Here is a 72,089-nt window from a genome sequence, read left to right on the forward strand (position 1 = left end):
GACCATGACTTCAGAAAGGTGATATCATGACTTGCAAGTGAATTGGATTTAAGTGAGGGCGGGCTATGCAAAGTCACCAGCCTCACTCTCTCCTCTGGAACCATCTGGGTCCAGTGGCAAAATATAGATTAGAGTGGCTGGAGATGGTTAAGATCTTCCTCAGGTCTCAGTTGATTGAGGCAACATCCCTTCAGTGATTAAGGCTAGGTAAGAAATGAGACAAAGAATCTTTTGTCTAGTCAAAAAAAAAATCAAAATGGGAGGAAAAGACCTTCAGGATTTGTTTTTTTGTTTTTTTTTTAGGTTTTTGCAAGGCAAACGGGGTTAAGTGGTTGCCCAAGGCCACACAGCTAGGTCATTATTAAGTGTCTGAGACTGGATTTGAGCTCAGGTACTCCTGACTCCAGGGCTGGTGCTTTATCCACTGTGCCACCTAGCCGCCCTTTCCTTCAGGATTTCTGATCAAAACCAATATCAAAGCCAAATAATCGCTACTTGGCTCTGAGCCAATCAGGGCTCAAGAAGTGACCAAAATGGGGTTTTGATCTGGGACCTATTGGTGACCAATCAATGAGAGTCAGTTTTGGGGTTAGATTTCTTTCTCCATTAGCCTCTGACCTACTTAATTTAGGGCACTGCTCTCTCCAGTTGTCCTGATCCCTATCTGACCACTGGACCCAGATGGCTCTGGAGGAGAAAGTGACATTGGTGGCTTAGTGTGGCAACCCTTCAGTCAAATCCAGTTCATGTGCTTGTCATGGCAGTACCTTCCTGTGATCATGGTTTTCATCAAGAAGGAAGGATAAACAACAACAAACAACCACTTAAAGGCCGAGACTATGTTTTGGCCTTAGAGATAAGGGTTATCTCTAACCTTTAGGATAGCGCCTCCCTTGGAGATGGTTGCTGCCTAAGTAGCTCAGTGGGTAGAGTGCTGACACTGGGATCAGGAAGACCTAAGTTCAGATTCAGCCTCAGACACTTACTAGCTGTGGAATCCTAGGTAAGTTACTTAACTCTTATTTGCCTCAGTTTCCTCAACTATAAAATGGTGATAATATTTATTTCCCATGGTTTTTGTGAGGATCAGATAAGATATAATTTGTATCTTTTAACACAGTACCCAATGCATTTTTGTGGTTGTCGACTTTTAGGATCCATTTGAGTTTTCTTGGCAAAGCTTACTGCAGTGGTTTGTCATTTTCTTCTCCACCTCATTTTATAGACAGAACTTTTGCGGAAGGAAACTGGTGGGGGGGAAGGTTAAGTGAATTGCCCAAGGACACATAACTAGTAAGTATCCAGGCTACATTTGACCTGAAAAATATGAGTCAGGCCTGGCACTTTATGCACTATGGTGTCATCTAGCTGCCCATCCTGGACACGGTGTGTACTTGTTTATTTCCTTTGCTTCCTTCCTTCTCCAAAATAATTGCCATTGCTTTATTCCTGACCCTCAGATGGTTTGATTTTTTTTTTTTAAAGATTCTTGCAAGGCAATGGGGTTAAGCGGCTTGCCCAAGGTCACACAGCTAGGTCATTATTAAGTGTCTGAGGCCAGATTTGAACTCAGGTACTCCTGACTCCAGGACCGGTACTCTATCCACTGTGCCACCTAGCCACCCCCAGATGGTTTGATCTTGAGGTTTTCCCATCATTCTAGTTGTCTTTCCCTGGATGACAATCGCAGGTGAATTCAAACATCACCAGATGACCAATGTCCTTCCTAAAATATGGCATCCAGCATTGAACTCAGGGACTCCAGAACTAAGTTCAGTGCTCCATTTATAGTCAGACAAAGGCATAGGACAACAGTGCTTTCACCACCTAGGTATCTTGAATATTTTGGCTTACTTCATGGGAGAGAAATAGAGAAGGAGCTTTAGCAGAAGGAAGAGAAGGAGTGAGAAGTATGAAGGTTATGCAAATGCTTTTGGAGTGCCTTTCTCTTTAACAGGTATTCTTCTACCTCCCAGAAACAGGTCAGGATCCCTAATTCCCCTTCATGTCTTTTTTTTCTCCATGTCCACATTGATACTTCTTCCCCTTCCACCTTTAAATAATTTTATTTCTCTCTAAGAAGCTTGGATGGAGATTGACTGAGGAGAGAAAATATGGGAAGACTTGGCAAGATGAAGAAGGGTATAGGAAGAGAAGGAATGTTGTCAAAGGAGTTAGAAGAAAGAAGAGAAGGAAGAAGATGAGAAGAAAGGCAGTTGGTACAATAAGGGAAGATAAATTGGCAGTAATGAAGAGGATGATGATGATTTTAGCCAGCATTCATGTTTCTTTTTGAGTTTTGCAAAGTGCTTTATATATTATCTAATTTGAGCTTTGCAACAACTCTGTGAAGGAGGTATTATTTCTATTCCCATATCATTATTATTGCCGATAATAACATCATATTCCCAATATTATTATTTTTATATGTCCAATCTGAGGTTGAAAGAGTAGTTAAGTGACTTGCCCAAGGGTCAAACAGAAAATGTCTAAGGAAATATTTGATCTCAATTTCTCTTGTCTCCAGGGAAGAGAAGGGATAGAAAGATGAATCTGACAGTCAATGTACTACCTAGGTAAGGTAAGTGGCCACCCCTGAATTTAAGATGAGGCTAGAGTGCTTAAAAAAGGACAAATATGTGCAGAAGAAAAAGAAAAATGTAACCCTTTATGAGAAAGTTGGAGGATAGAAGGATATCACAGAGATGAGAAAGAAAAGAAGTCAATAAACAAATGGGAAGTTCCTCTGGTGACTTCTGAATTTTATTCATGAATGCATCTCTGAGTTGACTTTGCCTATTTATTCCATAGGGTATCAACTACCCTTTATGAAATCAGTTTTCCTTAAATCTACAGTACATGCTTTGATTTTAATTTTTAGGATATACTATTCACTTCCCTATACTATTTCTATCATTTCCATTTGTCTTCAATTTTTCTTTATTGGTGAAAATCTCTCCAGATTAGACACCACAAAGAAATAAATTGAGGGTTGATATCAAGGGAAACCAACCCTAACAAAAGTTCCCAGTGACTCGAATTGTCATAAATGTGATGAGACACCACCTAAAATGATAACTTCCCTTTATTGAAGTGGTGGATTCCTGACCATTTGTTAGATGCATTATGCCTTTTGGATAGGAGGTGGATCGAATAATTCTTGAGGTCTCTCCTAACTACAAAACTGCTTTCTACCCTTTTTTTGATGGATAAAATTAATATTAAGGAATTATTTGAAGTTCTACTTTGGGTGGGCATAGTTCTGGGAGATAGTTCTATTGACCCACTAGTTTTTTTTTTTTTATTTTGCAAGGCAATGGGGTTAAGTGGCTTGCCCAAGGCCACACAGCTAGGTCATTATTAAGTGTATGAGGTTGGATTTGAACTCAGGTACTCCCTCAAGGAGTTAATCTTCCAACATTTCTACTCACCTTTCTCTGACACTTACTGGATGATCACTCTTTTGACAATACCTATGAATATTATTCCCTTGGACAACCAACATGTGCTTTCCCTAGAGAGCACATAGTTTCCTTCTCTTCAAGAAGAGACATATTTATTTCTTAGGTCTAGATGTTCAGTAGTCCTTCTTGCCTCTCTCTTTAACAGATATTCTTCTATCTCCCAGCAACAGGTCAGGATTCCTCATCCGCTTCATATCTTTTTTTTTTCTCCATGTTCACATTGATACTTCTTCCCCTTCCACCTTTAAATGATCTTATTTCGCTCTTAATTATTATTTCTTATTGTAGAGAGTTGAAGTTGTTTTGTCTTTTCTTTCCCTCTCCTTCCTTCTCCCCCCCTTATGTTTTAAGCATAGTTAGGACTCACATGGCTGTAGTAGAAATGCCATCCTCATTGGTTGGTTGGTTGGCTAGTTCTTGACCTTTGTTATTTTGGTTGACCAAACAGACATCATTACATCTGAGACACATGACAGTGTGTCTGACTGTGGCTGATCAGAGCAATTCGAGCTTGGAATGCTCTGCCACAAGTTGGGCACAATAGTCCATGTGAACACCTGGGGAGGGTCCTCCAAACTTACGGATGTTCTGTTTCCTTTGAGTTGCTTCCATTCTGCCTACCTCACAGAATGCTGCCTCCTCACTGATGAGGGTGGTCCTGTGCCAGTGTCTCCCATGCTGTACAATCAATTCTACAGTTCTCCAAGGAGACCTTCAGGGTATCTTGGTATTGTTTCTTCTGACCCCTTTAGGTGAATTCTCCGTAAAAGAGATTTTTTTGGCAAGCAGAGGTTTGGCATTCTAACAACATGCCTAGCCCATCATAGTTGCTCTCTCTGTAGTAATGTTGGAATGCTAGGCAGTTTAACTCTTAAAAGGACCTCAATGTCTGGTATCTTCTCCTGCCAGGTGATCTTCAGAATACAACCCTCATATTTTAAGTAGGTCACTATAAAATTTGCTCTACTCTCCATACTTGCTTGAAAAGAGATTCCTGGTCCTTCCTTTTTTTTTTTTTTTTTTGCTAGTAAGCTTCCCTGGAGAAATACTGTAACTCAGCTGTAAAACAAGGAAGTTGGAGTAGGTGATCTCTATGGTCTCTTCCAGTTGTAAATTCCATGATCATATGTAGATATCATTACAAGGGAGCTATTGACTTGCTATTTGACATTTTCCCATTATAATCTTACGGATCAGATGAAGAGGTATAAAGTGGATTATCATCTTGTTTGGTGGATTCACAAATGTTGAACACAAGTGAGCTGTTTGTGGTGGTCTCAAGTGTGGGGTGGTTTCAAGTGAGGTGCTCCAGAGATTTACCTTTGGCTCTGTTCAGCATTTTTATCCATAACTTGAATGATGTCCTGAATGGAAGGTTCATGAATTTTCTTTTCTTTCCCTCTCCTTCCTTCCTCCTCCCTCCCTCCCTCCTCCCTCCCTCCCTCCCTCTTTCCTTCCTTCCTTCCTTCCTTCCTTCCTTCCTTCCTTCCTTCCTTCCTTCCTTCCTTCCTTCCTTCCTTCCTTCTTTACTTTTTCTTTTCCTTCCTCCCTCCCTCCTCCCTCCCTCCCCTTCTTGTCTCCCTCTCTCCCTCTCTCTCTTTCTTGGAAGAGATAGCTGTTAAATAACAGATTCTAGATGCATAAAAAGCATCATATGGAAAATGGCATCCAGAGAAAGAACTATGGAATCTGACTGCAGATCAAAACATACTCTTTTCGGTTTTTAAACTTAATTTTGTTTTGTTCTTTCCTGTGGTTTTCCTTTTGTTCCAGTTCTTTCACAGCATGACTAATATGGAATTATAGGTAACATGATTACACATGTATAACCAGTATCAGATTACTTGCTATCTTAGAGAAGGGAGAGGGAAGAGTAGGAGGGAGAAAATTTTACAAAAATGAATGTTGAAAACTATCTCTACTTATAATTGAAATGAGTAAATTAATATACACATAAAATAAAACATAGAAAGAAAGGCCACTATAGGCCAGAATTTCATGGCCAGACCAAAAAAGTTGAAATTTCATAGGGATAATTATAAAGTCCTAAATTTAGACTTATACACATTAGTTTAGGATTAAATGATTTGTTTCCTTTTTTTTTCTTTTTAGGTTTTTGCAAGACAAGGGTTAAGTGGCTTGCTAGGTCATTATTAAGTGTCTGAGGCTGGATTTGAACTCAGGTCCTCCTGACTCCAGGGCCAGTGCTCTATCCACTGCACCTCCTAGTTGCCCATAAATGATTTATTTATTTATTTTTTATGTTTTTGCTAGTCAATGGGGTTAAGTGGCTTGCCCAAGGCCACACAGCTAGGTCATTATTAAGGATCTGAGGCTGGATTTGAACCCAGGTCCTCCTGACTCCAGGGCCCGTGCTTTATCCACTATGCCACCTAGGTGCCCCATGATTTATTTTTCAAAAAAAAAATTTGTAGCAAAGATTTATGGTACACCTGTACCTGCAGATGCTAGGTACTAGATGAGACTCAGAGTTTAGATAAGATGTGGTGCCCGCATCCTCATGGAGCTCATAATCTAGGCAAGGTAAAAGACATGAATACATCTCTACCAGGGCAACTAGTGGCATAGTGGATAAAGTGCTGGGCTTTGAGTTGGTAACACCTGAATTCAAATCTAGTCTCAGATTCTTCCTAGCTATATTATATGAATCTGGGCAAGTTACTTTACCCTGTTTGCCTCAGTTCCCTCATCTGTAAAATAAACAGGATAAGGAAATGGCAAACCACTTCAGCACCTTTGCCAAGAAAACCCCAAATGGGATCATAGAGTTGGACACAACCAAACAACAAGATCAGGTGTACCAAGGAATCAGCCAGTCATTATTAACTGTTATCTGTCAGGCACTATGACAAGCACAGGGACATAAAGCCAAGAGAGCAAAGCAGTTCTTTTTCTCAGTGAGCTTGCATTTCAACTCTCATACATAAAATTACACAATGAGTTTACTAGTTTACTGTTAGCATAAATGCGTATATGTATGGCTGTATGTGTGAGGGAGATGGCCTGCTTATGAGAACAGACCTGGGGACCCTTATACACCCAGAGTAGGTATGGGCAATGCTAGAAGTTAGAGCTACAGACTAAATCTGATGATCATGTTTGTCCTCTGTTTTTGAAGAAGACAATGACCTCAAGGGAGGTGATGCCGTGAAGTGGATTTGAGTGGGGGTGGCTGGGCTAAGTCCCGAGCCTCACTTTCTCCTCTAGAGCAGACCTTGTCCAGCAGCTAGAAATGAATCAGGAAGACTGGAGATGGCCCTGGATGTGAGACAATCAGAGTTAAGTGACTTGCCCAAGGTCACGCAGTTAGTCAGAGTCAAGTGTCTGAGGTTGGATTCGAACTCCCCGTCCTCCTGATTTCAAGGCCAGTGCTCTATCCACTGCACCACCTAGGCTATGATTTTAGTGGCACGGCAGGAGCTTCTTCCCCCATGGTAACTTCTAGAGAGACGATGTAACTAGGGTAGTGTAGTTGGGCAGTTGGCTTCTGACCTTGGAAGACTGGTGCTCAAGTCTTCTCTCTGACTCATAAGGGATGAGTGACTTTAGGTAATGTTCTAGAAGGAAATCCGAAAACGGAGAGGGGACTTAGCCTGGGATAAAGAGAGCAGAGATGCCAAGTCATTCATTCCATTGTCCTCTTTTGGGCTCAGACTCTAGCTGCAGTATTCTGTTAGTTCCGAACCCCTGTTTAGGAGGAGCTAGTCAAAAGCTATAGAGAGCAGAGAGGAGACCAAGCTGGTGAAGAGCCTGGGGTAGACCTGTTCTGGGACTTCCAGGGACTCTAAGGATTGCAGTATTGCGTGGGGTTGTGTTGTATTGTGCTCTATTGTGTTGCGTTGTGTTGTACTGACCTCAGAACTAGGGAGCATGGTGGCAGGGGTCCCCAATGCCTCGGTCTTCTGGGGGAAGTTTCCCATTCTAGAGGGGCCAGTGCTCAGTTTGAGGGTCCATCAGCACAGCGGACCAGTCCTAAAGAATAGGGGATGGGGGATGAGGGAAGAAGACTGGAAAAGGGGGGGGGTTTGGTGATGCTGCTCGGCCCCTCATCGCTCTCCGGCCTGGCTTCCTGGACCAGCGACTCTTGTTGCCATGGCAGCCCAGCTGGTCTGGGCAGAAGAATAGGCAGCAAGCTGTCCTGGGGGGGGGGGGGGCAGCAGCTGGTGCTCGAGGGGTCTGCTCAAGCGGGTCCAGATGGACGGCTCGGTGGGGCCGGGGCCCCCGGTCGGAATCCTTTCTCCTCTCCGCCCTCCCATCCCCGGCCCCCAGCTGCTGAGAGTCTGGGGTGGGGAGGGCGGAGGGGAGCAGGTGGAAGAGATTGGGTGGGGGACGCTGGGAAGGGAAAGGTAGGCTGGAGGGGGGCCCGAGGGGAAGAGGGCGGGCTGGGGGCAGCCGGATCAGCTGGGGAGGGGGCGCTTAGAGAAGGGGAGGGGCGGGGGGCCGAGCCAAGGGGAATGGGGGGATGGCGGGGGCCACTGGTTCCAGGGTCCCTGCAGAGGCGGGGGAGGGGGCTGGGGGCGGGGTTGGGGCGGTGTCCGCCTCGCAGAGCGCTCTCTCCTGCGCCCCCGTTTGATTGGCGCTGCTCGGGACCTCCCCACTTTGCGCCAGCCACCGAGACAGCCAGAGCCAGCCTGGCCGCCGGGCCCAGCCGGGGAGGCTGGGGACTGCGGCTAGGGCCGGGCCCTGGCTTTCCCGGGACGCCTGGGTCCTCCTCGGCCTCCGCACTCCCTGCCTCCCTCTCCGCCGCAGCCGGGGCCACGAAGCAGGGTGGAGAGGGCGCTGCTGTCTGCCCGGGCTGGGCGCCGGCTGCGCCTGGCTCACTCAGACCTTGGCACCTCGGAAACGGCCCTGGCTGGCCCCGGCAGGGAGCAGGTAAGACTGGAACTCTCCCCCTTTCTCTTCACGACCCGATTTCCCCATCTGCACCCCTAGAAGTCACCCCATTCCCAACCCAACCCAACCCCAACCCCACCCATGTCTGTGGACCCAGCCCTGTGTTCAACTCTGCTCCTATCCTCGTCACCAACCCTGATCCTGTCCTCATCCCCCTCTCCCCTCCTTCGTCTTCCTCCCATCCCTAATTCCAATCTTTCGTTCCCTTTCGTTTCCCATCATTGTCTCCATCCCCGTCCTCCTCCTCCCCCTCGTCCCCATCCCCAAAGCACAAGTCTTCACCCCTCCCTGGCTTCTCTTCGTCTCCAGCCCCAGCCCCGAACTCATCCACATTCCGACCATCCTCATCTTCGGTCTCATTCTCCTCTCCCTCCCTGCCTTCATCTTCGTTTTCATCCCAACCTGAGCCTTATGACCATTCCCCTCCCCTTCTCCTTCCTCATATTCCTCCCCCTTCCCTTTCCATCTCCAGCCCAACCTGAAATCTACCCCACCCCCATCTCCTACCCTTTATTCTCTCCATTCCCGTGTCTAACCTGGATCTCCGTCCAACCTTATGCCCTTTCCCCAGCCTCCCCACGCTCAGCCCCATCTCCACTCCCAACCTCATTTCCTGCCGCTTCTCAGAGCCATTTCCATTTCCTTGTCCACCCTGGATCTCCACCCCCATCTTTGCCCCCATCTTCCCCATCCCCATCCCCACCCTAAACCCTATCCCCCTTTTTATTCTCCTCTTCTCCATCACCTCCTTTTGCCCATCACTAACCTTTCCTCCCCAGCCTCACCTCCAAAGCCAGAGGGATGGGAGGAGCTGAGCACTTCCCTTGCTCCCGGATCCCAAGGGGTCACTCAGAGCTCCGCAGAAAGCTCCCATCCTTAGCAGGGGTGGGGCTGGAGCTTAGCAATACCTCCCCTCCTACCCATTCTCCACTCTCTCTGCCACACACCCTGGCCCAAGGGATTTGTGCTGCAGCAGAGTGAAGATAGTCAGGGCCGGTGGAGACTGGCTGCCCAGTGTCCCATTAAGGATTCCCAGCTGGTATCCTGGTGAGGTCTGGCGAGTCCTAAGTTGAAAAATCAGCTGGATATGGAACAAAGGACACGCCATCACCCCCCCCCCCCAGCTCCCACAAAAGAGCAGCAGATGGGCTATGGGGCTGCAGCATGAGGGAGGGAGGGGGGAGCCATCCTCTGCTGCGGTTGCTAGGGTGGGGTCACCCCTGGACAATAACCAGGGAGAAGCTTTTGAAGCCTGAAAAGCAATTGAAGCAGCCCTTCTCTGGTCTCCTCCCTCCCCCACTCTCTCACACAGCAGAGCACCTGCCAGCTTTCTCCTAGCCTCAGGACCCTGAGATCTCCAAAAGTCTAGCCTCGTCAGGAGAAGGCACTTGGGCTCTTCTAATCATATTTCAAATATCTCAAGGAAGTCAAGCCCCCCCCTCCCCAGGAAGTCCCCTTCCCATTTTCTCTAGCAATTCGGATCAGGGGTCAGACAGAGCCTGGGGGGTCCAGGCCTGTACCTAGTCCCAGCTGAGGAGCCATTATATTATTTTCTTGACTCTGATTCTTGCCACGTTTGCATTCTATTGTTGGGGATGACCCCAGACAACCTGCATGGTTGGGGATCCTGAAGGGTTTGGGGTCTTCCCAATCTCTCCAATTTCGACAGCAAAGCCTTAAAAGCATTTCCTAGCCTTTATCCCTGTTCAAAAATGAGCAGTGGTCTGAGGCCTGGCTGCAGTGGCAGCAAAGGGAGGGTGGGGCCTGCCTTAAATGAGAGGGGGGTCTCAGGCACCCCCTTCCCTCAAGAATCAAGAGCTAAATGCTAGAAACTCCAGTCTGAAGCAGCAACAGTTCAGAAGTCTTGGGTAGGGCCCCATGGCTCCAGCCCACACTGTAGCACACACCCAACCAGAATGAGAGGACATCCTGGTGAAAGCAGCTGATGGGAGAAAGAAGAGAAGAGAGCAGAGAGATGATGGAGGGAGAGAGACACAGAGACAAAGAGAGAGACAGAGACAGAGACAAAGAGAGAGCCAGAGAGCCAAAACCAGACACACACAGACACACACACAGACACACAAACAGAAAGAAATAGACAGAAGCAAACAGAGAGACAAAGGCAGAGCCAGAGAGGCAGAGCTAGACACACACACACACACACACACACACACACACACACACACACACACACAGAAAGAAATAAAGAGAAGCAGAGATGGACAGAGAGAGAGACAGAGAGAGAGACAAAGCTAGACACACACACACACACACACATAGAAAGAGACAGAGGGAAAGAAGCAGATAGAGACCCAGAGAGACAGGGTGTGTGAGAGAGAGACAGAGACAGAGACACAGAGAGACTGAGAGACAGAGACAGAGAAACAGAGAGACAGAGACAGAGAGAGAAAAGAAGAAGAAGAAGGAGGAGGAGGAGGAGGAGGAGGAGGAGTAGAGAGGAGGAAGAGAGATAAAGGAGAAGAGGGAGAGAGAAAGAGAGAGAGACAGAGACAGAGAGATACTGAGAGGAGGAGAAAGAAGAATAAAAAGAGGAAAGGAGATGAGACAAATATACAGCAAGACAGAGACAGAGTGTCACTGAAAAAAAGAGAGGAGGAAGAAGGTGATGAGGGGGCAGAAAAGGACCTCTAAAAGAATAAACAGAAACAAGGAGAGGGGGAATGAAGATAGCAAAATCTAGAGAGCTATTAAGAGTGGAGAAAAGTGTGGAAGGAGAGAGAGAGGAGAGAGAGAGAAACAGAAAGAGATAGAGACAGAGGAAGGAGGAAAAGAGGGTTGAAGTGAGGAAAAAGAGACGAAAGTGGGAAGAACAAGGGAGGGAGAGAGAGGGAGGGAGGGAGGGAGGGAGAGAGAGAGAGAGAGAGACTAATACTGTCTTTGATCCCCATTCATTTCTGATTTCTCTGCCTCACCAAAAAAGGCCCTGGTACTCCCCTTCAGTTTCCCAGGATGTTCTGCTTTTCAAAGTGCTTTGCCATTCATTCTCTGAAAAGAGAATGGTCCCCATAACACTTTTGGGGTCCAGTCAAGATTGGTTTTGTGCCTTCCATTTTACTGATGTGGAAATTGGCCCTGAATGGTGAATGGATTCACCCAAGGTACTACTAGAACCCAAGACTTCTGGGCTTGAACTCAGTGTTCTTTCTGTCCCCTACACTTTTCCATTCTCAAATGTAAAAACTACTTCCCCCCCCCCCCCCGGCTCACCCTAAATCTTATAGATCTTGTATTCTGCTCAGAAACCATAGGTGAGCACCATAGGTGGCCACAGTTGAGGGGCAGTTATTTTCAGCTTAATATGTATTTAGGAAAACACAGATTTATAAAATTCTAGAACCTTAGAACATAGACTGTCAGAGCAGGAAGGGAACATAGAACATGGAAAACAGAATGTTAAGGTCTAGAAAGAACTTTAGAACAAGCAATGTCAGAGCTGGGATGGGCCTTAGATCAGAGAATATCATAGATGGGAAGGATCTTAGAAGAGGGAATGTCAGAGCTCTGAGGGTCCTTATAAGAGAGAATGTCAGAGCTCGGGGAGAGGGACTTAGAATGGTATAATTCATAGAGATCCACAGGTTCCCTGCACAATTTCCAACCAACTCCCTCTCACAGAAGGACCTCACTTTCATTTCTGAGTGAAGAGGCTGAACCATGAGCTCTGTTTTCTCTCCTGAATCTCATCATTCTCTTCTTTCTCTGAGAAGAGAGGAATCATCTCTGAGGATTGTGAAAGTCATTTCTTCTATATTTGTCCTGGATCCCACTTCCCTCCACCTCCCTGGTTACAGGCCCCCTCAGTCATTCCCTCTTCTTTTTTCCATGTTCACTGTCTGCCTATACACTGACTCCTTCCCTGATGCCTACAATTATGACCAAATATTTGATTATCACTCAATGTTATCATCTTCTCAAGGTATCATCTTCTGTTCTCTTTCCATTTGAACCAGATGCCCAGAAGGCTTTGTCTTCAGCCCTTATCTACATGGTCTTCCTGCTTCTTGTGGACTCTGGCTTCAGACACTCATCACTCAGCTGGGAAGGGCTGTCTCCAAGGTTAGTAACAATCTCCCAATTGTGAAATCTTACAGTGGCTCTTTCTCAGTACTCTTGCCATTGGACTTCCCTGCCAAAGTGCTAGTGAGCTTTTCCTCTCTATGCCTATATATTTTTTTGTTTAGTAGGATGAAAGTACCTAGAAAAAAGAGATGTTTTGATATTGTCTGTACTCTTGTATCCAAAATAGTGCTTGGGATATTTTTGGTGCATAATAAATTAGAGCTGCATTTAATTTACAGGGCAACTAGGTGGCACCATAGTGGATAGAGTCCCAACTTCAGCCTTCATCTTCCTGAGTTCAAATCTGGCCTCGGACACTTCCTAACTGTGTGACTCAGAACAAGTGACTTCACCTTGGTTACCTCAATTTCCTCATCTATAAAATGGACTGGAGTCCAACCATTCTAATATCTTTTCCAAGAAAACCCCAAACAGGGTGATGAAGCATTGAACAAGACTGAAAGCAACTGAACAACAACCAAAATTTAATTTACAATAGAAATAGCTAGTATTTATATATCAAACTAAGCTTTGCAAAGGATTCTACTGAGATGAACACATTTATGCAGTCAAAGAATATGAGAAAAGATCTGAGGATCATGATTACTACTGAATGTGGCAGAATAGTTGAATGTTAGAATTGGGAGGTATCTTAGGAATCCTCTCATCCAATCTTCTTATTTAACAAAAGAAGAAACTAAATCTCTGAGAGAGGAAGTGATTTGCCCAAGCGAGTCTTCCAGATCTCAAATTGGTGATATTTCTGGAAGACTTCATGACTCACAAAATCTGGTCAGTTCTCTTGGATTCAATTCAATTTCACAAAGATTCCTTCAGTTTGAGAATGTTAGAGATGGGAGGGACCTTAGAACAGAGAATATTAAAGCTAGGAAAGACTTTATAACAGACCTATAACAGAGCTGGGAAAGACTTTATAAACAGACCCATAACAAACCTATAAAGTTTAAAATAAGGAGGGGCCTTTGAACAGGGGATGCCAGAGCTGGGAGAGATGCTAAAAACCATGTAGGCCAAATCATAGCTACACAAGAATCAATACTCTTTACAAGATCCTCATCATCAGGACATGGAATTTTATTCATGGAGGAAACTCTTTTTATCTATGCAAATGGGCAACCAATCCATTTTAATGAGGTATCAGAGTTTTAGGGACTTGTCCAGAGTCACCCATTTAGTCTATGTGAGAGGTAGGATTACAGTCCAGGCCTTGGGGACTATAACATCATCCTCTTTTGTGTTATTTTATGTCTTTTTAAAATAATAGAAAGAGACCGAGAGTGCTAATAAAGATGGTGGTGGGAGGCTCCGTAAAAGCCCCTTGTAGGAAGTGTCAATTGAAGTGAGGCTTGTAGGATTCTGCCAGGGAGTAGGAGATCTCTTCCAAGTTCTAAATATTAGGATGGAAGGTAACTAAAACCAATGTGACATATTAACGGGAGACATGCAATCTGGGTAGCAGCAGTCCACTTAACTTCAGGCTATTCTGGGATTTTACTGTCATACTAAAAGTTCACATTTTGATTAGCAGGCGGAGTGTTCAAAGTTTATTGTGAATAGCTACAGCTGGAGGTTTCACTCAGTCTTCACATCCTGAAGTGTCAGTGAATAAAATGGCATATTTACACAATTATAGACAGAGAGGAATTTCATTGAGTACGGGAATTAAAAAGGCTTAGCGATGTTAGGAGATGGGAGAGTGTGCACTTTGGGGATGCTCCCTATGCTATCCACAAACCTGGGCACTGAATTTTGAGCAGAACAGAGTTGGGGGGGGGGGGCAAAACTGTAAAATTTACCTACTCTGATAAAATTAGGACACAAGTGGGAATTCTTATTTGGTAGATAATTTACCATATCTGGAAGACAGGGCCCCAACTTTTTTTTTAGATTTTTCAAGGCAATGGGGTTAAGTGGCTTGCCCAAGGCCACATGGCTAGGTAATTATTAAGTGTCTGAGGTCATATTTGAACCCAGGTATTCCTGACTTCAAGGCTGGTGTTCTATCCACTGTGCCACCTAGCTGCCCTGGCCCTAACTCTTGAAAAATCATCTTTGGAAACCCAAGATAGATTTTTTCAATGAAGATGACTAATGTAAACCTGGTTGGCTGGAAGGATGGTGGTGCCTAGAGAAGAAATTGGCAAGAGAATGGCAGCAATTTAGATAGATTTGGAGTTATCTTTTGGATTTTAGGCTCAGAGACACCCAGGTCTAGATATCTGCTAATAAGCATTCAACAAATTGACAAGTATTATGTGCCAACTACTAGGTATTGGATGATCAGTCTCATGTAGGAAGGGACAAAAACTATGCAGTTCCTGCCCTCCAGGACTCTACATTGTATTGGGAGAGTCAGCAAATTCTAGGCAAATGCACCACATCGGGGCATCTGGGAGGTACAATGGATGGAATACTGACTTGGGAATTAGGAAGACTTGAGTTCAAATTTGACCTCAGACACTCACTTGGTAAGTGACCTTGGGCAAGTCGCTTAACATCTGTTAACCTCAGTTTAAATAAGCATCTACCTCCCAGGTGGCTGTAAGGATCAAATGAAATAATTATAGACTAGTGATTGTTGATTGTTATTATATGTATGGATGGATTTTGTGGTGCAAGGCTAGAAGTCATGAGAGATGAGAGCTAGATGTAGAGATTTTAAGACTTATCTGCATGGATATGATATTTGAATCCATGGTAGCTGATGAGCTCACCAGGAAAAAGAATATAGAAGAGAAAAGAATAGAAGGCTCAGGAATGAATTCTGGAATGCTCTCAAAAATAGGAAGGGTAGTCCATAGGTCACGATATTCCAAAGGATACTTAGGAATAGGAAAAGCATCAGGAGAGCAATATTAGAAGAAGCATCAGGGAGGCGAGAATACCCAGGGGATCAAGAACATTGAGGATGTCAAGCCCTGGACAGGTCCAGAAGACAAAGGCCTGGGAAAAGGGCACTGGATTCAGCAATTAAGAAGTCATTGGAGAGGCAGCTAGGTGGCGCAGTGGATAGAACACCGGCCCTGGAGTCAGGACGACCTGAGTTCAAATCTCACCTCAGACACTTAATAATTACCTAGTTGTGTGGCCTTGGGCAAGCCCCTTAACTCCATTTGCCTTGCAAAAACCTAAAAAAAGAAATCTTTGGGAACCATGGGAAAGGAAGCTTTGTTGGACTAGGCAGGCTGTAAGCCAGTGGTTTGTGTGGGAAGTGATAACTGGAGGCAATGAGTATAGACAGGTTTTCTTTTATTGATGCTTTTTCTTTTTGGTTTTTGTATCACATTCATCTATAAATATATCCACCTATGTTCCCTAATCCAATGAGCTTTCCTTTGTCTCAACAATTTAGAAGAAATGAAAAAGTCAAATAGCACTACAGAGCCAACAATCCTAGTGACAGCATGTTTGACAATATGTTCAATATTCTACACCCATAGACTCCTGTCCCTTCAACTAATTTTTTTAGCTTTTTTTTGCAAGGCAATGGGATTAAGTGACTTGCCCAAGGCCACACAACTAGGTAATTATTAAGTGTCTGAGGTTGGATTTGAACTCTGGTCCTCCTGACTCCAGGGCCGGTGCTCTATCCACTGTGCCACCTAGCCGCACCCCCCAACTTCTTCAATGAAAGGAACAGAGATTTTTTTCCCCACCTCGGAGAAGAATTCGGTCAAAAGAGTTCTGCAGCCTTGATCTAATTGTCTCTCTCCTCCAGTTTCAATGAAGGAATAGGGAAAGAGATAAGAAGTCATAGAACCTCCATTATATGCCAAATACTGAGGCAAGCACTTTACAAGTATTGTTATTTGATCCTTACAACATTGCTATCCCCATTTTGCAGTTGAAGAAACTGAGGCAAACAGAGGTTAAGCAATTTGCCAAAAGTCATATAATCATAGTATCTGAGACTAGATTTGAAATCTGCTTTTCCTAACTCCAGACCGTCCATTCACTCCATTGTGCCACCTGAATATTGAAATGCTGTAACCATTGTCTATCTTGTTTTCTTGGCTCTCTTTACTTCATTGTGAATCTGTTATAGAAGTCATCCTATGGTTCTTATAATTCCTTATGCATTGTTTTTATGGTATATTCCACGATATTTATGGGTACAGTTTCTTTATAGTTCTTTGCCATGCTATGTTGCTGTATGTGGGTTCTTTCTTTTTGTCATTGACCTCCTATGCCAAGTAGTGAGATATCTGGGTCAAAATATATGCACATTTCATGTAGAGAGCTTTTTCTAGGAATCTGAGAATGAAAGAGGAAAGAAATAGAAGAAATATCTTGAGGGGAAGATAGGATAAAAATGAACATTTTTCTTAAAATTAATGGGGATGGGGCAGCTAGGGGGCACAGTAGATAGAGAACTGGCCCTGGAGCTCAAATCCAACCTCAGTCACTTAATGCATGCTTAGCTGTGTGTGATCTTGGGTAAATCACTTAATCCCATTGCCTTGCAAAAATCTAAAAACGTTGTTGAGATTAGATAGGATAGGACAGGGACTGGATTTGTGAGTTCTTTGGTATATGGAATCTCCAGATGAGGAAACTCACAATACTAATTAAAATTAAGAACTTTTCTGCATCTTATAATTAGAGATTTGCATTCACGGGTTCAGTGATATGATCACATAGTGTGCGCTAATGGTAGGGTATAGGACCTTCCTGGCTTTTAGATTCACTCTTTTAGTGGATTGAGCACCAGGCCTAGAGTCAGGAAGAACTGAGTTCAAATTCAGCTTCAGATAATTACTAGCCGGGTGATCCTTGACCAGCCACTTGACTTCAGATTGCCTCATTTTCCTCATCTTTAAAATGAGGATAATAATAGCACCTATCTCCCAGGGGCTTTGTGAAGAACAAATGAAATAATAATTACAGAGTGTGAGCATAGGCCTATATTAATTTTATTAATTATTATCATTAGGACTATACCACATTGCTTTTCAGAGAGATTACATCATATACTGTAATTTCATCACAGTGGTGTGACTTTCTGCAGTATTCCCAAGTGGTGGAGTTCTTGGAGATGGTTGACCATGGGGACAGAGACATGGGAGCTGGTGAGAAGATCCATGGACAGGAGACAGAAGAGAGCACTTGGAAGGTAACAGTCTCCACCCCTCCCACTGACTTCTGGGGCTTTGGAGAGTCCCCCAAATTGGCAGGAGGAGCCTGGGAATGAAGGGTGAGAATTTCCCCAAGTGACATGGTTAGTGAGGCTGAAATGAAAAGAGATTACTGAATGCTTTCTGCATGGGGAAGTGTTGGCCAGGAGAATGACAGGGTTATATATTTAAAGTCAACAGAGTCAGGGCAGAAGACTCAAATTCATTGTCGGACGTCAATGGAAGGTAGAGGTGAGTGGATACAGTGTAATCATCATGGAAGCTTTTGATTGTCCCTGACCAGAAGTGTAGGTCTCATACTGTATGTGATTTAGCAAAGGACTTTCTTGGATCCTTCCAGGCCCATTTGTGGTAGACATAGCCCCTTCTCCTGATATAGACCTTCTAGATTCACGACTTCCCCTCTAAAAGGAATATGGCGAATTACACCTCCCCCAGTGAAGCTTGCTTGCATACTTCCAGGACAAGGGAGCTTTGTGGAACACAGAAAAGCCTCATGTTCTCCAGTCAGCTAGCGTTGTGGAATTGGTTTCCAGAATGTTTTCACTTCCTGTGATAAACGTAAGACTCGCGCAACTGGACGTCCTCTACCATGCCAGGCAGGAACCTTGCAGATAAGTATGCCAAACCTATCAGCTTCTTCTCTCTAGTCTTTTTAACTCTGGGAAAGGCTAGCATGGGCAGGTGTTCAGTAAATGTTAATGCAGAGTAGAATTGAATAGAACAGAGCTGGCAGAATCATAGGGACCTGGGTCAGGAAGAAAACTTGCGAGGTCTTCTCCATGCCTCTGCTACTAGGTGATATTCTAGAGAGATAAATAGCCCTCTCCTTTGTTTTAGAGGGTCCCAGAGAAGGTCCTTCTGCACCCTTCCTGGTCTAACTCTGGGCTGTTTTTAGTTTCAAACTCAGTTTCTCATGCTGAGTCAAAAGTATCGAAATCTTTGTTTTTAATTTAAGTGCCATAGAGCATGGGAACTGAGCATCCCTATTGACTGAGGTTCTTATATTTCTGCTTCCTATGTGACTCTCAGTCAGACCCTGGGAACTTGACATCACTTTCCCTATATGTACCAAACACAGCTCACCAATATATACACTTTATTGAAATCCTTAGGTATAAGTCTTCCTATGCTCCCTTTGCATACAATGTAGCACGATGTCTGGGCAGATAAGGATACAGGATATTCCTGAGCCTCAGTTTCTTATCTGAAACATGCAGTAGTTGGACTAGATGATCTTTCTAGTCCTTTCCAGTTGTAGAACTCTGATGTCATCACCAAGTCTACTTGTTCCCAAGTCTAGATCCAGGACAGAATTCCCCACTCTTCCATTTTCAAAGCCTGTGACCAGGAACCTCAGGGCATCGTGGGGGAATAGAAGCTTACTCATAAATGTAGCCTGACCCCTCTGATCTCCTACCTTACACATAGACTTAGAGCTTTTAGCTTCTGTTGCAATATGAGAAGGATGTATTGAATTATAGATTGTCAGAGAGGGAGAGATGTTAGATTACAGAAGATCTCATTTAGGAGAAAGCTTAATACTAAGGATGCATGGCTGGGAGGTCCCTTAAAATAAAGAATGTCAGCATTAGGAAGGCATTTAGAACAAAGAATTCAGATCAAAACTAGAAACCCCCTAAAATGTAGAATGCTAGAACATAGACTGTATAATATTTGAATTGGGAGGGACCTACACTTCAACCTCATTTATTAAAAAGCAATGGGGGTGGCTAGGTGGTGTAGTGGATAAAGCACCAGCCCTGGAGTCAGGAGTATCTGGGTTCAAATCCGGTCTCAGACACTTAATAATTACCTAGCTTGTGTGGCCTTGGGCAAGCCACTTAACCCCATTTGCCTTACAAAAAAAAAGCAATGAAAGTGTTACTTTTGAATGGTTAATCAGAAAGGACTGGAAATAGGATCAGATTAACCTATAGGTCGAAGTAAATTATACTAATTCCTTATAAATGAATTGAAAATACTTATAGATTTCCCAGAAATGGCTGATTTCATGGAGATTTTTTAAACCAAATTTTTTATGATCTTGACAGGAAGTGATTTATTTAAAAGTGGCTCAACAGTGTGGCTAAGGTGAACTATGGGGTAAATACTTTCTAAAGTACAGTGAGACTGACAGGACAGTATGCTTATCAGCTTACCAAGACATCCATAATATCAGCCATTATTTAGTGAAATGAAAACAAGATAAAATAAACACCTGGTTATGAGCAGACTATTTGTTGGTCACTGATTTTTTTTAACTAGACCATTCCCCCGATTTTACAGTTGAGGAAAAAGGCCCAGGCAAAGAAAATGACTTGTTTCAGATTTAAGAGTAAATCAGTGATGGACTGCAACCAGACTCCAGTCCTGAATTTTTCATTCCCAGTTCCACAGAGAAGTTCCATTTCTTTTGCTTTGTCTCACTTGTGTAGCATTCCATTTTCACTTCCTGACTAGCCAGACAGGAGAGTTTGTTTCTAGTGATTCAGAAAAGAAATAGGAAGGACCATTCAGTCAAGTGAAAGGGCAGGTTTAGCCTTCCTCTTGCCCTTGCCTCCAGGCCTGGTGCTATTTTCCTCTGAGAATATTTCCTTTTCTCCAGTTCTTGGCACATAAAAGTCCATTGATAGTTTTATTTAACACATATGTATCTCATAGGGTGCTGAAGAATAGGAGACATCTACAGGAGTCACCATTCTGCCCCTCTTAGCCTGAGTATTTTTGTGGGGCGGGGGAATGAGAAAAATATTGTTCTTCTCCTGAACAGACCAGTCAGTTCTGTAAGGGATTCATAAAGACTTATAATAGAAATTGCCTCGGTCTGCATGCAAGTTACTTCCATGTCATTAAACAAAAGGGGAGATACTATCCATTCTTTTACCTCCAGCTTCCATTTGGGGACTTTCTTTTTAACCCCTGCAAAATTGACCCTGATGTTCATTGTTATTTGAATAAATATGTTGGGGCCTAAGATTAGTAGTTTTGGTTGGTTTTTCAAATACAAGGATCCTCAGCTCCTCATTATGTGTCTTCTGAGTCCTATCCTGCCAAAGAATATCCTCAATCTTGGCACCTGATCCCACTCCATACCCTTTAAGCATGGCTTTAGTGGTTTCTCCATCCATCTTAAGAGAATGATTATCTTTATGACTTTGGGATTATCTCTGGATGACTTAAGGCAGGGCATTTTCATACTATTGAAGCCATCCCTAATTGTTTAGAGTCTCAAAATGTCAATGCAACAAAGATATTGTCTCAGAAAAGTCTTATTTTTGTGGACTCATTGTGAGAAGGCTTACCCTTCAGCTATTATGAAGGAATCAAGCAAAGCCAGATTTATTCTCTAAATGAAATACTCACATGCAAAACCATATTAATGAAATAGGTGACTGACCTTTGTGTGACTATTTGAGATTTTCAAAGTGTTTCTTACACTTTATCTCATTGGAGCCTCACAACAACTCAAGGAAGTTGGTATGCCACAAGGATTCTTATCTCTATTTTAGAGATTAAGAAACTGAGGCTGGTCATGTAGTAAGAAAGTATTGGAAGTGGAATTTGAACCAAAGTCTACCTGACCTCAAGTCCAGTACTCAATTCATCTCACCATGGTATGTATAGAAAAAAAGGTACTGGGAGGGACATACTTAGATAGACTCTTATCAGGAAAGTTTGTGTTCATTTCATCAATGCACCTTTGCCAAATCTAGGGGTTCAGTTGAGTCTGAGATGCTCTCTGCAAGGAACCAAATCTTCCCAAAGCTTCAAAAAAGAATGCCTGGTAGTGTATTATAATCTTTATATGGTGGTATGTTGGTTGTTTCTGTTAATGATGTTGGTATTGGTTTTACTATTGTTCTTGTTTCGGTTCCTAAGCTCCCTGAGTTTTACTTCCTTGGATCTATCTCCCCCTTCTCACAAAGTTTGCCCTTCTCCATAAGTGACACTGCAGCTTGTTGCTGTTCCCTACCATAGTGCTGAAATAGTTCTCCCCTGCCTTGGCTTTCCCTGGCCATGGTGCTGACAATGATATCAAATTCTATCTATTCAAACAACCTCTTGGGCCTTGGTGTCTCTTTATGTTGGGGGGCGGGGTGGATGTCAGATGGCAGTTGATCAGACTTTAGGATCCTTATGGATCCTGGGACTTTCACCAGTTAAAAGACCCTGGGGTTGGGGAGGGATCTTGTTTTCTTCTGCTGCTTTGCTCGGTTGTTTTCTCTTTCAGCTACTAAGGACCCAACCTGGACAGTTCACAAGCCCCTCCAGGATCTGGATTTTCAGAAATGCTTGCCCTGATACTTCTTTACTGCCGACCAGTTGGTTGAACACTTCCAGGTAGGAGCCAAAAAGAATCAATATGGAGAGACATATATTAGAGAGGAAGGTGCAGTAAACTACTGGCTGGGGATCTTGTAGAAAAGATTCTCGTTCAGGCCTAGGTTGGATGAGCCACTCCCTCCAGTACCTTCTAGTTTGGAGATCCTCTGATTCTTGGAGAACTTGCTAAAATCCCTGTCCTATAATGCTACCAAGCCAGAGTAGGAACAGAGGACTCATTTCTTATCCACTGAGTCTATGTGCTAAATGAAAAACCCTGAGAGGCAGAGTTTCTGGGTAACTAGCTATTAATTTATTAATTAGGCTAGTCCTCAACCAATAAATTGGTAATCACCAGTTTCAGTCTCCAAAGACAAAAGCATGGAAAGCTTTAAATATTTCTTGAAAGGGAATGCCCCTGAGAAGTGAAAATTAACCCTGATTGGTGGACATTTAATAAGGACTGAACCAGAAGTCTTTAACTTCTACACATAGTCTGAGCATGAGGTTCAGGTACCTCCAGTCATGTGGGCAGGGAAATCTTTCTCCAACCAGACCACTCTGGTTGGTTTTCTTCTTCATGAGTTGGGTGGCTCTAAAATCTAGTGGAGGGGGTACAAGGACAGAGACTAGACTTTAAATGAGGAAATGAAGGAGGAATAACCTGGATCCCAAATTAATAATTAATAATCAAAAATGTGATAGTAAAATATTTTCTTTCATTCTACAGTTGGGAAATAGAGTATTCTACTTGAACTCTCCCTCTACTTACATCTTTGGGTAAATCACTTCACCTCCACATGCTCTTTCCTCAACTGTCATATAGAAGCAATACTTTTTGTACTACCAGAGGAAGGCATTTGAGGTGCTCTAAAACCTGAAAGATTAGCCATGGTCTAAAGAGGACAGCAAGAGAGGCAAATGGAATATAAAGCTGTTTATTGAAGGAAGGAATGATAGACTAGGTCTGAACAGACTCCAGAACTTGGTAATTAGGGGAGCATGCTTTATAGAGTGAACATTATGGAAGAGTGCTGTGGTTTTTATGGGAGTCTGAGAGTTGGTTGGGGTCTCCATAGCGGTTGTGGACTGTTTGGCGTCTCCATGGAGGTTGCGAGTTATTTGGGATTTCTACTGAGGATAACTTGTTTTCTCAGAAAATGATTCTCAACTGGACCTAAGTGGGCAAGAGCGAAATCCAGACCTGGATCTAACATTCCAGCCTATTGTTTTAATTTTTTACAAAAGGAACTGGGACCAAAGATGGGTTCTTCTGTGATGAAGGTTGAAACATAACAATTGCTTAGGTGGAAGAGTAGGCACACTGGCACTTCTCAGAGGAAAGGTCCTCACCTACAAAGACTTGAGGAGATTGATTAGACATCTGTCGTCTCTGGACAATAAGGGGATAGACTATTGCTAACCGCATAATTTCTAACAATGCAACATGGGGGGCTTCTAGCTGCAAAAGAGATGTGGGGTGCTTCATGGGAATTGAGATGATGGCCTAGTCTTTGATACTTCCTGTCATTTTCTTTAGTGATGTAGCACATGCAGTAAAACCAGTGATGACTTGCAGATTAGAAGGAGATGGCAGCTTGATCTAGGGGAAAAAGATGTGGAAAAGCAGGATTTTGATATGAAACAGTCATTTTGCAATAAAGGAAATGAAGCAATTGAGCAAGGGAGGGTCTAGAGAGCTTTTGGACAGGGTCACTCTGGGTTTAGAGATGTAGGTGGTCTCAGAGGACTGACTATTGATAGGTTGGGGCTTTCCTGGTCTAAAGTGGAAGAGATAAGTTCAGAGAGAAGAGGTGAGGTTTCCACCATCAGTGCCCATGGATGAAGAGGTCTGAGAGCAGAAAGGTATTGAACAAGCTGACATGGGGAAGGCAGAGGATGTCCGAGTATGGAAGTAAGAATGAACCACGAAACATGGTTCTAGTTTTAGCTAGTTCTTGAGGAATCTTTGTTCATACGTTCATAGGGAGTTTCCTAGGAAGATGCCTCCCTCATTACTGTGGTCTTTGAGTTCAATTTGGGGGTTACACAAATATAATTATGGTTCCCAGGATACAGCCAGCAGGAAGACAGGCTGAGAAGATGAATAGTATCATTGGCAACTAGAAAAAGAGGACACAAAAGGGAAGTAGAGTAAGGTATAACTAGGAGGACATAACTGAGGTATATCCACAAGGGCCATATGTATCAATGATTTTGCAGAACAAAGCGGATGACAAACAAAAGGGCAAGCAAAAACAGGAGGCATTTAGCGAAGGTCATCAAAAGCAGGCATTTTCCTCTTGAAGAGAAAGTAGACATCTTCAAATTGTCTTTTCCGTAATTTACTCAGTCCCGAGTTCAAGTTACTGGGAGATGATAATACGCCTACAGCATCAGCAGAAAGGGAGAACAACAGGCACAATAAAGAGACATATGGATAGCAAAATAGTATTTCATGATTTTGGTAGTTGATGGTTGAATCAAGGTATCTAATATGTATCATGTGACAGCTACCCAGTCCAGGCAGCAATAGCCTTATCAGTATGTAGGGGAGCACTGAGTGGTACCAGGGAATGCTGTGCATGCACCTGTGTCTTTCACTGACTACTTATTCTGATTGTGGGAATCTGCTAAGGAGAGGGAAAGTTGGGACAAGATTAAAACAAATTGAGTCCTTGGGAACTCGATATTTATACAGAAGGATCAAATGTTTTTAGCTCTGTTTGGCTTTAGTTAAATATCACAGTTTACAGTCAGCCATGCAGTAGACAGGTTCAGGAATAACCAGGTCCTTTTCAAAGGAGCACCATGGGGAAACTGAGTCAGAAGAAGTATATTTTGGACTGAGATCAAAGATTGTCCTTTCAGCCTGTTTCTGCATACCTCCACAGCTTTAGGATTATGGTTTTTCTGAGTAGCTTCTGGCATTAGTTTATAGCAATACTTTCAAATGGTAGACTACTGACTTAATGATCAATCAGACGGAAAAATCTAAAGTCAAACCTTCGAATAAAATTTGTCATAGTCCCAAAGTCTTTTATGCCCAGTTGCAAACTCCACCAGTCACAGTTTAAAGCTAGATAATAGTTATTTTCTTTCATGGGTTGCTATTAGCAATAAAAGTTTGCCACTTCAAAGATACATAAGAAATTTCACTTAAAATTCACCACTTGCTTTTGTTTTCTTCTTCTGCAGTTTAAATTTGACCTGGAGTAAGGATTAAACTCATTAGAAATCATTTTTACATATTTGACGGGAGTTTGCAGATCTGCAACAAGCCAGGTTCATGCTTTAGAAATTGCATGACTAAAGTGGGCTTATTCCCCAGGCTTAGTTGACCTTGCCCACACTGAATTAAGAGGGGCCACAGAGAAGGGAACTGGATTTCTTGTTCTTGTCTGGTCACCCATTTATCCTGTGGTGGGCTATACTCTTTGACTTTTAGGTTTCAACATTAAAATATGAATTCAAACAATTTTTCATAAGCAATAACAAATAGTTTTGGGTATAATTTCCTCTTAACTTTATGCAAAGTTGGAAAAATCCAGACAGCTGCAAAACAAAGGCTGACATATAGCATAACTAATTTAAAAGATATTTCTCCACTGATTTTTTCCAATAATAACAGCCACTAAATTTGAAATCAATTTCCCTTTACCTTTTTTTTGGGTTTTTGCAAGGCAAATGGGGTTAAGTGGCTTGCCCAAGGCCACACATTTAGGTAATTATTAAGTGTCTGAGGCTGGATTTGAACTCAGGTACTCCTGACTCCAGGGCCAATACTCTATCCACTGCGCCACTCAGCCACCCCTACCTTTATCACTAGAAGTAATTTCACTTCAGATCAAATTGAAAAATTATGATGAAGACCTCTGACTAGATGTTTCTAAAAATCCCCTTTAACTTAATAGACAATGTTATTAATTCTAAAAGTCATCTTGTTTTCAACAGTGTAACTTCCCAATGATCTATTTGTGAAAGTTTATGTTCTGACTTGTAATCATAACTTTTAAGAACCTTACTTTTTCTGTTTAGCGTAGCTATATAGTGTCCCTATTATTAATACATAACTTCACTCTTGAGAGATTTCTGTTGGCATAATTCCCAGAATAGGGTGATTCTTAGATTGCACGGTTAGTTGAACTGTATTTGACAGCATTTTTTTCTGAAAAAAAAAAAAACCCTAAGAAGGAAAGAGGAAGGATTGTATATAGAAAAATTTCCAGAATGGGGTCCAAATTAGAGCAAAGAATGGGAGGATAGACTATTTTCTTTCAAAAGGGTAATTTGCAGATAAATTCTACCTGTTGGCATCAAGCCACTTTGGTCAAGGGTAACTGATCCTCCTGTTCCCTGGCTGTAGGGCAGTGGAAAGGAGGCAAGAAGGGAAAGAGCAGGGGGATTGTCAGAGGGAGAAACTTTAGGGAGGAAGTTTTATCTAATTGAAGAATGACATTTTTGACTTATTGACCTCTTCAAGGTTCATTCCCCTGACTTTCTAAATTAAATTGGGGGCAGGCGGGATAAATAGAGACCATACGTTTCTTCCTCAAATCCTTTCCCACAGATTTATTTCCCAGTTCTTTAGGAGACAACTTCAGGGGGTTCAGGATTGGTGTGATTCAGGAAAGAATGAGTCAGAGGAGAGGAATGGTTTAGATACTGGGAGGTTAGGAGTTGTGGGATGCAGATGGTAGGGAGGGTCTGATGTAGTCTGGGGAGTTAAGACTCCTTTTGGGAGTCAGTTTGATGGAGTAGGAGAATTTGATAAGCAGAGTGGGAGTCACAAAGGGAGGGGGGCATCTCCTTAGTTCAAAAAACAGCTGGACATATGGGATTTGTTCCACTTGCCTTATTTCTGACACAAATTCAGGTCAGTGAGGGCGTTGGGGAATTTTTGGAATTCAAGGTTCCCATGGAGAGGAGTATTGCAAGATATGAGCACCCATTGAGTAGCCCAGTAGCTATGACTAAGACCCACATGGCAAGGGGTGGGGGAGGTATTGGTTTAAACAGAGAAAGAAAGAGGCATTCCAATTCTGTTGCTCTGCTTTGAGGCAGTTCCCCATCTAGCTAGGATTTTGGAAAGGAACATTCTGGTTGTCCTGGCAAGAAGAAAGGGGACTACCCAGGAAGGGGTTTTACCTCTTGAATGACTTCTGTCTTCTGAAGTGATTGGGGTGGAGTAAGCATCATTTGGTGGGTGTGTTGAAAGAAATAGAAATGATGAGTTCTCGATCTGAGGTTTCCAGGCTTTCAGAATCAGTTTTGCTTTTGACACTTATTGTGTGAAACCCTGTTTCTTTACCTGTCTGAGATTCAGTTTCTTCATCTGCTTTTTGGGGGAGAGGGCCCTATCCCTAGATGGACTAGACTTGTGATTTTTTTTTATTTTCTAGAGCTCCAGATGAAGAAATTCTTTCTGTCAATGTAGATCAATAATTTTTTTCTTCAACTTTTGCTCTTAAGGAGTTGTTCATGGCTTGGGGGTTCCCCAAAACTTACAGCCATTAAGTGTCAGAGTTAGAATTTGAATGCATATCTGCCTGATTTCCAGACTGATTCTCTGTTCACTATGGACAGCTAAGTACTACCTTGGGCAAGTCACTTAACCCTAATTACTCACATCTAGGGTCATCTCTAGTCATTTTGGTTTATATCTGACCCTTGGACCCTGATAGTTTCAGAGAAGAAAGTGAGGCTGGTGACTTAGCATAGCACCCTTGCACTCAAATTCAATTCACTTGTTTGTCATGGCATCCTTTCTTGTTGCTATCATCTTCTTTGAGAATGAAGGACAAACATCATCATTCACTATGCCATATCACCCCTCTTCCTTATCTTTTTTTCTCTAGATTTTATTTATTTTATTTTTTAAATTAAGATCCCCATTTTATTGTGAAATGAAAGCATCAACAAACAATCATTTCTTGAACTGAAGAAAAGAAAGGAGAAATAACAGATTGTAGGGATATCTCAATAAGGTTTTTTTTTAAAAGGAGATAGTTTTATAGATCTCAAGGCACTATATAAATAAGTTATAACAGCAATAATAATGAGAATAAGAACATTTCTATGGTATTTAATGTTTGCAAAGTGCTATACCTGGCCCTTGCTATGCTTACATTCTAATTGGAGACATTAATCATCAATCATCCTATCTAAGCAGAAAAGGACAGAGACCTTCCTCTTTTGATATGGTGAGGTTGGAAGTGAGGGAGGGGTGGAAATAAGGAAGGGAGGATAGGGAGACTAGAAGGATCTCCTAGACCTCAGCTCAGGTGTGCTTATCCTTTTACAGAGCAGCTCTGCTCCCAGCCGCCTGCCCATTCCGGACTCCAAGTGCCGCTGCATCCTGATTCTTCTACCTGGAGAAGTGAGCAGTCTCGTCCAGAGTTCCATCTTCAAGTCCCAGAATGATGATACTCAGCCTGGGCCGACAGACTCTTCTGGGGACCTCTCCACCATGCTTTTCCTTTCTCACCCAGCAGAGTGAGTGCCAAAGCTCGGAAAATGCTGGGATGATCCCTTCGTTTATAGTTGGACAGCTTGGGTTTGAATACTGGCCCTGCCACTCTACCCATGTGAATTCTGACAAGTCACTTCACCTCTCTGGGCTGGTTTCCCCTCCCTTTTAAAATGAGAGCGGTTGCATCAGAAGATCCTTTCTATGCTAGATCTATGACCCAGAGGCCTATTAGTGAATTTCTGACTTGGCTTCTGTCTCATAGAGAAGGATAGCTTCTGATTTGAATAGTAGATTCAGAATAATCCTGCCAACAGAGGCCGAGCCCCAGGTAAAGGCACATGGATGGGACTCTGGGGAGACTTCCCACTGTGGCACAGCTGCCTATTTGGAAGATATATAGAGACTTTCCCTGTCCTTTTATCTTGGTCTCTTCTACCTAAAGGGCAGAGGGATGCAAGTTATTTCTAAATCAAGGTCAAACTTAAGGATTTTCCAGCCTAGGGTAGAACATGATATATAGCAAAGACCATTGGATTTGACATCAAGGGCCCAGGTTCTATTAAGAGCTATCTAACCTTGGGAGAATGCCTTCAACTCTTTGACCCTGGTTTCCTCACCTGTAAAAGGAACGGGTTGGGCTTGGATGGTCTCTAGAGGTCTTTAACTCTACACCTGATGCTCTTTTGCCAATCCTCACCTTACCCTTTCTCCCCTTCTACTAGGGTACCCAGTCTGGGGTTAAAACCAATTTTCAAAAATGCTTTTCCTAAATCCACTTAGAAGGGTTCCTTCAGGAACCTGAAAGTCCATCCTTGGGATACAAAATTAGAAGGGGGAGTCTCAAGGTGAATGGTGGGACAAGTGCAGCGAATCTGGATTCTTAGCTAGAAACTTCTCTGTTTCCCATCTTTAACTGATCAATTATTCCTCCAAGGCTCCTCCTTTTTTGAGTGTTGGTGGGTTCCCCCAGAAGCATAAGGGGATAACGTGTTCCCTCTCATTGGAGTAGGACTTGTGGAGGGGAAGAAGGAATGTTTTACAGGTGAAATGAATGCAGACCAATTTTTCCTTCTGTGAATGGGTGGAGCAGTATTCTGAACAGTACAATTTCAGAGACCCCCAGGTTTTCTAGTCCAGATCTTTGACCAAGACCCTGTTCTGCTCAGTCAGGGGACAGGTGCCTAGCAGACAGAAAGAGAAAGTGAATTAAATGTGACACCTGAACTAGGATGCCATCCTCCCATTCCCTTGATACCACCATTGATAAAGGGTATCACCCAGTGGAATAAGTATTGGGAGGGGGTGCCTAGGGCCCAATTTGATTCTGATCTGTCAAACCAAAGCTGAGGTGATGACAGGTCCCATTTTAAGCCCTTTGTACCCCAATTTTCCTCTCTCTCTCAGTTGTTGCTTTGTCAATGCAAAGCTCTGCTTATTGGTAGGAAGAAGGCAAGCAGTGGGGTGGCTAGGTGGTACAGTGGATAAAACACTGGCCCTGGAATCAGGAGGACCTGAGTTCAAATCCAACCTCAGACACTTAATAATTACTTAGCTGTTTGGGCAAGTCATTTGACCTCATTGCCTTGCAAAAACAAAACTAACAAAGAAAGCAAGCAGGAGAGAGCTCTAAGTGAGTGCAAAGCTAGGGTTCATTGGGCTTGACCTCTAGGCTCCAATGATTCATCTGCAAAATAGGGGTAATGAGGTCTCACCTCAGGGGATTAAATTAGATGACCTTTTGAGATTCCTTTCTCCATAGTTCCAAAACCTCTGGAGGTGGGGGATGATCCAGCACAAATTTAGAAACATGGCAGCTGCCTTGAGAGCAATGAGTATTCTTGTCACTAGAGGGCAAGTAGAGATTGGATCGCCACGCTCTAGGTCTATAGAGTCTTGTCACTAAATAGGAGATTAGGCTGCAAAGCCATTGGCAATGACCTCCTTGGGATATATGCCATTGACCCTTTAGCCCTTAACCATGACAGGACTGTGGAGGGAGTAGTTTTGAAGAGGGTTTGTTTATCTTTTATAATCTCCCAGAGGGTACTGGGAGGAAGTGAAAAAAAAAACCCCACTGACTGTGAAGCTAGAGGAACTGATTTCATTTCTCACCTCTATGGATAACCTTGGGTGAGTCACTTAACTTTGGCAAGCCTCAGTTTCCTCATTTATAAAATGAGGAAATTGGACCAAATGACCTCTGAAACTCTTCCAACCCTAAATCTATGATGATGGAATAGCTCATTAAGGATGCCTCTCCTTTGGGACTTCAAACGAATCCTCTTTAAAAATATTTATCTGCTCGACATATTCCACCTCTTAGAGTTTATGACCAGAGTGCAAAGAGCCCTTGTTTAGGAGATCTGGGTTCTAGTTCCAGCTTGGCTGCAAATGATCTGCATGAACTTGAGCAAGGCATGACTCTTCTCTAAGCCTCATTTTTCTCTTCTGCAAAATTAGGGCAATGGGCAAGATGACCTCTAATCTCTAAAGGACCTAAAACTACTCTTTTGAAGGCCTGAAAGAGTGCTCATAGTCCTGGTTCTTAGCTCCTGTCCAGTGTTTAGTATCCCAGCACTGAAAGTCCACCCTTCACAGTTTAGTCCTTGCCTGATGGCTTGGGAGAATGAAAAATACTTTTGGATGAATTCTCTAGAGCACTCTTTGCAAACATTTAAAAAAATCCCCCCCCCCCAAGTTTCTATGCTCCCTGAATCCTAGATGTGGTCCCTTTTGGAGAACTCAGTGCAGACTGTTGAAAGGGAAGAAAGCATGTTTTGTGGGTGAAGTGACTACAGACCATTTTTTCCTCCATGTGAGTGGATGGGGCAATATTACGGAAAAACATGCCTTGGAGACCTCCAGGTTTTCCCATTCAGATCCTGGGCTAAATCTTGCTTTGCTCATTCAGAGAACAAGTGACCAGTAGTTAGATGGGGAAAGTGGTTGGAATGTGAAATTTTACAAGGTTTTTTCCTGCCCCCAATTCCCCATTACCCCCACTGACCGATATTTTTGAACATTAGAAGTTAGAAATTCAACTTGGGAGAATATGTATCAAAAAACATTTCTCATGTTAGTATGGAAGTTTTCTCAGCCTTTTGCTTCATTCCAGTCCAATTCAACCCAGAGGGTTATTGACACCAATAGTTCATCAAAAATATAATTTAGACTTATAGGCTGAGGAGATCCCAGTCCTGTCCTCAAGAAGCTTATAGTCTAGTGAGAGAAATTAAACTGATGACATGTAAATCAGAGAACAACAGGAGCAGAAATAAAACTCTGGGCTTGGCAGCATAGTTCAGAGAAAAGAACCTTGAATTCAGAGTCCGAGGCCTGGGTTCAAATCCCATCTCCCCCATTTTACTACCTATGTGACCTTGGGCAAATTTCTTCAACTTCCTAGGCCTTTGTTTTCTTTTCTGTATTATGAAGGGTTGGCTACATGGCTGTTGAGGTTTCTTCTTGCCCTATACATATGATCCCATGATTCAAAGTCAAGTCAGACAGTAAAGAGTAGGGTAAAAGCATGGATTAGAGGAAGGTTCCATGAAGGCAGAGCCATAACTGGAAGTTTCTCTACCTGAGCCAAGTGGCATCAGCAGCAATAGTGTGGGGAGGACAGGAGAGGTTTTCTTGGACTGTGCTCTGTTTGAAGGAGAAGGTTCTGATTTATCAAGAGGTCTCCAAGTTGAAGAGGTTATTCCTTCCCCCCCTCAGGAAAAGGCTTTTACTACTGTTCCCTTCAATGGGACTGGAGAGGATGCATCCCTGGGATAGTGGTGTTAATACCTTTGCCATTTCTTGCTCAGGGCCAAAACTGCAGGTTGCCCACCCTAGTTCTGGCTCTGCCTGGAGGTGGAGATGGGGCCAGAAGTTTGGAGGAAGGGCATTTTAGGAGGGAAGCTTTGGAGTCTTGGGAATCTGTGCGGTGAATGGTACAAGAATGGCTCAATGAAGTAGGAGGGTTCTTGGAATTACCAAGGAATAACCTTGAACTAATGCTGCATGTGTGCCATTAACATACTAACCCCAGGGAGTCTTGAGGCCCCACTGGTACCAAGGAAATGTGCCTGATGATGGATGGGCTGTTCAGTGTGTCTTTTGGTGGCAGACTAACCAACTAACTGGACCTGAAGCATGCTTTTTACTAACTGATGTTTTTCTGTTTGGCTCCCATGCTATCCTATCCTAATTTCACAGAACAATGATGACCTTTGAAGGGAAATGGGAAACCCTGGGCCAATTGGGGTTGTGGTCTCAGGATCTCTGGGCAGACTGACAGCCCATTCACTCATAGGAAACCTGCTTCTCCCAAAAATTGGGACTGGGGATTCCCCCATCGACAAGACCATGCTAGCCTCTTGCCTGTCAGGCTCCCTTAGCTCGGCCTTGGGCACCGGAATTCGGGCACACAAAGCCCAGAAAGCAGCCACCAGCACCCTGCCCCATTCACCCCCTAATATCTACTTTCTGCTCATAGACCCTGAGTCTTGGATGGGGTTTACCAGGGTTTGGCAACCCCCTCCCTGGCCCCCTATGGAGGCCATCGCTATTAGTCTTCTGTTCGGTCAGTGGTTACTTTTTTCTTTTCTTCCTATTACTAACCCATTTCTAACCTGAGCCAATGCCTCAACTACATTGCTGCTAACCAACTAATGCTCCCTGCTTATCTCCATTTCTCTCCTAGTGGCTCAGACCTATTCCTTTGCAGAGATGTCTCAGCTGGTGGTGATATGTTGTTCCTTACTAACCCATGCACTGATTTTAGTCCTTGTTTCTGTCTTACTAACACCAGTCTTAATGCACCTGCTAGCCAACCTTATCAGGGAGAGCAGATGCCCAGGGTTTTCCAACCCTGAAGTCTAGGTTTTCCAGTAATTGCTTCTGCATTTATACTACTACCACTACTATTACTACCACTACTACTACTGCTATTGCTACTACTATCGCTAGTGCCACCACTCCTACCATGACTACTACTACTACTACTACTACTACTACTACTACTACTACTACTACCACCACCACTACTACTACTACTACTACTACTACTACTACCACTACCACTACCACTACTACTACTACTACTACTACTACTACTACTGCTGCTACTACTCTTACTCTTACTACTACTACCACTTCTATTACTACTACTACAACTAAAACTTATAATTTTTATGGTGCTTTAGAATTATTAGCAATAACATTTATATGGCACCTTAAGATTTGCAAGGCATTTTACAAATAACTCATTTGGTTCTCACAACAATCCTGGGAGGTAGGTACTAAAATCATTCCATTTTACAGATGAGGAATGGAGCCTGAAGAAGTTAAAACAACTTTCCCAGAGTCCCAAAGCTAGCATGATGACAAAAAGATGAGATTTGGACCCAGGTCATTATCATGCTAAGTCCAAGATTCATCTGGCACAAGGAAAGAATTTGGAAAATCCTTGTTGGTGGTCAATTTATTCACTATTGAGCCAGACCAGAGTCAGTCAATTTGGAATGGGAACTCTCCTCAGATTTATTGATGTTTAGGGAACTGTACACTCTTGCTATGGTCTTCCCAGGAGGCCTTACCTGAGGAGTTGGAGTAGGAAAAGTTGGTCATGCTGATTGGCACAGGGTCTTCTCCCTTGGGAAAGTCAATTTCCTTCTCTGGGCTCCCGTGTTTCTCTCTGTATAATGAGAAAGTGAGACTCAATTATCTTTAAGGTCTCTTCCAGCTCTGAAATTTGGTGAGTCTGGTCTCCATTTCATCCCTTATAATGGGAGGAGGTTAGCTTAGATATGTCCCATCTTTTGATTCTATGATCTTAGTCATGATGACTATGAGTTTCATAGATCCTGGTTTCATCAGAACTGGATCGAAGATGTCATGTTGGGTAGCTCTCTGTGGAGCTGAGAGGGAGGGTGGGCATTATGATCATCATTGTTATTATTATTATTATCATTATTAATGCATTATGGGGAGATTTTCACAAAACTAATATGTCTGTGGAGAACTTCCCCACCCAGAGTGACCTGATATGAGAACATTGGGTTGGAAGTACCCACCAAATGAGAGCTGTCTTAATGAATTGGCTTAGAAGGGGTGGTGGAAGGAAGACAAAGCTCTCCTTTCATGTTAATGACTGCCCTCATGCCTCAAGAAAGCAGAGGTTTTGAGACCCCCTCCTTCCCCTTTCCCAAGGCCTTAGTCTTTCCCTTCTCCCAGGATTATTAAGTCTCTGCTTACTGTTCTGGTTGTAGATTGTTATTCTTTTCTCCTTTGCAGCAAAATCTAACTGAGTCGCTTTATCACTAACAGACACTCCCTGGAGGTGGAGAGATGCTCACTTCAAACTGCCTTTGAGAGCCAGCTGACAGCTCGGTTCATAGGAAAGATGGCTGTACTGGGGAAGGGAGATCCCAATTTCAGTTCCCCCACTTATTAGAAAAGTGAGAATTTCCGGCATCCTTGCCATTTGGCTCCCCAGGGTTCCCTGGGGTAAGGAATCTGGTATGTCTCGGGGTTATCTAGCACCAAACCCATCACTGGAATCCATCCCTAGGAAGATACCAACTTTACCTTCCTCTCTTTCTTCCCCTTGTGTCCATCTACAATCTGACTCAGAACCTATTGCCAAGGCTGGGGAAACACTAATGGCTCCAACCTGTTTCCTCCCTACGTTTACTCTTCTGTAAGTGGCTCAAGAGTATTCAGAGGAAGGATCTGAGATGTTTTTTAAAGAGAAGGCAGTGTCCTATGAAGAGGAAGGAACTTAGAAACTATGGTTTGGGATTTAGAGTCAGAGAACTTTGGCTTGCATCCTTGCTCTTGCCTCGGACAAGTCCTTTCACTTTACTGACCCTCAGGATTCCCATCTGTATGATAGAGATACTTCCACTCCTACTCATCACCCCAAGAACTCTTGGGAAGAAAACAATTTGGAAGGATATCCTTTCCTAGTCTATGTCAGAAACACGATACCTTTTCTCTTGTGCTTTTATCTATATTCCTAATATCCATGTATGGGGAAGGCTTTTGATAGGATACGTATCCCCATTTTACAGATGGAGAAACTGAGGCACATTGAATAAGGTATCTCATCCAAAAAATGTTTAAGAGAAGAGAAGCTATGGGATGAGGAGAAGAAAGGGAGGAAATGGAGCTGGATTAGAACTGGAGATAAATACAAATATTCCTCGGGAATGTGTAGACAGTTAGAGGTCATTCATATTTTAGTAAGAAATAGTGGGGATGACAAGCTAAAATTTATGTAATTTATGCAAGGAGAGATGGAAAAAGATTGGGTAGGTTCAGTGTTCTGCCCAGGTGTACTGGCCAGTAAAGACTATACAGGTGGAGATCTAACCACAGGAAAAGACCTGGCAGCAGTTGAGGGACTGGTTCACTCTGTTTCCCTACCTCCTTCATCACTTCTTATCTCCCCCTTCTGGCTCTTTCTTCTCCACTCTTCACTTTCCTTTCTCCTTCATTCTCCCATTTTGTCCTCCTTCTTTTCTCTTTATTTCTCATTCTTTCTTTTCCTTCTCCTCACTTCTCCCCTTCTCTTTTTCCTCCCTCCTCTCCCCCTTTCTCTCTTCTTTCTCCTGTCTTTTCCTTCCTTTTGTTCCTCTTTTCTTCCTTTTGTTCCTCTTCTCTTCACCTGAGAAATCCAGACCTTTAAAACTCCATAGAGTTCAAAGTCGAGAAGACAACATATGATATATTGAGGGTTAGGTTTACAACGAAAGGCAGAAATGGCACATTGCTTCCAAACTAACCTTGGGGTTTCAGTCTTTATATTCCCCAAGTCTTTCTTGCCTATATTATGCCTTATCCCTAAAGGTTGGGATGTTGGGAGAGCATCAGGGACCTGGGTGATATGCGTAAAGGGCAGTGAGGATTAGGTCTTGAGCTATTTTTTGTGAACCTGGCCCAGCTGGTGGGCACCTCTCCTTCCTGCACTATTTTGGCTCCCAGTCACTAACCCTAGCTGCTTCTCTGCTCAACCTGCCTCTCCCTGGCTGGCCCTGCTCTCTAACCACTAATAGGCACTGCCTCTGCTTAGCCCCTGAGTGGTCAGACCACTGGCCCGCCTGTCACAGCTCTCCTATTAACCTCTTCTGCGTGACCGCTACTAACCCCAGCCCTCCTCAGTTCCTTTCAGCAGAAACTAATGGCTTGCTGACTCCTTTCCACTAACAAGCAGGTTCAGCTCTCTGTGGTTAACAGCTTGGGTATCTGCATGGCTGGTGAGGGTCCTGGAACCTTTGGTTCAAAGTGTGTCTAATCAGGTATGTTTGTCTCTGAGGGTGGGGGTGGGGGTGGAGGTATGACTTGGTGGCTGTTCGTGTCCTTGAGGGTCTCCTTACCCTCTCCTCTGCCTAGTTCTTGCTCAAGGGACCTGGCTCCTTGACCCATGGAGACAATATTTGGAGAATCATTTAGTGGCCTTTGATGTGATTCATGGGGTCTCTCCTTCTCCAAATGACTCACCTGGACAGAAATTCCACTATCTCTTGTGAAATTTAAATTTTCTTTTTTTTCTTGATGAGACTTTTGGTTTCATCCATTTATGGGACTTCCAGAGGAGAAAACTCTCCATTGATTCAATGGCATCCACCATTGGAGATTATAGAGTTTCCTGGAACTTTGAGAGGTTAAGTGACTTACCCAGGGTCATACAGCCAGGTTGTGGCAGATGTGGACCCTGAACCCTTCCTGACTCCAAGGTTGGCTCTCAATCCTTTATCTCATCTTGCCATTTTCATATGCTTTAAAATAGAAATATTCTTGGGGAATGTAGGCAGTTCGAGGTCATTCATATTTTAGTAAGACATAGTGGGGATGACAACCTAAAATTTATGTAATGTTTTAAAGGTTATAAAATTATTTGTATCTTATTAAATCATTGGAGTCTCACAACTTTGTAAAATAGGTGATTGTTCCCATTTTACAGATGAGGAAACCGACTAGATTTCTTTGATTTAAATAATCAGAGAAGGAGTTGTATAGAGGTAATTGGAGTTTTGGTGGGAGTAGAGGGGTTTTTTGGAATGTGGGGGCTTGCAGAATAAGACAGATAAGGGTGGAGCTGGTTTTGTTGAGTCAGAGAGAAGCATGTGGTACCATGGGAGGAGAGGTGGATTTGGAATCAGGGGATTTGACTTTAAATCCTGCCTTTCCTACCCTGGGAGACCTGGGGAAGCTGCTTCCCTCTGATAGACCTTAGTTTCCTCATCCCTAAAATGGAGCCAGCCCTAAATCTATGATCCATGTCCTATGACCTATGATCATAGCCACGATCCTATGAAGTCTGAGAGCTCCTTAAGAGGTTTGAGAGTATGTCACATAGACAAAACAATGTGAATGGAAAGAGAGCTGGAAGGGACTCAAAGGTAGAACTTGATTTTGATGCTGTCCTTGGGTCTTCCTGGCCTACAGCTGACTTGGTGACCAGCAGGTAAGAAGAGACGTTAGTTCCCATGATTAATGGTGCAGCATATAGAAGGCAACGTTTAGATTCCCAACATTCCCAGAATTCATAGCAATGGCCCTAAGCTTATCCTGCATGTTAAGGCAAGGAGAAGGACTCTGGGTGAACCAGCTGAGGGGAGCCCAGCCGATATCTTGGCTTCCAGGGTTCTCAGGAGACCTGGGGATCAATCCCTCTGAGATTCGAATACATATTTTTTTTTGGAAACAGCACAGTCCCATCCACTGAAATCTGGCTTCCAGCCAGGTGTTCTTAAATGTCAATTAGCTCAGGGCTAATTGAGCAGATCTGGTAACAAGGGGTTGATGGATGAGAAGAGCCACCTAGCTCTAAGATTTCCTGGGAATGAGCCAGATTCTGCTTGACTGAGCTGTGGATGGACTAAGTGAGAAGTGAGGCATTAGGAAGGCTTGGGAAGGATCCTGGGCAACCAGACCTCCTCCATTATAGAATCTTTGAAGCTCAGAGCAGGAAGGATCTCCTTCCATGACCATCTAGTCTAGTCCATTCCTTTTATTGCATAACCAACCATCACTCTCTGGAGGCAGCTCTACTCCTCTCTGGGATGGTTTGAGTTGCCAGAAGATTCTGACTATATCAAATCCAAATTTCCAAATTCCTGATTTTATTTCTGATTCTAGTAGGAAAAACATCAATTTTCTTCCTTATAACATGCAGAAGCAGAGAGCATCATAGTCCCCTGAGTCTAGTCTTCAGGTTAAAAGTGACTAGTTCCTTTAACTGATTCTCAAAGGAAATGGACTTAAAGTCCTCTCCTAGTTTGGTTGCCATCTCTGGTCAGCTTATTAATAAAGCATTTCAAGGGAAGCTAGGTAGTTCAGTGGTTAGAGTACTGACCCTGGAATCAGGAGGACCTGAGTCCAAATCCAACCTTAGCTACTAAATACTTACTTAGCTGTGTGTGATCTTGGGCAAGTCACAACCTCATTGCCTTGCAGCCTCCTTTCAAAAAAAAAATCAAAAAATTTTTTTTAAAAAGCATCTAGATGTTGTAGTAGATAGAGTACTAGATCTGGGATCAGGAAGACCTGAATTCAAATCCTCCCACAGACACTAATTGTGTGAACCTGGGCAAGTCATTAACCCCTCTCAGTTTTAGTTCCCTCATCTTCAAAATGAAGATAATAATAGTACCGGTGAGGATCAAATGAGATATTTGTAAAGTGTTTTGTGAAGTTTAGAACATAATATAATAGCAACCTAGAATCTATTAATCGATTTGAACATGTACAAATATTATCTCATTTGACCTCCACAATAATCTTGGGAAGGAGGGTTGGATTGGAGGTTTTTTAAAAAAAAATGTACAGATAAGGAAACTGATGTAGACAGATAAAATGACTTGCTTGGAGTCACACATCTATTAAGTTAGCTATTAACTATTATCAGTATCTTTCTTAAAATATTATATATAACACATAAATGTGATATAAATATCAAAATAAACTTAATATAACATATAGTGTGTATATATGCAGCAGTCCTGAAATAATGTAAGTAGGGGAGAAGACACTGTCTTTCCTAAGATTGTTCTGGTTGAGTTTTTACCATCCCGGACCCCATGGGAATTCTAGAATGGCCATCTGCTGTTGCCTTCCAGTGGTCTCCTGGGCTGAGAATGGGATCTTGGTGGCTGTGTCCAGTAGTGAAAGAGACTTGCTCCCTCTAGTGGGACATGTGTCAAATTTCACCCAAGGTAGAGCATCCTGAGGCAGTTCATTCTTTTCGTGAATCCTCATTTCCTGGGTCATAGCAGGCAAAGCATCTGCGCTGGTCATATGTCACCGGCGTTGTAATGTGTTACAGTTCATAAAGGATACCTCATAGAGACTGTCTCAGTCTATTTTCACAACAGTTCTATGACTGAGGCAGTGCTGGGATTAATCTTTTGCAGATAGGGACATTGAGACCGAGAGAAAGTTAAGGGGCGCTTTGCTTTTAAACCATTGAAATTAGTTGGGCTGAAATTTCCTTATGTATAAGAATACTAGCGTTGGACTAACTGGTCTTAAATATTAGGATTCTGAGACCTAATCAAACAAAAAAATGATTAAATATCACATGTACTGATGATGCCAAGATAAAATGAAACATGCTCTGCTCTGAAGGGGCTTAAAAATCTAACAAGAGCTCATATTCTCTTGCTCAGAAATATTAAATTATTTGCCCATGGTCTCCCTGTACGTGGCAGGGCTGGGACTAGGACCCATGTCTCTACCTGCAGCCCAGTTTCCAGAGTTTAAATGTAGAAGAGAATATAGACTTTGTCTAGAGAAGTTGGCCAGAAGATTCATCACAGGCCGTAAGGGCTGGAGATATAAAGAAAGGGAAAAGAGAGTCCCTGTTCCTTAGGAGTTCCCAGTCTGATGGAGGATAGACTCATCTAGTTGAGAGTGGTGGAACTGGTTCGCATCTATGCACAATGTATTGGACTGATTGGTCTTTGAGGTCTTTTCTCATTTGAATTCCTGTGATCTCAAGGCCCTAGTCAGAGATCTTTATTTTACAAAACAAGACAAATGAAGCCAGAGACTCCAAGTGGTTGGCCTATCTGCACACTAAGAGAAGTGGCAGAATTGAGGATTCAAATATGGGTCCCCTAACTCAAGTTACATCTTTGGAGTCCTGTAATGAATTAGATGAGCTTATACTGTATTTTTCTTGACCATGCAGGACAATTAAGAAACTTTTTCCAACCAAACAAAACCCAGCCCAAATGGGATGCTTCCTTCCTTCCTTCCTTCCTTCCTTCCTTCCTTCCTTCCTTCCTTCCTTCCTTCCTTCCTTCCTTCCTTCTTTTCTTTTTTAGGTTTTTGCAAGGCAATGGGGTTAAGTGGCTTGTCCAAGGCCACACAGCTAGGGAATTATTAAATGTCTGAGGCTGAATTTGAACTCAGGTCCTCCTGACTCCAGAGCTGGTGCTCTATCCACTGTGCCACCTAGCTGCCCCCTCAAATGGGATACTTTCAAAATTTTTAAGCAACATCCTCAAAGCCTAGCTGTCTTAAAAATGACTTCTAATGGACCTGTTTTGCCAATTTTTAGAGAATGTTGTAAGGAGTGATGTAAGTATAAGGTGCCTGACATTTTAGATAGTCTGCTCAATGAATAATATGTATATTAACCAGATCTATAGTCTACTGTAGCTGGAAGGGACCTTAGAGCTTATGTAGTCTAACCTCTCAGTTTATAAATTAGGAAACTGAAGTCCAGAGAGGTGCACACAGCTTAGGGTTAATAACCTGCTTGTTTTGTTTCAGTTTTCCTGATTCTAAGAGAAGCTGCCTCTATTTTTTTTTTGTTTTTGTTTTTGTTCTTTAGATTTTTGCAAGGCAAATAGGGTTAAGTGGCTTGCCCAAGGCCACACAGCTAGGTAATTATTAAGTGTCTGAGACTGGATTTGAACCCAGGTACTCCTGACTCCAAGGCTGGTGCTTTATCCACTATGCCACCTAGCTGCCCCAGCTGCCTCTATTCTTAATGAACTCTGGAGAGACTTTGAAACCCCTCCCAGCTCTGACATTGACTCTTCCAAGATTCTTCCCATATCTGTCATTCTTTGTTCTAAGGTCCCTCTCAACTTTACCTATTCTAAGGTCCTTCCCACTCTGATATTCCCTTCTAGTCTGGCATTCCTGGCTCTAAGGTACCTCCCAGCGCTAACATTCTCTATTCTAAATTCATTCTCAGCTCTGAAAATCCCTGTTGTAAGTCCCTTCTAGTTGTTTTGTTATATTCCCTGTTCTAAGGATTCCCTTCCCCTTGCTCCCCTAATACTCCCCCTCATCACCAACTTTGATATTCTATGTGCATAGCTGAAACACTCTAGCAATCTATTAAGGTCAAGGCTTTTGTACCACCCCATGAAAATACTCTGCCCCAAACACCTTTCCATCTAGGGGTCATTTTAGAGAACAATCAGGAGGAGTCCAGGATGGGGAGAAGAATCAAGGTATGTGCATGATTTTGTACTCTAACTGCCCAGAAGTTACTCAAATGCCTTCATTCTCTCTCCTTCATCTTTTCCTCAGCAATCCAATTGAATGATCAGATTTCTTGGGAGTGAATGGATTTCTATAACTATAGGGTCCTTTGAATCCTATTTATCTTATGACGATGAGAATCAGGGAAGGCTTCCTACTGGGAATAGGAAGTGGTTTTGGGTTGGGTTTTAAAGTATGGTTTAAAAAGCAGCAGGAGAAGAGGAAGAGGGAAGACATTCCAGGCAAGTATGACCTTGAACACTCAAGAGATGTGGCCAATATGGACTCAACTCCAGCCTGGTTTCTCCTCAGGGATTTAGGGATTGAGGGTATACATACCAACAAGTTGGGGTTGTGGTGAATGGGGAATGTAAGTGTATATTTTGGGGAGAGGAAATGAGGAATCCAGGTCTGCAGAAAGCCTTAGGCCCAGCTCTGAGGGATGGAAGACTGGAGAAGGCAATTTCCATGTGATTGTCAAATGACATGGAAAGTCAATATTTCACATGTGGCTTGTGTGAATGCAACAAAAATGTTTGACATTTTGTTTCACTAAGGAATGTAGCTCTGAAAATCACATACCTGATGTTGATACGGCATTTAAAAATGAAGTCCATTTTATCAACCAGTCAGTCCACAGGCAGTTAGTTAATAGGTACCTGCTTAAGTGAAGGTACTGTCCTAGGTGCTAGGAAAACCAAAAAACCCAAACAAGTAAAACAGTCCCTGTCCTCAAGGGGCTTACATTCTTTTTGGGGAAACAACATGTACGATATAGGGAATAAATATTAAATCATTGCATACAAGGTAGGTAGGTTAAGAGGGCCCTAGCTGTTAGGGTGATTGGGAATGCTGTTTTAATTTGTTTATGATTTCATCATATGACAAACAGGCAGATGTCATATGGTCTCTTGGAAACAGGTAGGTATCCCTGTATATGGGGGAAACATTGCTATTTAGAGATCTTATTTTCAGAATTTTTCTGGGCATAGTTATTCTGATAGTATGATATACTACTTTGGGAAGCAGTGAGTTTCCTAGCACTGGAAGTCTCCAAGCAGAGGCAGGTGACCACTTATTGGCTATGTTGTGGAATTCCTGTTCAGTTCTAGGTGGAACCAAATGGTCTATAAGGTCCCACCTGTCGTGGACATTCTGTGATTCCATTCACCAGGATTCCCCTCTGGCCTCCTTTTCTCCTGGGTGGATCAGGGCACTGGTGTTATTTTGTTGGCCATATTTTCCTTTGCCTTGTTCTTAAGCTTACTTCTGGGAAGATCATTCTGGTAAGGGTGTTGCCAATGAGACAAAGAAAGGAAACTAAATCATGTCAAAGGAGGGACAATCAAAGGAGCTGGGGATGTCTAGATTGGAGAGGAATCACAGAATTACAGAATGTTGGAACTCAAAGAGACGCAAGAGGTCATTTTGTCCAATTTATACCTGACCAAGAATCCCCTCTCTGAGAGAAGACTCAGAGAGATGAGATTCCTATCTTCAAACAGATGAAGAACTGATATGTGGAAGGAGAACCTAATCCATTCTCTTGGTCCGGGGTCAGGGTGGGGGACTAGGATCAGTGGATGGAAGATACAAGTAGGCAAATTCTGGCTGTATATAACAGAGTTTCTTAGTAATTAGAGATATACAGTAATGTAATGGGCAGAGTAAAACCTGCCAATGAAGGTTTTCAAGCAAAGTCTACATGATCATTGTTTGGGAAGGGGGCATTGTAAAAGGATTCCTGCCTCAGGGAGGTATTGGATGATGACCTCTGAGCTCTATGATTCTATTTTTTGAAATTCTCACCTCAAATCTCCATGCCTGAAATTTCACTGTTAGAACATTTTTTTTTGAGAGTTCAAGGCACCTGTTGAAATACTCCCCTCCATCCCCATCCATACACCAATGAGAAGTAAGGTTTGGCTGATAGTTCCTGAGCACTTAGAGGTGGTTAGGATTTAGGAACTGAATATTTGGACTTGTAAGATATAGCCAGGAGAGCATAGAAAGGGAGGGAGAAGCAAAGTGATGTCAGATTTTGCAGCTGACCCTGGGGTCATCTATACTCTTTTGTTCAAGAACCAATAGAGATTCTCAGTACACAGGTATTATATTAAGAATATCCATGCTTCTTGTGCATCATGCAAAAATGGCGGATTAAATGACTAAAAATGCTTCCCATTCTACGGGGAAGTACAAATTCCCACAAATTGAGAGACAGCATGGAAAAATGGTTAGGGCACCTGATTTACCATCAATCAGGAGGACCTGAGTTCAAATCTCCCCTCAGAAACTTGCTAGTTGTGTGACATGAAGTCATTTCACCTCAGTTTCCTCTTTTGTAAATTTGGGCATGTGGCTGGACTTGATGGCCTCTACAATCCTTCCCAACTCTCAATCCACGATCCTATTAACCAATGAGGTTAGATGACTTATCTAAGGTCAAATTGACAGTAAGTAGCAGAGCAAAGATTCAAACTCAGGTTCTCTGGCTCCAAATCTGTTACTTTTTACAGTCAAAGATGAGGCATCATAGTCCTTGCCCTCAATGAAATTACAATTTCATATGGAAATGGGACATGAAGCCTATATCTATAACTGTAAGAAAAGTTAGAATACCTGAAGAATAAGGGAGAGTATACTCCCCCCAGTGTTTCAAGGAAGGAAGGGTCATTTCTAGCTGAGGGGATCCAAAGGGACTTAAATAAAGTATGGCCCCTGAGTTGAGTCTTTTCAGCAGGTGGAGCTGAAGCTTGGGGAGTTCATTTCAGGCATGCAGGTATGGGGAGTGCCATATGCAAAGTGCATGGAGGTGAGAAGCATAGATGTGTTATCAGGGAATAGCATGCAGTTCAATCTGGCTGGAATGTACTGATGGTGTGTGTGTGTGTATGTGTGTGTGTGTGTGTGTGTGTGTGTGTGTGTGTGTGTGTGATGGGGAGAAAGGTGAGATGGCAGTGGAAAGGTAAGTTGGAGGCAGATTGTGAAGGGTCTTGATGCCCATGATCAACCAGTTGGATTAATCAATCAACAAACATTTATTAAGCACCTGCTGTGTACCATCCACTGGGCTAAGGTTCAGGAATATAGAGACAGAAATAATGAAAGAAACATTCTATTTAATTCTATTTGATTCAGGAGCAGCTGAGCCAAGGTCTGTGACTAGAGGAATCATCAGCTCACTTTGGTGACTGAGTAGATTGGAGAGGTGGATTGGAGAAGCATGTCCATGGCATGTGCTTACTAATGGTTTGTAGAATTGAATTGAATTGAATTGAATCCCATCAGAGGCAGGGAGAACAAATATGGAGAAAAATTAATAATCTGAATGAGAAGTGATGGGGCCTGAGCTGGGTGGTGGGAAGTGAGATTGAAGTAGAAGGAGAGAGAATTCAATTCAATCCAAGAAACATTAAAATGCTGCCTGTGTCAGGTGCTGGGGATGCTAAGGCAAAAAAGAAAGAATCCTGCCCTCAAGGAGCTTACATTCAAATGGGGAAACAGCACAGATAAGTAAATGACAATGATGTACAAAGGAGTCTCAGAGGAAAAGGAAAGTTGGTGTATTAATGATAGACATTTCAGAGGGTTCCTAGGACAAGCAGGGAAGATTGGGATGTATGAGGACATGAGACCTGGGAGTGGTGGCCAGGGTGGGGAAACTTTGAATTGGGCAGCCTACATCTTAGAAGCACAGGATGCCCTTGAGTAGATTTAAGGACAATTGTCAAGGTTTCATAGGAGCTGAGGTCATATTGGTTTAAGAGGTGAAAGAAGGTGGTCAAGGGAATCCTTTGAGGGTCAGGCCGAATCCAAAGGGCTGAGGTACCTTCAGCCAAGTACACTTTACCTCAAGTCTTATCCTAATGTTGAGTAGATTATTTTCTGTGTGTGTGTGTGTGTGTGTGTGTGTGTATGTATGTATGTATATTTGCATGTGTGTGTGTAAGATCTTTGATCCTTGGTTAAAGGGTAGGTCATGAGTCCCTTGTCCTCTCTGGTGGCCAAATCAAGGACCAGTGGAGTCCCTGGATCCTGTCTGGTTAGGAAAGGACAAGGCATGAGAGTTTTCATGGTCATCTGGGGATATGTGGAAGAGAGATTATCAAGATGAGATGTGGAAAGTGATCAAATGTGGGCAAGAGGTAGAGGTCAAAGCCAATTAAAGAACAGAAATTCTCCTGCCCTCATGGAGCCAACCTTCTAGCTGGAGAGGAGTTGAGGGGATGGAGAGAACCCTTTGGGTTGGAGGTGGGGAGGTACTAAAGGAAAGCAAAACAAAGAGGGATCTTTGAAGGGGCTCAAATGGTTTCACTAAGGGATGTTCTAGACTGAGAAGAATAGAAGTGGCCAAGGCTCAATGACCCCAAAATGCAGGGCTTGCTATTTTTGGGGGAAAGGTGAGTAGTTTGGTTTGCCAGAAAACCTGGAATTTATGAGAGACCATAGATCTAGACCTGGAAAGGGTATCACAAGTGACATAGTCCAACCTCTACCCCCCATTTTGCAGATGATAAAATTGAGGCATAAGGATGTTGAGTGACTTGCCCATAGTTAGAGAGAGACAGGATTTGCACCCAGATCCCTGGTCTCTAGAATTAGGATTCATTTTCTCTGTACTAGATAAGGATGGAAAACAGATTTTATGCAACAACAAAAAATTAAACCTCTACTATGTCTTGGCTCCTGGAATGGGCAATTCAAAGATGAAGAAGATGTGGGCTTCAGAGTGGTCTCCTTGGTCAAACAGGATCTTAGAGCTGGAATGGAGTTCCTTGTGTGACTTTGGGCAAATCATTTTAAACTTCTCTGGACCTCAGTTTCCCCTTCTGTAAAGTGAGAGGGGTGGACTAGATGATCTCCAAAGTCTATGATCTTATGGATTTGGACATTAACTTGTCCTGAACAGGAATCACCTCTCTAGAGGTTTTTTTGACAAATTATCATCATCCCTCTGCTTGAGACGAGGCTAACCAATGAAAAGATAAATCCTTGGGAATTGGTAGAGGAACCAAGAATGAGAACGAAATACTGTGGGTTGGAGGTGGTCAGGGGAGACCTACTGGAGGGAGGGCTTGGAATTAAACCCTGAAGACTAAGTGGAGCTGGAGGAGGTAGGGGTAAGGTCAGAGGACATTCCACACAGGGGATCCAAGGCACAGGTGAGGAGTTTGGCTTGGAATCAAGGGTTCTTCTCACACAAAGGGTGACAGATAAAGCTTAGGGAGGAGGAAAGATGTCAGGGTCAACTGGATGACTCATTGTCCACAAAAATGAGGCAAATGGAGATCAGGAAGGTCACCCATGCTGAGAGTGCTCAACAAAAGAAGAAACTGAGACATGGAGAAACATATCAAGGGACTTGTCCATGGTCACAGAGGTAGTTTCAGAGCTTGGATTTGAATTTAAGTCTTCTGACCTCAAATTTCTTTTTTTTCCCTTAGTCTCTGGGTCCCTCCCTTTCTCCTCCCCTTCCCCCCTAGATACCCTTTAGTCCCTGAACCTTATTTATCTTTCATAATTTGGACTCTGGACTCTGACCTGTGCTTGTCAATCCCGATATCTTCAGTATCTAGCCTCCCCAAACTCTATTGTCCCCATTCTGAGGAAAGCTCCTGGTCCTAGTGCCATTGTGGATGGGGCAGGTATGGTTACCTCATTGTCTCACATCTTTTTTTTCCCATACCTACCTACAGAACCTTACCTGCCTCTCAAACCTGAACCTAAGAGACCGAATATTATTTTTTGATTTATTTATTTAAAAAAACTATTAAGTCCCTACCTTTACAAGACCTGACACAGGCCCTGGAGATAGGGATGGGATCAAGTCAGTGATTTGCCTGGTTGAGGGAGATATTAGGTGGTTAAACTCCTACCAATGCAGACTCTGTTGTGTCCCCTTCATATACCTTTTGGTTTTTTGTATTTAAATGTTTTCCTTTTAGTCTTAGAGAGTTGTCCAGAGGACTGAGACATTCAGTTACATGCCAAGAGTCACATATTTGGCATGTAGGGGAAGGGGAGGCAAGACCTGGGGGATTCTTGTCATACTCCCTTTAGATTCTGGGATTACCAAGACAAAAATGAAACAGTTTCTGTCTTCAAGGATCTTTCTATTCAAGGGAGAAAAGTGAATCCGATATAGATGCAAAATATTGAGTGGAGGGTGCTATTGGGTGGGTGATAAAGAATCAAGAAACACCTTCTATAGAAGTTGGAAATAGCCAGGGTTCAGATGAGAGCATTTAGAGTGTAAAGTGCTTTTAGAGACTATTTAGACCTATGGTGTCATTGTTCAGAAGAAAAACTGAGGCCAGAGGAGAGAAATGAATTGCCCAAATCCCAGTTGATCTGAATTTATTAAAACCTAGGCCTTGCGATTCTTTCTTCAGCACAATACTATTTATATTGAAATCTGTTCAATTGAAGTCAGCCCCCAAAGTCATAGAATCACTGATTGATTCTTCTCTGTCAACTTAAATGTTTGGAGGCTCTAAGTTAAAATTCGGTACCTGAGGGTCATTCTTGGGGTGGGGGGGATTTGTTGAGGAATGACTGCTTTTCTTCCTTTCTCCTGAATTTGGCTACTGTCTTAGAAGGAAGAAATAATTGGCTGTATATGGGCTCAGGAATAATCTCTCCCTTCCCTCCCCCCATTCAGCTCTGATGGAAGTTTGATCTCTCACCATCAGAAAACTACTCCTTTATTTTAAAAGTCTTGGATTTATTGCTTTTCCTGTGGGTCCATTCATGCATTGTTGTTCTCAGTCTGCAACTCTCTGTAACCAGTCTTGGGGAATGGAATGGTTAAGTGATTTATCCAGGGTCACACAGCTAGTATATGTTGGGGGAGGAATTGAATCAAGGTTTGGGTCCAAGGTCAATCTCTCTATCCAGTCTATCAAGAGGTCACAAAATGGAATCTATGAATTTTCTTTTAAAAAGAAAAGTGTTTTTTGCAATTCTATTTCAATATAATTGTTTTTCTTTGTAATCCTTTACTTTATGTTATGTATTTAAAAACCTGGCTCTGAGAATAGGTCCAGAGGTATCAGAATACCTGAGATGTCTGTGTATTTCTCTTGAAAGTGGGCAAAAGGACAGGTATCTGGGAAGGGTAAGATTTTAAGTCATTCTTAGTTCCATAGTCCTTAGTATAAATGATGGATCTTTGATTCAGTTTTTAAAAAGGGAACATATAAAGCGTGGGTGGTTTATGAGTGTGTAGAAGTGACAGGGGAAATCAGTGAAACTTAAATCTGGAAAAGGACCTTCAAGGTTATCTAGCTCAACCCTAACCTGGAAAAGAATTCCCCTTTCCCAAATTCCACTGAAATTATCATCTACTTTCCAATGAAAACCTCAAGTAATTGAGAGAAACTAAGAAAAAGGGAAGAGGAAGAAGAAACAAAGACCCTGGCTGTTGGGGATGGGGTACTGGGGGTGGCAATTCCAGACTCTAAACTTTTCATTCTATGATTCTGTGATTTCTTTCCTGGTCTTACTGGTCATCATGTAAAACATTTACATCAGACCAGCTAGGGATCCCAGTCCTAGGGCCTCTACTTGGTCTTGGGTACCAGAATGAAGATGGATACTAATCCTTTCCAAAATCCTTTCCAAAAATCCTTTCCATATTGCCTGTGCCTTGGTGGAATTCCCAGAGAAAAAAGTGAAGAAAAACAGAATTTGATATTCATTTCAGTTTTCAGCATTCATTTCAACAAAATTTGAACCCTAGCCAGCATTTGAAAGGTCTCTATGACCCAGAATAATGTGATGTTACCAATAGTATCCATGGTCCACAGAGGTGAATTTGACTTGATGGAATAGAATTGTTTCCTGAGACTGTGTGGGGGAAATGACTTTCTGTATATGGAGTCTGTTTTAACTCTTGACTTTGACTGTAAAATGGAAAATGTATTTCCCGAGGGAAAACAATGGTTCCAAGAACTAATAAAACTCTACTTAATGCAATAAGGCCTTTAAGCATTACAGATATACCAGAAATATATACTTTTGTGACTAAGTGATTGTATTTGCTTTTTTTGGGGGGGGGTTACCAAGGACAGGAATTATGTCTTAATCATTGGCAGGCAAGAGAATCTAGGGTGAGACTTCAAACCTAAGAGAAACTCAAGAAATATTTTTCTCACTTCAAGTGAGAGAATTGAAACCTGACTTGTCTCAAAATATTGGGGAGTAGGGGAGTGCTATACAGAGGCCTTGAGTGTTGACTCTAGTTGGAAGGAACTTCCTCCTAGGAGTCAAGAACCCTGCGGCAAATGTAAAGTCCTGTAATTGGGTTAATTATGCAACAAATGCAAGGTAAGATAGGATAGTCAGGGATAGGGAAAGCCAGATAGTTCATGTGAGAAAGATTTAGGGAGTTTAGGGGGCTTTCCATTTGTTATATATATATATATATATGTATGCATGTATATATATGTATATGTAAATATCTAAATATTTGTGTATATGTGTGTATATGCCCCTATACACACATATATGTAAATATACATGCATATATATATATATATATATCCCTTTATATAGGGACAATTAGATATTACAGTTCTGGGTCTGGAATCAGGAAGGTCTGAGTTCAATTTTGGCTTCAGACACTGAGCTTCTTATCTGTAAAATGAGTTAGAAAAGGAAGTGACAGTCACTCCAGGATCATGACCCCAAAGAAAGGTCATGAAGAATCAAACCTTACTTCAAAATGATTAAACAACAAAAATGATAACATTTGGGCCCCCAAAGCTAAGGAGATATCAGCTTGTATTAAGAGAGATTGCATCTCCAGCACCAGATAGCCTCTGTACTCTGTCCAAGGTACTTTGCCCTGGTGAGACAACTTCCTTTTTGGAGGAAGCACCATATTTTAGGAAGGACATTGGCTAATCTGAGTACATTCCAATCTGAAACAATCTGATGACTAAAATGGGGAGGGTATTAGAGATCATGCCACATAAGGATTAAATGAAAGAATTGGAACTTTTAACCTGGAGGAGAAAAAATGCAATGGTGACAAGAGAGCTATGTTTGAGCATTTAAAGATCTGTTATGTGGAAGAGGCATTGGATTGATTCTTCCTGGCTTTAGGACAGAATTAAAAGCAATGAATGGGGATATAAACCTCAATGAAAAGGAAAATTTCCTAACAAGGAGTATCATCATAAAGTGGAATATTGCTTCTATGAGTAGTAAATTCCTTCTCTGCAGTCCCCCAACTCCCCCCCCCCCCCCGCAACCATTGAAGGTATTTAACTTTAATTTTTTTTAATTTTTGGTTTTTGCAAGGCAATGGGGTTAAATGACTTGCCCAAGGCCACACAGCTGGGTCATTATTAAGTGTCTGAGACTGTATTTGACTTGGATCCTCCTGACTCTAGGGCCGGTGCTCTATCCACTGTTCCACCTAGCCACCCCCATTGAAGGTATTTAACCAGAGACTGAATATCATAGAGGGAGCTTTTGTCCATCACCAGAGGGCTTGCAGGGGTCCTTCATAGTTCAGAGATTCTGGGATTCTAGTTCTCACTCCAGATCAGTTATTGAATTATATGACATCTTTAAATTGTTACCCTTTCGGGATTTACTTGCCTCATCTTCAAAAATAATTATAATGGTTATTTAGTTGCCTAAAGGCAGGGGGCTAGGCTGGGTGGTCACTTAGGGTGCTGGCCAGTTCTAGGGTACATGATTTTTTTGAGGCAATTGGGGTTAAATTACTTGTCCAGAGTCACATAGCTAGTAATTGTCTGTGCTTGCATTTGAATGCAGGTCCCCCTCCAGGGACAGTCTATTCCCTTCACTTTATCCATTGGCCCTAGGTGATATATCTAGCTACTCCCTAGGTTATATGATTTTGACAGCATAGAAGGGGTATGCACCCAGACAGCTGGAGAAGTCATGCAGGAAAACTTCCTACATTGTGTTGATTTGTTATGTCACTGAATCATGAAAATTCATGAAAAATCATGAAAGGAATTTCCCGTCTCTCGTCCCCACACCTCCAATCCTCTAACTCATCCATACAAACATTCCAATTCTTCATCTCCCCCCTATTCTGACATTGACCTAGAGAAGAGGAGAGGTAAAGGCGAGGGGAAAAAATTGAACTGGAGAGAAACAGGCCTGGCCAGGAAGCAATTAGGCTACACTTGAACTTTTTAAGGTTCTTCACAGATTTTATCTCATCTGGTCCTCAAGTTATTAGTATTCTCCTTCCCATTTTACAGATGAGGAAGCTGAGTCTGAGAGAGGTCGAGTGACTTTTCCAGAGCTACATAATCTATAAGTATCTGAAGCAGGATTTGAACCCAGGTTTTCCTGACTCCAAATTCTATCCTGACATTCTTATCTATTACACCATCAAACATCCCCTTAGTGTAGAATAGCAATCTAGAATCACATATCTACAGCTTGAAGGGACCTCAAGCATCATTTAGTTTTCACCCCCTGATTTTTAAAGAAGAAGGAATTGAGGGACAGAGAAGTTGAGAGATTTATTAGGATTAGATCCTAGGAAGAGACCCTAAAATATTCTAATCTACTCATTTTACAGATGAAGAAACTGAGGCTAAAATGAATAGCAAAAATCTGAGATAGAATCTGAGCCCAAAGAGGTGCTTAAAACAGCTCTTGAGACAAGTAGCTCAAACCTGTTTGAATAATTGTTTCTAGGGGCGGCTAGGTGGCACATGGAGCACTGGCCCTGGAGTCAGGAGGACCTGAGTTCAAATCCGGCCTCAGACACTTCATAATTCCCTAGCTGTGTGGCTTTGGGCAAGCCACTTAACCCCGTTTGCCTTGCCAAAACCTAAAAAACAAACAAACAAACAAAATAATTGTTGCTGATATTTCTGTTGCATGTTAACATTTCCAAAGCACTTTGCATTCATCATCTCAGTTTGATTTTTCATAATGCTTCCTGTGAGGTGGGGACCATTGTTACTACTCCATTTTATGGATAAATAAACTGAGGCTCAGAGATATTCAGTGACTCATCCATGATTTCTTGGTGGGATAGTTAGAAGTAGGATTCTGATTCCAGGTCACATGTGCTTTTTACTGGACTACGGTGACTTCTTTGGGAGCCCTGGGACCTGTGCTTGGTCATCTTCAGCAGTCTTGGATCTGGGCTGTCTATCAAGCAACAACCTGACTGATAGATGACTTCCATTACACAGTTTGCAAAATACTTTATAGACATTATCTCACACGATAATCCTGTGAAAACATCATTCCCATTTTACAGATGAAGAGACTGAGGTTTGGAGAGCTGAAGCAGAAATTTGCCCACAATTTTGCCCCAATCAATCAATCAATTGATCAATCAATATTTATTAAATCCCTACTATGTGTTAAGTGCTGGAGGATACAAAAAGAGGAAAGAGATGGCCCCTACCTGAGACTAGATTCAGACAAATATGTATCAACTGATATGATATGTGTCTTTTTTTTTTTTTTGCAAGGCAAATGGGGTTAAATGGCTTGCCCAAGGCCACACAGCTAGGTAATTATTAAGTGTCTGAGACTGGATTTGAACCCAGGTCCTCCTGACCCCAAGGCCGGTGCTTTATCCACTACTCCACCTAGCCGCCCCTGATATGTGTCTTAAGATAATGTTCAAACCCAGGTCTTCTTGGTTCTGAGTTCAGTGTTCTAGCCATTATGCCATACTGCTCTCTATGTGTTACTCCACACTAGAGGTCACTTGGTCAGCCACAAAGCTCTCTGGGACTCACTCCAGCTTTCCTATTGCTCCTTTTGTGGGTGATGTTGGCATTCTTGCCTATATAGGATATTGCTTGGTGTTTCTTTCTCCCAAACAGATCATTCTTGTCTCCCTTCTACTCATTCTTCTGTCTGGCCTTGTCCAATGTGTTTTCCATTCGGAGTTCTTGTGATCTTTTTATATGCAGTTTTTAAACATAATATTAGATATGAATCAAGGCATTTCTGCCCACAATATTTTTCCAGCCAACAATGCTCCTTCAATTCCAGTGGCAACCTTTAAGTGTCCCCTAAGACATCAAGGTGATCCTGGAAATGCCGAAGACTGCAGCTGCAGAAGGTAAACTCTGGCAAGGTCCAAAGGTCTGTAAATACTTGAAACAATGGCTCTGTCACATTTGTTGTCAGAGAACTCATCACCAGAAAGTTGTCTATTGGAGGGTGAACTCTTCTGACTCAGGTGCCCCAATGTAATGCACCAAAACAATGAAATCCAGAAACTTGGGCTAGGTACATGATCCTAGACAAGCCATTTCCGCTCTGAGACTCAGTTCATCCATTTATAAAAACAGAGATAATATTTGTACCACCAGCCCTGTACATCATCCTTTAAGTGATGATATTTGTCCTTCATTGTTTTTTACAAGGCAATGGGTTTAATGTGACTTGCCCAAGTCACATTTGAATTCAGGCCCTCCTGACGCCAGGGTTGGTGCTGTATTCCACTGCACCACCTAGTTGGCCCTGACCTTCATTCTTGAAGAAGACCATAACATCAGGGAGATGATTCCATGACATGTGAGTTAGATTTGAGTGGGGGGGGCACTGTGCTAAGTCCCCAGCCTCACTTTCTTCTCCAGAACCACTGGGTCCAGTGACCAGATATGAATCAGGACAGCTGGAGATGGCCTTGAGTGATATACAAAGGACAGTTACTACTGGTGTTGTGTGATCTTGGTCCAGTTGCTTCTCTTCTCTGGGTGTCATTTTCCTCCTTCCCTGCCATCCCCAGCAAATGAAGTTTTGGGGGACACTTGAAGTGAACTCTGCAGTACTCAGAAATAATCAGCAGATGGAGATATTGCTCCAAAAAGCATTCCATTTCCAAAGCTCAGGTTAGACAACATGGGTTTTCTCTCTTTTCAGGGATCTCAGTGCCTCATCATTTCCCAACAATATTCTGACCCTGAAATAGCTAGTGTTCAAGGTCAAGGGTCTTCCAAGCTCTAGGAATCTTGACCAGTGGTCATTCTTTGCTTTTGGGAGGTGGTGGAAAAGATGCTGGACAATAGTGACCTGAGCTCCTGGGAATGACTCTGGTCCTTCTACCCCTAACCTCCAGCATGTGATATCATGGTGAGAATGCTAGATTTGGAGTAAGAGTATCTGGATTCCAATCCCAACTGTGGATGCCTTTACATAAGTCATTCATGTACTGTGGGCTTCAGGTTCCTCCTTTGAAAAACTGAAGGAATTAGAATAAATGACTTTTTTGGTCCCTTAAGCACTCTCTGTCTCTCTGTCTTTCTGTCTCTGTCTCTCTCTCTGTCGCTCTGTCTCTCTGTCTCTCTCTCTCTCTCTCTCTCTCTCTGTCTCTCTCTCTCTCTCTCTCTCTTTCTCTCTCCTCGTCTCCCTTTCACACACACAGACATCTGCTCCCTTTTCAGTTCCCTTTTGTATGCTGTTTTTCCCCCATTAGAATGGAAGCTGCTTGGGGTCAGGGACTCTTTTTTTTTTTCATTTTGTTTGCATTTGTCTTCCTAGTTAGTTCCAGACATGCAGTTGGTACTTAAAAAGTGATTTTTGCACATTGCCCATGTTTTGTTGCCTGTTGATTTGAAAGACTTGATGACTTCCTGAATGCGCACAAAGGAGTGACCACCTCATCAGGCTCCTTCTGGTTGTGCATTTCGGCAGAACTGTTTGTCTTCTCCACCTTTCAGGTCCATAAGGACCATGAACATCTGAAATAAAAACCCTGCCTGAATCTTGGTTGAGGCTGTTTCTTTTGAGTTTATTATGTCCTGATCTTAGGAAAATGGTGAATTTTGTCCTTCATTTTTTTTTTTTAGGTTTTTGCAAGGCAAATGGGGTTAAGTGGCTTGCCCAAGGCCACACAGCTAGGTCATTATTAAGTGTCTGAGACCGGATTTGAACCCGGGTACTCCTGACTCCAGGGTCAGTGCTTTATCCACTATGCCACCTAGCCACCCCTTTGCCCTTCATTTTCAAAGAAGACCGCAGCATCAGGGAAGTGATGCCATGAGTTGGATTTGAGTGAGGGGGGCTGTGCTAAGTCACCAGCCTCACTTTCTCCTCCAGAGTCATCTGGGTACGGTGGCCAGATGAAAATCAAGACAACTGGATATGGCCCTGGATGTGAGACAATCAGGGTTAAGTGACTTGCCCAAGGTTGCGCAGTTAATAAGAGTCAGAGGCTGGATTCAAACTCCTGTTCTCCTGACTCCAAGGCCAGTGCTCTATCCACTGCACCACCCAACTGACCTTAGGAAAATGGTTATTTAACCCAAGATGCACATATCTAGACCTGGAGGCCCTTGTGAGTTCAGGAAATCCGGAGGTTTCATCAAGCCAGAGTGGAGTTATGGTAGATGGTGAATCCCTTGAGACTACTCCAATGCTCTTGGAATAGGCAGGGACCACCAAAAAAATTGGTCTAAGGCTACCCAATTTATAAGCAGACACAGACAGTATAGAAGCAAAGTGAAATATAAAATAACTAATTAGCAGGCCTACAAATTACTTTATGATAAGATATAGGTATCTGTGTCCCCAAAGATTGTAGTAATAATTAGAAAGTCATTGAATCCAGCTTTAAGTTTGTTTTTGAGGATATAGCTGTGTCTTGTGATATTTAGGATTTCTACTGAGTGTAGAATAATTGTCTGTTGTATACCTGAATCATATCGTAGGTACACCAAGTACCTTCTTTCTATTCCCTCTGATCTAAGTCAAAGCTGGATGTGGATCATAACCTAAGCTGGAAGTAAAATCCTCCCCTCACCACCACACGAAGATTAGGAACTGCCTAGGGATATTGAGCCTTGGAAGGGATATCAGGGCTGCTTTCAAATATTTGGAAGGGAACCACCTAGAAAAGAGTTTCAACTTGCTTTACTTGGCCCCAGAGCATAGAGCCAGGAATAAGGGATTGAAGCTGAAACAAGACAAATCTAAGATTAATGTTAATAATAAAATGGAAACATCCTAGCAATAATTAAAGGTCCCAAAGGGGAATGAGCTACCTTGGGAAGATTCCAATGGAAAGCTGCTTCCGGGTATGGATAAGGGAAAAATTACCTGCCAGAAGTGGCAAACTTGGAGGGGCATAGGCTTTAACTAGGTTAAATTGTAATTGAAGAATGTTTCATAAAATAAATAAAAATACAACAGAACAGAATTACCATTTATTAGTGGTAGTCTGGCTGTATGGGGATTGATTATTTGGTCATAACATGCCATGGAATAAAGAAAAATACACGACTACCTTTTTCTTTTGTGGGAATGATAGAGAGAGGTTAGGGTTGAATATATAGACCCTTGATGAACACCAATTAAACTTCTATAAAAAAATCACACACTGAGAGATATGTAATGTATGGTGAAAGAAATCAAGTGTTGGCCTCAGAGACAGAATAGTTCTAGGTTGGAGGTGCTAAGGATCACATAGTTTTCAAGACTATGCATAAACCTCAGCTTGACTTTGGGTACCTTTTTTTTTGTTTTTTTTTGCAAGGCAATAGGGTTAAATGACTTCTCCAAGGTCACACAGCTGAGTAAGTTTTAAGTGTCTGAGGTAGGAACTCAGGTCTTCCTGACTCCAGGGTGGGTACTCTATCCACTGTGCCACCTCCGTACTGCAACTTTGGATACTTTTAATGTAAAAAAAGCCAAACAAAAACCAGAACTCGATGATTAACTGATTAATGGGCAGATGGTTAGGGGAGCTAAGTCATCTTACTCTTGTTTTTCTCACTAAAAAAAAATCAGAAGAAAGAAGGAAACTGCAACTACATGGAAAGATGGCTCCCAGGGCCTCTTTGGAAACTTAAAGAGGTTGGCTTTATTCCAAAAGAATACAAGAGGAGGGACATTTGATTATGTGCTCGTGACTTAAGTTGCAAAAAAGAATTCAATGGCAAGAATTACAGCTTAGGTGCCAACAAGATGGTAGAGAAATTCTCTGAGGAATATACCAAGCCCCTCCTATGTAAATCAACATCCATTTTGATACCTGATGATTTCTATACAAAGGTGCTGCAAATGATAAGAGGAAAACCTGGAGCAAGAAGGATAAAGGTTAAAAGACTTGTGGATGACAAAGAAGCATCCTGCCTTACATCACTGCTACTTGCTTCAAGAAAAGAATTGTTAAGTACCAGATGAATAACATCACATGCAGACACACAAAAGAAATTAATTATATTTGAACAGACACGAATGGAGTCATTAATGAAATGGGAATTATCCCTGAATTAGCTGTTGGTATACAGGCAGACCATCGACTTGTTAACACAGGGGTCATAATTAGTAAAAAAATCAGATCTTTGAGTGGTTGGTAAATGGTAAAAGAAAGAATAATAATGAGAAAAAGGCATTGCGTGCAATTGAAACAACTCAATGTGGAACTATTTAAACAAGCAACTGAAAATTATAAAGGGGTCATGGATTGCAGCAGTGTTACGGACAATCATAATTTTATGGAGATAGAACCTGTGATTTTATTGGCAATGAGAGTCTCTGAGAAGGAAATCCCTTTACTAGGGCAGATGGCACCTTCCAATGGTACAACTTTTAGTCTTAGGGAGTTGTCTACATTGCCCAGAGACATTTCTTTCTCCTCAAAATTAGTACTTTTGGGGGTAGCTAGGTGGTGAAGTGGATAGAGCACCGACCCTGGAGTCAGGAGGACCTGAGTTCAAATCCGACCTCAGACACTTAATAATTACCTAGACTGCAAGTATGCAACCTCATCTACATCCTGGTCATTTCCTATCCTGGCACAGGATGAATGCTCTCCTCTTCTCCCACCTTTTTTTTTTTGGACTCTAAGAACTGTAATCAACTGCTGTATTCATTTCTGAAAATGATATGTTAATGGATTGGTCTATTGTTCCACTCATCAATTTTTTTTTTTTTTACTTCCCAGACCAAATTCATCTTCCCTGGGCACTACTTCCTTATTTGTATTGTCTTCTTCATTCAAATGTAAACTTCTGGGTGGGGGGAGGGCTGTATCAATTTTGTATTTATTCCTTTACAGCCCAACACAGTTCTTGGTAGCACAATTCATGTTCCATGCATCTCATTCATTCATTCATTCATTCACTCACTCACTCATTCATTCATTCATTCAATCTAACTGAACTCCATTGCTTTGCAAAAAAAACAAACACAAAAAACTAGTACTTTTGCTCTGAAATTACCTCTGATTTATTATGTCTATATCTTGTTAGTACAAAAATATTTGCATATTCTCTCTCCCATTAGAGTATGTATGTATGCTCCTTGAGGGCAGGAGCTTCCCATGTCTGGCTTTGCCCAGATCGTAAACTCACCGGCTTGTTATTGCTGTTAAGAGGTTTGGGAGATATGTGAACCCAGGTCCATCATGGCTCCTACAAAAACTCTCTCTCTGCTATGCTATATTGCTTCTCAGCATGCAATTTTAAAAAGAAGTCTAACCAATGTAATTAATCTACATAATAAATAGACCAAAAGCGTCCAACGCATAGGTGGCAACAGACACTTGATTACTATACTAATTGAAGAGAGATGGTGACCAAAGGCAATATTACATCATTTAAACTGTTCTGTAAAGTTCCAACTTTTCCTGGTATAGAGTTGTGGATAGATGGGCAAACTATGACCTGAATTCAATTGTGGTCTTAGACACCATCTGTGTGATCCCGGTTAAGTCATTTAATCTTTGTTTGCCTTGGTTTCCCCAATCATAAAATGAGGGAAATAATAACATTTATCTCAAGGTGTTGTTAGACTCAAATCAGCACATAGTCCCTTCCCCTTCTACCCATTCCTTTCCCTTCTCTTGGTAATACTAGCACTTGCCTCTGCCTCACTCTCCAAATTAGATATCCAGAGACGATACCTGGAAAGATCTATACTTCCTGCAAGTATGCAACCTCATCTACATCCCGGTCATTTCCTGTCCTGGCACAGGATGAATGCTCTCCTTTCCTTCCAACTGTTTTTTTTTTTTGGACTCTGAGAACTGTAATCAACTGCTGTATTCATTTCTGAAAATGATATGTTAATGGATTGCTCTATTGTTCCACTCATCAATTTTTTTTTTACTTCCCAGACCAAATTCATCTTCCCTGGGCACTACTTCCTTATTTGTATTGTCTTCATTCAAATGTAAACTCCTTGGGGGGCGGCTGTCTCAATTCTGTGTTTATTCCTTTACAGCCCAACACAGTTCTTGGTAGCACAATTCATGTTCCATGCACCTCATTCATTCATTCATTCATTCATTCATTCATTCAATCCATCCTTTCAAAGGATGTTGGATGATGAAGAATAGTATTGCCTCATAAACTAGAGAGGAATAGGAGTTGAGGGTAAAACTGGTTTTAAAAAATGTTAACAAGAGATTCAGCTAAACACAATCATCCTAAGGATTTTCAAAATGAAAATAAAGAAAACAGGAAAATTAGAAAATTTCTGAAATGAGGTTTATAGCAAACTTTTAAAATAATAGATTTATTATTATACTTTGACTTTATATCATCCGGGTTTCCTCCTGTATTCTTCCCTCCTCTCTATGTATGGGAGATTAGAACTCTCCTTTTAATAAAGGGATTTCAAAGCAGAGACAAAAAAATGCATAAAACTGATCAGAACATTGAAAAAAATCTGATGCATATGCAATGTTTCACACACCTGAACCTCCTTCCTTTATAAGGGATCGAGAGGGATCTTCTGTCTTATTTAGGAAGGATTTGTTCAAAAACCCTTTGAAAAAAGACTGCCAATTATAGGAGTCACTACACTTGGATTCTAAAATCATAGACATCCTGGATGAAAGTATTAGCAGTGAACAGGAAAGCAATTACATATAATATCTTTGTTATCTACAAGAGACTGAAAGATGTAGAAATTTTAAGAGTCCCCTCTGTTTATTGCTTATTATATTTAAAGCATTTGATTCAGAAGAGTTAAATAGCTATTTAAAGATTTTCTTCTAACCAAGTATCTCCCATCTAGACATCAAAATAGATACACAGATAATAGGTAAGTAGATTGATAGATAATAATAGCTAAATAGATATGGAGATATATGGATATATATATGTGTGTGTGTGTGTGTGTAGAGTTATAATAAATAGATGGATAGGTAGGTAAATACAAGATGAAGAGATAGGTAGCTACATGATATATACATATATATATATATATATATTGATAATGATGATAATGATGTTTATCCTTCATTCTTTTTTTCTTTTGGCAAAGCAATGGGATTCAATGACTTACCCAAGGTCACATAGCTAGGCAATTATTAAATGTCTGAGGCTGGACTTGAACTCAGTTCCTCCTGACACCAGGGCTGGTGCTCTATGCATTGCACCACCTAGCTGTCCCCTTGTCCTTCATTCTTTTTTTTTTGCAAGGCAAATGGGGTAAGTGACTTGCCCAGGGCCACATAGCTAGGTAATTATTAAGTGTCTGAGGCCGGATTTGAACTCAGGTACTCCGGACCCCAGGGCTGGTGCTCTATCCACTGCACCACCTAGCTGCCCCTATCCTTCATTCTTTTTTTTTTCCCCCAAAATTCAAGAAATCTTTTATTGGTTATTTTTTAAGTCATTTTAGGGGATTGGTTCCAACAGCTCAGGTTCCTTGCCATTGGTTCTCACAAAGTGTGCTTCTCTGGGTGGAGCAGGCTGACGTTTTAGTTGAACCCAAGTGCCTTTTTCTTTGGCTTCTTTCTTCTTCTGATCATTTTCCTTTACTCACTTCAGGAAGCTATCTCTGCTCTTAGAATGCTTAATATGCTCAATATGCACATTAATTCTCTTGGCTAGAATCTTGCCCTTAACCTGTTTGTTTACAACAATGCCTACAGCATGCTGTGTAACATTATAGACTCGTCCAGTCTTGCCATAGTAACATTTGTGGGGCATTCCTTGCTGAACTGTGCCCATACCCTTGATATCTACAATATCACCTTTCTTGTATATGCGCATATATGTAGCCAGAGGGACAACACCATGTTTTCGAAAGGGCCTAGAAAACATGTATCGAGTCCCTCTCCTTTTTCCTTTTGTGTTTGTCATTTTGGCAACTCACTGGAATATGGTGGAGCCGGCGGGAAAGCCCTATCCTTCATTCTTGAAGAAGGTCATGACATCAGGGAGGTGATGCTATGACAAGTGTATGAATTGTATCTGAGCGAGGAGGGGCTGGGCTAAATCACCAGCCTCACTTTCTCCTCTAGAGCCATCTGAATCCAGCGGCCAGATATGAATCAGAATGACTGGAGATGGTCCTGGATGGAAGGCGATCAGGGTAAAGAGACTTGCTCAAGGTCACACAGATAGTAAGTGTCAAGTGTCTGAGGCAGGATTTGAAATCCAGGCCTCTTGACTCCAATGTCCATGCTCTATCCACTGTGCCATTTAGTTGCCCAAAGAGGTAGCTAGATAATGAATGCATAGATAGGAATATTTGGTTCTTGTTCTTTTTTATGGAAGAGGTCCAAAATGCCATCACTATATTAGAGGCAAATTGTAATATGTCCTTCTGTGACTGATCAGACCAATATGAACTCAGAATGCTCTACCATATTTTGGGCACAAATAGTCCATATGAACACTTAGGGAGGAATCACTATACTTTCACATCTCACATATCCTTTGGACTGCTTCAATTCTGCCTTCCTCATAGAGTGCAGCACCCTTTCTGATGAGGACACGCCAGGTACCATGTCTCCCTTGCTGTATGATCAATTCCAAAATTCTTAAGAAAAACCTTCAGAGTATCCCTGTATAACAGGATATCTATGTAGGAAAAATAGATATATAATAGATAAATGAATAAGTAGAAAGGAAGATAGATGGGTAGGAAGGCAGGTAGTTAGGTAGATAATAGACAGATGGATAGATAGGTATATATACACATATAGGTAGATAGATAATGGATAAATAATAGATAGATGATAGACACACACAGACAGATTGACACATAGATAGACAGATAGATAGATGGATAGATAGATGGATAGATAGACAGATGGATAGATAGATAGATAAACCATTAAGTACTTACTATGCTAGGGTATAAGAATAGAAATCACCTAGTTCAATGATATTCTTATTACAAAAATCTGACTAAACACACCAAAATATTCATTTTCCCCAAAGGTGTTAATTGCTGGAAGGGAGCTCTCACATAATATCCAAGTAGGGATATCAAGGTTCTCTAGAATTTTCTATGTGCAGCTGTTATTGCGCTAGTTATACCAGGCTCCATAGCCTTCTAGAAGAGACCCATAGCCAATCAAAAGTATTTCATCCTGTCATTCACAGGAAGATTAAGAGAATGAAGAATGTCTACTGTCCAGATTATGATGTAGTTGGGTGAACAACCTGTGTAATTCGTCAATGTATGAGATGTATGCATATCTGGAACAGGTACCAATTAGCAGTTGAATCAAGAATTAAAAAGAAAGGAAATCAGGCTGGGTTGCTGGGAATTCAGGAAATTACAAAGCCCTTGCAATGATTCAAAACTTCTCCCAGAAACAAAGGTCTATCCATTTAAATGTACCAATGTTATATTTTATAATGATGACAATAATGTGACTACAAGAAGCAGATTATTATAATCCAGATGGATAGAAAATAAATGTCAAACAAAGGTCTCTGGAGAGATACATAGTGGGTGTGAGGCTTTTTATTTTTTTGGCAAGGCAATAGAGTTAAGTGACTCATCCAAGGTCACAGTAATTAAATATCTGAGGCTGCATTTGAACTCAGGTCCTCCTGACTCCAGCTCAATCCACGGTGCCACCTAGCTGCCTCCAGCATGTGTGAGTTCTGAAGAAAATGATTGGCGAGGTCAAAATGCTTTATTCCATCAAAGGTGTTTTTAAAACAATATTGTTATTACTATTGAAGATTAGGAGTAATGGCTGTCATTGGGGGAAATGTATAGTAGGAAGAAAAGATGGGTTGGTCACATGGTGAGAATGAAGGATGATAGATGGATATTCCGAGTGCTAGGCTAGGATCCTCATGATGTCAGGAGAGAGTGAGGAAGTTCTCTAGCACTTTGGGTGGATCCTTTATGATGAATTGTGGGAGGTGAGCAGAGCAAGAGTTATACAGAATGGGGACAGATGGAAAGCTTGTGATCTGTATTATAAGAAATGAGATCACAAGGCCATTTCCGTAGTCAGCATTTTAGAGAACCCTTAGCAATCTCATAGTCCAGCTACCCCACTTTACAATGGTGAAACTGAGGCCGCCAGAGAGGAAATAATTTCCCCAAGTCACAGAAATAGTCATCTTAAACATTCTTCCATCTAATCCCTTACTTCTGCAACTTCCACCTGTAACTTCCAATAGTAATCTGTCAGTCTCTTGTAAGGCAGCTAGGTGATGCCATAATGCTTAGAACACCAGATCTGGAATGAGGAAGACACATCCATTTCAATTCAAATTTGGCCTCTTAGCTGGGTGACCCTGGGCAAGTCACTTAACTGGATTTGTCTCAATTTCCTCATCTATTAAATGAGTTGGCGAAGGAAACAGCAAACCACTTTAGTCTCTTAACCAAGAAAACTCCAAATGGAGTCATGAATATCAAGCACAACTGAAAAATGATCTATCAAGTACCTTGTAAAGGAACTTTCAGGTCTCAACCCCAGAGGGGAAGTGGGAGAAGGGACAACTGGTCCAGATCCAGAGGTCTTAGGTTTGAATTCTGGATTTTTCACTAGTGGCTCGAGTGATCTTGGAGAAATTACTTCATCTCTTTGGGACCACTAGTTGGATCCCTTTTCACAGATCTACAAATACTTAAAGGTAATTCTACAGACCTACTCCTGCCTATTGGATATTCTAGCCATGTCAAATAGCCATAATCATTACATGCATTTGAGTTTACACTTTCCCCTCAAGTGAGATGTTGCTTCTTGTTTGAATGTCAATCCTATCAAGGACTTTTGTATCCTGACTATCATTTGCTACATTAGCCATCTCTTCTAGCTTTGGGTCATCCAGATATTTGATGGGTATATCACTTCTATCTTTTGTTCTAAGGCATTGATGGTGACCAACCTAAGGCTAAGCAGAGATTTCTGGGCACTCCAATGTTCCCTTTTCAAAGACTAAGGAACAAATGGTTCCACTGTGGAATCATTTAATGAATCCCTATTATGTGGGCAGAGTGTCCAATCTTTAAACAAGTTTTGAATCCACTTTAACTATATTGTCCTTGAGTTCACATTTTTTCTTACAGGAATAATACAAGAGATTTTAGCACATTCCCTTCATCTGTCAATTTGATAATCCCTCAGAAAGGGTAATGAAGTTTTTCTGACATGACCTTGTTTTGATGAAATCTTGTTGTCTCTTTGTTATGGTTGTGTATTCTGCCCTCTCTCCCAGAGCTAGGCTGACTCCACTCCTGCCCCTCAGGGTCCTAGAATATCCTGAGGAATTTATGTAGTGTTTCTTTTTTCACCACTATCAGTTTGAGCCCCCACTGGTAGTGTCTTCCTATTGTTAGATGGTAGTAACTTTGGTCAGTTTTTATAATGAAGTATCTTGTAAAAGATATAGAAAGAATAAAATACAAATACTTTTCTCAGTACTTCGGGAAGGAAGATATTTTTTATCCATGCCACCTTGTTCTCTGGGAATAATAGGCTTGAATCTTACTTCAATTCTTATATAGCAATGATCCCATCAAGTTCTGATCCTAAGGTAAATTTTTTTTTGCCATTTGAGACCTTATCTAAGCCACTACTGGTTTGAGGTTCCAAAGGTTGCTTTTGAAGTTCATTTCCTGTTCCTTGATGCATCAAACTCTATTGGCTCTGAAATTCAGGCTGACAACTAAGGATGGCAGAACTCTCTCTCTTGACTTTTGAAACTCTAAAGGTCAAAGGCTTCCATCTCCTTCACCTAAAAGAGATAAAAGAGCAAATGTAGAGTTCAGTGACCAGCCTTGGTGCCTGAAGAATTCTAATGCCACTTAAAAAGAGTAGTGGATCCTGGATTCCATCTGTGGGTCTCAGGCAAAACCTTCAATGGTTTCCAGTTTCCTCTAGGCTATAATATACATTTCTTAACATGACCTTTAAACTTTTTCTTATCTGACCCCCCCCTTTCCAATTTGATATTGTTGCTGTTGTTCATCCTTCATTTTTGAAGAGAATCAATGACATCTCAATGTTAGGGATAAGTGATGACTTGCACATGAATTGGATGAGGATCAGAGTTACCACTAACTCTACTCTCTCTTCCAGAGTCATCAAAGGCCAGTGGCAGGATGAAAGTGAAGATGATTGAGGATGATTCAGATTAGTGGATGACCTTGGTGTCTTCTATAGCTGACTAGATTATTAAGTACTCCACAGACCCTATTTTAGCCACTTCATGGCCATTGGAACAAATTGTTCTTGTCTACCCATTCCATTGTGGGAAGTTTTCACATGATGGGTTGAACCCTTTTAGTTATCCTCAACCTGGTTTACCCATCTACTCATGTGACTATCACCCCCTGGTTTGATATTGCTCCCATTCATTCACTCTTTATTCTAATCAAATCAGTCCAATAGTATTTCATAATTTCCTTTTCCCCTTAATACCTTTTTATAGAACTTTCTCCAATGGCTGGAATGCAATTCCTTCTCATCTTTAACTCATATAATCTTCAACCTCCTTCAAACAATTACTAAAAAGCCATCCCCTCCACAAGATCCTTGCTTATCTCAACTGTCATTGTATTTTCACTTGAAATGACTTTGTATATTTACTCACCTATGTACATATTATATCATTGTATTATTCCCTTCCCCACCAAGCTCTTTGAAAGCAGGGATTATTTTGTTTTCATCTTGGAATCTCTAGTGTCTAACACCTGCCTTGTGTAATAGCAGACACCACAATTTGTTGAATCTGGACCTTCATTTCTCCATTTACATAATGAGGATTGAGCCATCTGGTCTCTAAGGTCCCTTTAGGCCTAAATTCTATGATCTTTATTTTTCAAAGCCTTTTGCTTCCATTATCCTATTTCATTCTCACATCACCTTTTAAGACAGGCTTCAAAAGGGATTCTTATTCCCATTTTAAAGATCATTAGGGTAGTGTTGATTGAATTTATCAATCCATAGTCTCTAATTTAGACTCTAATTTAACTAGAAAAATTTCTTGCCCTGACATTTTGACCAGGTAAGGACAACTTTATTTAACCAGTCACTTAATCCAGGTTATTAGGTAAGGTAGGAGAAATCCTTGCAAGCCACAGGATGAACTGGATTGACACTACATTGGAGGTGCATTGAGATAGTTAAAAAAAATTGGTCATGGGGCAGCTAGGTGGGGCAGTGGATAGAGCACCATCCCTGGAGTCAGGAATACCTGAGTTCAAATGTGACCTCAGACACTTAATAATTACCTAGCTGTGTGGCCTTGGGCAAGCCACTTAGCCTCATTTGCCTTGCAAAAAAAAAAAATGGTCACATCCTGTGGCTTTTGTACAAAATAGTAAGCTAGTTCAGAGGTTAAGGATTAGAATATCTGCTAACTTTATGATCAAAGTGACTCCAGTCAAGTTTTGAGAAAAATTGCTTAGGTAGAGGAGAGGAACTACTCTGCAAAATCCCCCTTGGTCAGAGGAGCTTCAAAGGGTCTAGAGGATTTGGAATTTCCCTTTTTGTCCCAGATGCACCTCTGGAATGGAAATATAACTGCCTTGAAAATTGGGGACAAATTGTGCACTAGAATCAGGAAGATCTGAGTTCAAATCCAACCTCAGACACTTCCTAGGTGCTTGACCCTGAGCAAGTCACTAAATCTCTGTCTATCTGTTTCTTCAACAGCAAAACTGTGATAATTACAGCACCTATCTCCCAGGGATCAAACGAAATAATATCTATAAAGCACTTAGTACAGTAGCATAAAATAGATGCTGTATAAATGTTAGCTTAATATTAATATTAAAAACAGCTTTGGGGGCAGCTAGGTGGCACAATGGATAGAGCACTGACCCTGGAGTTAGGAGATCCTGAGTTCAAATATGGCCTCAGACACTTAATAATTTCCTAGTTGTGTGATCTTGGGCAAGTCCCTTAACCCCATTGACTTGCAAAAATAAATTTAAAAAACCAGTTGTAAAACTTCAGAAGCTACATTATAACTGAGGGGAACATCTTGCTACCTTCCAGGTGCTGGGTTCTTTTGGCACCACTGACACTTGTGTCCTTAGCTCAAGCTCATTTCCTTCTAGAATCTAAATGTGCCTACTAGAGATTGGATCACAGGCCTGTTTTTGTTTTGGGGGGGGGGGTTTCTTTATCCAATTGTTCTTACTACTCTAGCTTAGTAAATAGCCAATTCTAAAAGCTAATTATGTCTGGCTGACTAATTGATTATCAGTCGATATAAGTAGATAATCATTGGGGGCTTGGGAGCTATTTCCAAAGAACACACCCCACTAGAGCCCAAGAGTCAGCTGCTCTCTGGGGATTCAGTTTGCCTGGATAAATAGGGGGTGGAGATTAGAAGTCATGGAGGATGTGCTATGAGATGTAGAGAGCTAAGGTATGGCGACAGGACATGATTAGTCCAAGGTTATACAATGATAAATAGGCAGATTCTAAGAGTCCTCCCTTGTTCTCAACTATTTCCACAGTTGGATGCTGTTATTTATATTTGAGGGATTGGGTCAACTTCTTATGCACATCTTTGATGCTGTTTTAGGCCAGTTCTTTCAATGCTTCCTTAGGTAGCCTGGTGGTTATAGGCTTGTCAAGCCAAATAGAATCTGCCTGAAGGGGAGCATTTAATTTAACCCAGTTACTCCCAGATGAATGACCAACTGTTATAGGGATGTTATAGGGAAATTTCTGTTTCAAGTCTCAGTTGAATTAGATATCCTCTGATGTATCAACCATCTTATGATGGTTTTGGATTAGATAGCCTCTGATGTATTGACCATCTCTGAAATCTTATGACCCCATGACTTTTATGTCACCTCAACAATATTCTCAGCTGAGTGGGGTATATGGGGTTGTTCTTAGAGGATGGGCTGTTGAGATCTTTCAAGGTTACTTTTCCACCTTTGGTATCTCCAAGTCCCCCAACTCTCACCTGTGGCTCCAAGAAGCTGGATCATGCACAGTATTCAGGTCTCAGTGAAACCATCATGGAAGATGGGCTAAACCAGGTTGACAGAAGCTGACATGCCTCAAGCCTATCAATAAGTTTGGGAGAGATGCTATGTTCTATGCAATTAAGACAATTCTCTTGCTTTCCATCCCTACTCTGATACATACACCAAACATATAACTTGATTTTTATCCTTGGCATTTTTATCCTTTTATCCTCTATGTTAAAAGAATATTGATTCCCTGGGACTGGACTGGACTGATAATTCTGATTCTCGGGGAACTGACTTTTAATAGTTCTTTCTTTTTTCTAAGTAAATATGGGGCCCTTCTAGACAATGTTCTATCCTACTCAGAGGTTATTGCTGTTTGTCCTTTTTTCAAAGAGGACCAGTGACATCATTTGTGATGTCTCGACTTTTGAGTGAATTGGATTTAAGTGAGGCAGAGCTATGCAAAGTTATCAACCTTACCAGAGTCATTGAAATGAAGCAGCAGGACAAAAGTCAAGATGGCTCGAGGTGGCTCCAGATATAGTGGATGACCTTGAAGTCTTTGATGTCTGATCAATCTCAAAGCAGTTGCTTCAGTCACTTCCATGGCCATTGGAATAAATTGTCCTCATCTGCCCATTCCACCAAGGCAAGTCTTCACATGCTTAAGGTAGACACCTCCCCCTTTCCCCCAAACTCACTGACAGGTTTGAGAAATATCAGTTTCTGTCAACCTGGTTTGGCCCATCTTTGGTGAAGGTTTCACTGAGATAGGACCACTGTGCACGATCCAGCTTCTTGTAGCCACAAGTGAGAATTGGGGGACTTCAATTCACCAAATGGGAAGAAGTAACCTTGAAAGTTCTCAATAACCCATCCTTCATGAACAACTCATACACCCCACCCAACAGAGAATATTGATGGGGTGACAAAGAAGTCATAACATTTCAGAGATTTAGGAGAACTTGGAGACTATGCCTTTTTTTCTGTTTATTATTTCTTATTTATCTTGCATATAGACTGTATATATTTGTTTGCCTGTTGTCTTCTCCATTAGATTGTGAGCTCCTTGAGGGCAGGACTGCCTTTTCCTCCATTTCATAGGTGCAGATTCCATACTTAGGGAGTTGATATTTTGAAGTCACATATACAAATTTCATTTATATAAGCAGTTTAAAATATTTAGTATATAAAATATAGATCTCCTTTTTCCTTCAGAATATACTTGGGAAAAGTGACATTTCCAGACATGTCAGGGTGGTATCACAGTCAAGCCTGTTGAATTCCTTGAAAGACTCTTACCAACCTTTCTATATGGGAAGCTGACCTGATGTGTTTCTCTTTCTCTTTATAGATTAAAAGGGTAGCTTGGGCAATGGTCAGAAAACAATATAATCTTGGATTCTTTCACTTGAAATAGAGTAATCAGCAAAACACCTGGCAGCTTTCTTCCCTTGAAAGGGATTACATTTGCTAATTTGTTGACAGAATATGGGACCTGGAAAGTCAGACTGTTAGAACATTTATAGGGAGCCAGATCACAAGGCAGTAGAATATAATGAAAGAATGAAATACTTGAACCCAGGTCTTCTGATTGCAAGTTCACTAACAATACTTTGTTATGTTGGAAAAAAAGTTCCTTTCCTGGATTTCAGTTTATTTTTCTCCAAAAAAAGGGAGTAGATTGGACTAGATAATTTCTAACACCCAGATTTGACATTTCCTGTTCTAAGGCCATTTCCATTTCTGACATTCCATGATTTAGAACCACTCCTAGCTCTAAAAATTTCTGTCCTAAAACTCTTTCCAGCTCAAATATTTTACCTTCTTCAGTTCTAAAGTATTTTCTAATTTTAGATTGTGCTCTTAATAACTTGTGATGGGTAATTTTCTTTCCTTTTTCTTTTTTTTTTTTTTAGTTTTTGAAAGGCAATGGGGTTAAGTGACTTGCCCAAGATCACACAGCTAGGTAATTATTAAGTGTCTGAGTTCACATTTGAACTCAGGTCCTTCTGACTCCAGGGCCAGTGCTCTATCCACTGTGCCACCTAGCTTCCCCTTGTGATAGGTAATTTTCAAGGCAGATAATCCAGAGCAGGAGAAAACAGATTGCTGACATGTTATTATTGAAGATGAAGGTGGTGATTGTTTCATGATATGATTCTAAGAACAATAAAGGTATTAAAAATCATAGGATCAGTGATTTATAAGTCCATGGGAAGATCAATCCCTTCATTTTACAGAGGAAGAAACTGAGGTACATAGAGCTAAAGTGACTGAGGATAAATGTCATAGCTTTTCTTTACTGAATCCATCATAAGACCAACTTAACTAGGCTTCCACGTGAGGTAGCCCCAGAGCTCAAACCAGTCCCCAACAAAGACAACTCTCATTGTGTGACGACCTCATTCTAGATGATTTTCCCTTTTCAGGATTCTATTAACTGCCATCCACTGCTCCTATAACAAGACATCAGTTACTGAGTGAAATGATGGAGCAAGGGATGTAGAACATGCTAAAAAATATTAATCTGTGAGTGAAAATGATTTTAATTGGATTTCGCCTTTGGGGTCGTGTCCTGGTTCCCTTTTCAATCAGAATTGTCCAGTCAGCAAACCCAACGGCAGCCTTTTCAAATTGAAACTGTGATTGGCTCGCAGAGGTTAATAGGAATGTTGGAAAATAAATAGGTTATTGATTGATAATAACAATCAGCTGACTCCAGTTATACCTTGGTGACCTCCACCCCCCTGACTTTACAGCAAACTCAGTTAGCATCTAATTATGGCTTCGTTTTGCCGTGCTATGTATTAATGAGAACATTAGGCTACAATGGGGGATGGGGATGGGCAAAGAGAGTGGTTGGTTCTAATTTGAGAAATTAGCTGTTTTTATAGTATGTCAGTATGGTCTGATGTCCATTTTGTGGGTCTACCAGGTTCTAATAGAGAGCAAGATATTTGTTTAGGCAAGATTGCATAATTTGGACCAAGGGCTAAATAAGCTCCTTTGAACATTTCTTCATCTGCATAGTCTACCAAATAAAAGTAAAGTCTA

The 72,089-nt window shown here is 41.9% G+C and overlaps 1 protein-coding gene and 1 pseudogene across 1 annotated transcript; one reads left to right on the top strand and one right to left on the bottom strand.

The window, feature by feature from the left end:
* Positions 1–7,679: 7,679 nt before the first annotated feature.
* Positions 7,680–49,927, top strand: LOC141499596 (uncharacterized). The gene is made up of 6 exons (XM_074202258.1): positions 7,680–7,831; positions 8,094–8,357; positions 12,350–12,455; positions 17,488–17,592; positions 18,077–21,958; positions 28,245–49,927. The coding sequence occupies exons 1-5, from the start codon at positions 7,680–7,682 to the stop codon at positions 18,230–18,232; spliced, it is 783 nt and encodes a 260-aa protein (XP_074058359.1). The 3' UTR covers positions 18,233–21,958; positions 28,245–49,927.
* Positions 49,928–61,507: 11,580 nt separating this feature from the next.
* Positions 61,508–62,003, bottom strand: LOC141498053 (large ribosomal subunit protein eL21-like; annotated as a pseudogene).
* Between the last annotated feature and the right edge of the window lie 10,086 nt (positions 62,004–72,089).

The sequence above is a fragment of the Macrotis lagotis genome, chromosome X, assembly GCF_037893015.1.
Source record: "Macrotis lagotis isolate mMagLag1 chromosome X, bilby.v1.9.chrom.fasta, whole genome shotgun sequence".
Classification (NCBI taxonomy): Eukaryota; Metazoa; Chordata; class Mammalia; order Peramelemorphia; family Peramelidae; genus Macrotis; species Macrotis lagotis.

What these genes read in the sequence shown, in the direction of transcription:
- LOC141499596 (XM_074202258.1), top strand. Translation starts at nt 7,680, where the DNA reads ATGGACGGCTCGGTGGGGCCGGGGCCCCCGGTCGGAATCCTTTCTCCT. An exon ending in CTGGCCCCGGCAGGGAGCAG is followed by an intron (nt 8,358 to 12,349) that starts GTAAGACTGGAA and finishes CATTTGAACCAG; the next exon opens with ATGCCCAGAAGGCTTTGTCT. An exon ending in TGGGAAGGGCTGTCTCCAAG is followed by an intron (nt 12,456 to 17,487) that starts GTTAGTAACAAT and finishes GACTTTCTGCAG; the next exon opens with TATTCCCAAGTGGTGGAGTT.